Source organism: Lygodium microphyllum, chromosome 16 (assembly GCF_053477565.2).
Source record: "Lygodium microphyllum isolate KBCC chromosome 16, Lygodium_microphyllum_v1.1.10, whole genome shotgun sequence".
NCBI lineage: Eukaryota > Viridiplantae > Streptophyta > Polypodiopsida > Schizaeales > Lygodiaceae > Lygodium > Lygodium microphyllum.
The window spans coordinates 61027756-61099844 of record NC_141150.1 but is presented as its reverse complement, the minus strand read 5'-3'; the positions used below and the strand labels follow the sequence as shown (position 1 = coordinate 61099844).

The following is a 72089-nucleotide window of genomic DNA, read 5'->3' as shown; positions in this document are numbered from 1 at the left end:
AGGGTGCACTCCCCCTTGGGTCGAGACATCACCCCCCTGGATACAAAATTTGCCAATAAGACCCAATCTTATTGTGTATGCTTTTCAATTAGCTTGAGAGTACAATGCATGAAAAAAGCTAACTTCAAATTACCGTTTGCTGAAAATCCGCAATCGCCTGATCAATGATCTCAGATTGAAACTCGCCAAATCATCGTACGTGTTCTATAGACAATCGGCGTTTTCGTCTAATTGCCAACTTGCATTGAGAGCAAGGACATGGGATACGCTGATTAAGATACGTCTCGCGGTCTTGAACAATAAGACCTTCTTCGTTTGCCATCTTATCTACATTACAGCAAACGAGGCTTAAATGGATAGCTTTATGGAGATGTACGTCAAGTTGCAAGTTGACCATAAACCTTGCATTATATATAGTAGTTGAGAGATTTTCCGATGTTATATCTCGGCCTTGTATCATGCTCAACGATTTGTTTGTCCCGGTAGATAATTATTTGTTATATCTCGGCTTTGAGTATAAGTAATCCATTTTAAAATTAATGTGCGCTATCTATGAAATTTTATAACTATAGTAATAAAATTTATTTCAATCAATTCTACTCATAGTCATAAGACCTGAGAGAAATTATCCTATACTCAATTTAAGGGTTTCTTCTTCTATAACAATAATTTTGGGTTCATTTTGATGAAGTACGTGGCCCATGGCAAAGCACATTGCATACCATTATCAATAAGTCTATTATCTTAAATTTCCTTCCCCTCCCTCTCCCTCTCTTTCTCTCCCTCTCCCTCTCTTTCTCTCTTTCTCTCACCCTCTCCCTCTCCCTCTCGTTCTCTTTCTCTCCCTCTCTCATTTCCTTCCCCTCCCTCTCCCTCTCCCTCTCCCTCTCTTTCTCTTTTTCTCCCTCTCCCTCTCTATCTCTCTTTCTCTCTCATTTCCTAAACAAGCAAAAAATAAAGTGATTTAAACATCCTCCAAGCAAAAGGGAGAGGGAGAGATACAATGCACTCTCCCTCTCTTTCTCTTTCTATCCCTCTCTCATTTCCTTCCCCTTCCTTTCCCTCTCGCTCTCTTTCTCTCTCATTTCCTCTCCTAAACAAGCAAAAAATAAAGTGATTCAAACATTAAACAAGCAAAAGGGAGAGGGAGAGAGAGAATGCACTCTCCCTCCTTCTCCCTCTCTTTCTCTTTCTCTCCCTCTCTTATTTCCTCCCCCTCCCCCTCCCCCTCCCTCTCCCTCTCCCTCTATTTCTCTTTCTCTTTCTCTTTCTCTTTCTTTCCCTCTCCCTCTCCCTCTCCCTCTCCCTCTCTTTCTCTCTTACTCTCTCGTTTCCTCTCCTAAACAAGCAAAAAAGAAAGTAATTTAAACATTAAACAAGCAAAAGGGAGAGAGAGAGAGAGAGAATGCACTCTCCCTCTCTTTCTCTCCCTCTCCCTCTCCCTCTCCCTCTCTTTCTCCCTCTCTTTCTCTCCCTCTCTCTCCCTCTCCCTCTCCTTCTCTTTCATTTCCTCTCCTAAACAAGCAAAAGAGAACGATTTAAACCTTCAACAAGCAAAAGAAAGAGAGAGGGAGACTCACCAATGAGATATGGCGAGCCTGGGCGGCTTCTCTTTGCAACGAGGGCTCCTCCTCTCCTTCGCGAACAACGGTGGTGGCGGCGGTGGCGGCGGCGGCGGCAGCAAGTCTCTTCCTCTTCTTCTCTCACAAAGCCTTCGCTCTCTCCCTCGCTCTCGCTCTCAAAAGGCGAAGAAAAGAAAATGAAAACGGCGCTCTGGTTTCGGCCGCGCTTTTTTTCCCTGCGGCGTCGCTATTGGCGTCGCTATTTGCATCGCATTTGTGTCGCTATTTGCGTCGCTATTTGCATCGCCAGTTGCGACGCCAATAGCGATGCCGATATCCGCCATCGCTAATCGGCGTCGCTAATTGCCCAATTCCTTGTAGTGTAAGGCCTCCCCATCTAAGGATGTAAAAAATGGGAGCCAAGCCAACCCTAAGAGATGAACAATTAGTGTGATCACCCATTGACCTTTTGGATATTACAAAAAAAGGGAATGGGCAAATAGCAACGGCCATTTGCGATGGAAAATAGCAGTGTTGCTATTAGCATCATGTTTGCGACACTGTTAATGATGCAAATAGCAACGCTGCTCTAAGAAAAAAAAAATGCCAAAAACCCGAGCGCGACATTTGCCACAAATATTTTCAAGAGAGAGCGAGAGAGATCATTGCCTTGAGAGGGAGAGGGAAAGGAAGAGGGAAAGAGAGAGAAGGAGAGCTTTTCACGACTGCCACCACCACCATACACGAAGAAGAGGGAGAAGTGCACGAGGGAGAAAGAAAGGATATCGCAAATAGGAGGCAAAGAATCCATCCTCGGGCCTTTGTGGTAGGTACATTGCCTCTTCTTGCTTTGTTCTTGTGTTTTCTTCTTTTCTTTTTTTTGTTTTTCTTTGTAATGAGATGCATTGAGAGAGAGAGAGAGAGAGATGTCAAGATTGTGGGAGAGAAGGAAGGAGTCTCACTTGTAGCTTTCTTGCTTGCACAATGGGGGAATACACACAGAGGTGGAGGCTGAAAACTGTTTTCCTCTTCTTAGTTGTGTAAGCCAAAAGAACTCTAGTACAAAGAAATAGAAGAACCCTATATATGGGTCTCAAACCAAACTCAACTAACTAAGGTGGCATACTAACTTAGCCACGAACTAGAGTAGATAAGGATAGCTGTCATCTAGCTATTATTCATGAGCGGTGTACCAACCACATCTGCAACTGACAAGTCGGTGACATAAATACACAACGGTCACCCTGGCGTATCACGAGTGGAGCTCGATATCTCAACACTCCCCCTCGAGCTCAATCCCAATTCCTGCACACCAAGCAGGTCTCTGAACTTGCGCAGCTTCTCTGCGCCCAATGCCTTTGTGAATATGTCAGCTACCTGATCCTCTGTGCTGACATAAACTAGATCAATAAGACCTAGTAAAACCCTCTCCCGCACATAGTGATAATGCACCTCAATGTGCTTTGTTCTAGCATGATAGACTGGGTTATTTGCCAAATGTATACTGCTCATGTTGTCACAATAAATGACAACCGGCCCATCTGTAGGCTGATGCATATCATAAAGTAGCTTATGCAACCAAGCTACCTCACATGCAGCCATTGCTGCACCCCTGTACTCAGCCTCTGTGCTCGACAAGGCAACTATAGGCTGTTTCTTGTTGCTCCAAGTGACTGCAGCACTCCCAAAAGAGAATACATATCCACTAGTAGATCTTCTATCAAAAATACTACCAGTCCAATCAGCATCAGTGTATCCATGCAGCTGTATCTGAACCCCAGTCTCATAAAATAGTCCATACTGCAATGTGGACTTCACATACATGAGTATGCATCTAGCCGCATCCAAATGCGGTTTCCTTGGAGCTTGCATAAACTGACTTACCAATCCAACAACATAGCTCAAATCTGGCCTAGTAATAGTCATATAAATCAAACTTCCTACTATGCGTCTGTACATAGTAGGGTCTTCTAGAAGCTCACCTGCATCTGTGCTCAGCTTCACATTCTGCTCCAAAGGAACTGAAATAGGCTTACAGCCTGTCATCCCATATTTGGACAGCATGTCCAATCCATACTGCCTCTGCAAGAGCTGTATTCCACTTGGTGATCTAATCACCTCAATGCCCAAGAAATAACGCAGCTCTCCCAAATCCTTCATCTCAAACTTCTGCTTCAATAGCATTTTCACATGAAGGATATCTTCATCACTGTCACCTGTCATAATCAAATCATCAACATAAATGACAAGTAGCATAATACCTTTCTCTGTTTTTCTCACATAAAGTGAGAAATCTGCCTTGGAAATCTGAAAGCCAATAGTGACAAGATACTGTCCTATCTTGTCAGACCATGCTCTAGGTGCTTGCTTCAAGCCATACAAGGCTTTCTTCAACCTGCAAACAAACTCAGGATGAACATCATGCACATAACCTGGTGGCTGCTCCATATAGACCTCTTCTTGCAAGTCACCATGCAAGAAGGCATTCTTTACATCCATTTGATGTAAAGACCATTCCTTTGATGCAGCCATAGCAATGACTGCTCTTACGGTTGCCATCCTTGCAACCGGACTGAATGTTTCTTCATAGTCAATGCCATATGTTTGTGCATACCCCTTGACTACTAATCTTGCCTTGTATCTGTTTACAGAACCATCCGCATTGTGCTTCACCTTATAAACCCACTTACAGCCAATTGCATTCTTACCTTTAGGCAAAGGTACTAACTCCCATGTAGCATTTGCTTCCAAGGCATCCATTTCTTCATCCATGGCTTTCTCCCATTTTTATTTTCCCATGGCTTGCTCAAAAGAAGTGGGTTCTGGTTCCTGTATCACTTTGACCATATATGCATAGTGAATGGCTGTAAATCCATCATATTTCAGCCTATCCACAGGATATCTAGCTCTCGTAGACCTGCGCAAAGTAGGTTCACTCCCAGGTGCTCTCAAAACATCCCTGGTCTTCCTTACTCCAGGTGTAACAATAGAAGGAATACCCAACTCATCATCAATGCTCTGTTCTGAGCCACTGGATTCACCATCCACGTAAGAGTGACCTACATTCACATCAAACATGGGCTGATCAACCTTCTCTTTTCCTTTTCGTGATACCTGCATACCACTATCTGCATTACTTTGAGAAGATTCTCCTGATCTCAATCTGCCTATCCATGGCGAAGAATGTGAACCACTGCTAGAGGACGCTCCAGGTCCACTAATATTTTGTGACTGTTGCTGTGAATTCTGTGCAGCATTACCATTTTGTGCATCTACATCATCAATCACATTTACTGGTTTATACCAGCTACTCATCTCATCAAAAACAACATCTCTACTCACTGTAAACTTACGAGTAGAAGGGTTATAGCATCTATACCCTTTTTGCTGCAGAGAGTAACCAATAAAGATGCACTTCTCAGCTTTTGGATCCAACTTGGATCTCAACTCATCTGGCACATGTACATAGGCAATGCAACCAAAAATTTTCAAATGAGAAATATCTGGTTTCCTACCAGTATACCTCTCCTCTGGAGTCATTCCATGTATTGCTGCAGTGGGAGTCCTGTTCATTATGTAGACTGCTGTAGCAACTGCTTCAGCCCAATAAAAATCTGGCAGGTCTTTTTCATTGAGCATGGCACGAGACACCTCTCCAATATGTCTGTTTTTTCTTTCTGCAATTCCATTTTGCTGTGGGGTATAACTACATGAATATTGCTGCTTTATGCCATGCTCCTGCAAGAACCTTGCAAACTCATTTGAGAGGTACTCTCCCCCTCCATCTGACCTTAGGCATTTTATTTGCAGACCTGTTTCTTTTTCAACCATAGCTTTAAGAGTTTTGAAATGCCCAAACACTTCACTTTTCTTCTTCATAAAATACACCGAAAGTTTTCTGCTATAGTCATTAATAAAAGTGACAAAATAATGACAGCCTCCAAGAGATGCAGCTTTAGTAGTCCACACATCAGAGTGGATTAATTCCAATGGCTTCTCACTCTCTTGAACATGTCTAGGAAATGGTTTCCTTGCCTGTTTTCCAAACTGACAGGCTTCACATATCTTATGCATTTCTGCAACCTTGAATTTGGGCAATCCTGCAACAATATTTTGGGCCTGCATTGATTTAAGTCGCTGTACATTAACATGACCAATGCGTTTATGCCAGATATCAATATCTGCAACTACACCGGTCCCATGTGCAAACATTGCTGCACTCAATTCAGACATGTCTACATCCAACGTAAACATTCTGCCCTTCTTCTTTCCTTTTGCTATCAAGCGACCTTTATTTTTCATATCCTCAACAAAGCATCCATGAGGATTAAATCTAACCTGCAAGCCCTGCTCAACCATTTGACCAACAGAAACCAGATTCTTGGTGATATTCGGGACATGAATTACATCGGACAGGTATTTCTTTTTCCCATCCTGCATAGACAAATGAATTTTTCCAATCTGCACAATAGGATGTGCAGTATCATCACCAGTCTCCACAAATCCTGGTTTTTCCATTTTCCTTGCATCCTCCATCCATTCTGCATAACCTGTCATGTGGTTTGATGCACCTGAGTCAACATACCATACATCATTGCTTTCTTCTGCACTTGTCACAGAATTGTTCATGTACTGCACCATAAACAAATGCTCATTTCTGTCATCACCCTGTCTACTAGAAGATGCATAATTCCCTTGTTGCAGTTTTCCATTCATGATGTCATTCTGCTTTTTATAGCAGTCTTTAGCCATATGACCCATTTTACCACAGTAGTAGCATTCAACATTACTATTTGCATTTTGGCCTCTTTGCCATCCACCACGACCTCTTTGGCTCCCCCTGCCTCTAGAGTTACCACGTCCTCCTCCATAGGACTGATTTTCTTGAGTTTGCTGCATATTCTGATTTCTACCACGGCCTCCAAATCGGCCTCCTCTACCTCTGCCTCTACCTCTTCCAGCATTTGAGTAGAAGACAGCTTCTTTTGAAGTTCCTCCTGAAGAAGATGCACCACCATTTCTCTGCTCCTCAGAAATTAGAAGAGCAATCAACTCCTCAAAGTCGGGAAATCTTTCACGAACGGAAATGGATGTTCGAAACTGTGCATAATCCTTTCCTAGACCATTCAAGGTCACGGAAACTAAATCATCATCTTCCACTCGCGACCCAATGGAAGCAAGTGCATCTGCAATCTTCTTCACCTTCATGTGGTAGTCATTGATGCTCATATTTTCTCTTTGCACATTATGCAACTCTTGCTTGAGCTGCATTTTCCTGGCTTGCGTATTTGTGCTATACATTTTTGACAAAGTATCCCATGCCTCCTTTGGCGTACTTGCATCCTGAATATGCACAATCATAGAGTCTGAAATACTGATAGACAGCCAGTACATAACTTTCCTGGCTCTCTCATGCCATGCTTTGAATGCCTGCATTTGCTGTTGATTGGGAACATCAGGAAGAACTGGTTCTTCTTCATTTCCTGCAACAAACTCCCAATATCCTTTTCCCATAAGGAAATTCGTCATTCTAAACTTCCATGCTTGGAAGTTGTTCTTGTCAAGCTTTTCAGTGACAATCTGTGAGAGAGAATCAGACGCCATTACAGAATACTGCAAAAAGTTCTGTCACTGCAAAGAACACAGCTTCAGCCTCACAAGGGCAAATCTGCAAAACTGGTGAAAGTGGTATTTGACCACACAGTCACTTCCTAGTGATGATTTTGCATAAACAGGAACCAAGGATGATTCTGTAACTCCCAATGTCTCTGCACATAAGCATACGATGCAATTTCTACAGTAACTTTTCACCGACCTGTAGAACAGTGGCTGCACAACATAAAACTGGGCTTTTTCCTGAGTGCGTGCAGAAAACTTCTGCCTCCAAAACAGGCCCCGAAATGGCCTCAAATCAAAAAAACAGGGTCGTCGAGAGCTAAAGCTTTCTCCCGCAGCATATACTGCCCTCTTGCTTCAACGCGAAGGACGTCTCAACCTGAGACAATGCACTCTTGCAATTTTCGGCTGTGCTACCTGCAGAGATCTGCTCCCAAAACAGAAAATGAAAGCAACACTGCTCCTCTTACCAGACCACCGCGAGCTTGGCTTGCTTTCTTGAGCTCCTTACCACGAACAAGGCTCTGATACCATGTCAAGATTGTGGGAGAGAAGGAAGGAGTCTCACTTGTAGCTTTCTTGCTTGCACAATGGGGGAATACACACAGAGGTGGAGGCTGAAAATTGTTTTCCTCTTCTTAGTTGTGTAAGCCAAAAGAACTCTAGTACAAAGAAATAGAAGAACCCTATATATGGGTCTCAAACCAAACTCAACTAACTAAGGTGGCATACTAACTTAGCCATGAACTAGAGTAGATAAGGATAGCTGTCATCTAGCTATTATTCATGAGCGGTGTACCAACCGCATCTGCAACTGACAAGTCGGTGACATAAATACACAACGGTCACCCTGGCGTATCACGAGTGAAGCTCGATATCTCAACAAGAGAGGGGAGGGAGAAGGAAGGAAGAGAATGAGAGAATGAGAGAGAGAGAGAAAAAAGAGAAAATATTTAAAAAAATGAGAAAGGGAGAGAGAAAGGGGGGGGAGAGGAGACTGAGTGAGAGAAACAATGAGGGGGGGAGAGAAATAAAGAGAGAGGCAACAAGAAAAGAGAGAGAGAAAGAAAGAGAGGGGGGAGAGAAAAAAAAGCGGAGAGTGAAGGAAGAGGTGGATAAAAGGGTGAGGTAAAGAGAGGAAGGAGAGTGTAAAAAAAAAGAGAGAGCTAGAGAGAGAAGAGGAGAAAAAGGGATAGAAAGAAGGAGAAAAAGAGAGATAGAGAAAGCAACAAATAGAAAGCAAGAGAGAAGGAGAGAGGAGGGGTGGGGAAAAAGGGTCTTTCAATGTCTTGTTTTATGATTTTCTTATTTTCTATCTTTGATTTTGATTGTAATGAGATGCGTCGAGTGCGAATGGAGAGGAAAAGAGAGAAAAACATAGAGAAAAGACGAGAGTGAAAGAAAAAGAGAGAAGAAGTGTGAGTGGTGAGGGAAGATGACGAAAAGAAAGAAACATTAAGAGAGAGAGAGAGGGGGGAGAGAGAAGCAAAGAAGGATGAAGGGAGAAAAAAAGGGAAAAGAGAGAGAGAAAGAGGGGCGGGGAGAGAAATAAAAAGGGGTATAGATAAAGACCGAGAGACGTGGAGAGAAAAGGAATGGATAAAGAGAGATGGAGGGAGGCAAACAAATAAAGGGAAAGGGAGAGAAAGAGGAGTAGAGATTAAAATGAATGAAAATCATCAATGAGGGGAACAAAAACTTGTTTTTTATCGTAATGTAGACCAAATGGAGAACGATGATGGTCATGATGTCCAAGATTGCGAGACGTATCTTGGCTAGTATGTCACGTCTCCTTGCTCTTAATGCAAGCTAGCAATCAAATGAAAGCATCACTTGTCTATAGAACACATATGACGCTTCAGCAAGTTTCAATCGAAGATCATTGATCAGGCGATCTCAGACTTTGAGCAAATAGTAAAAAAAGTGTGTATCCATCATGCTTTACATTCGCAAAGTAATTGAATATCATATACAAAAACATTAAATGTGCCCGTAAAATTTATATAGGGAGGTGATGCCTCATCCCAAGGAATGCACCTATTGCGGCTAGTTAGAAGAGTTCGTGGGCGTGCGATGGATGGAATGCCTGAGCCAATACACCAATTGGAAGGCATGACTCAGTCCTACACCCTTGATACCAGAGGAGACAATTAGCCTTTTAGACCTTTCTCCAATCTTTGAGCATGAGATGGAGGCAATGATCGATGCATTGATGCCTATGGATACTGAGTCATCTAATCCATTGAGAGAGGAAGCATCCATACCATTATATGATGGGTGCTAAGTATCTTACTTGAAGATACTGCTTGTGCTCCTAAGTGTGCATGCAAAGTACAAGTGCAGCAATGTGAGTGTGACCGAGCTCTTCAGGTACATTCTATCATTTGTTGATTTTTTTGACTTCATTATAAAAAACACTTATTATGCTTTTTCAAGGTATCTTCTAATTTTTTTTCATGTTGCTAAAGTATCATAAGTCCCGTGATGATACGCGACTGGTGTTACGAAAGCTTGGCATTGGATGGCATGAATCCACTTGGTCTCTGCTCAACTTCTTACAGTGTATGGCATGTAGTCCTTGTTAACTACAACATCCCGCCATGGCTTTCTATGAAGAAAGGACACTTGATCCTTAGCTTGCTCATTCCTGGGCGCTACAAAGTCAAGAATATGGACGTCTACCTCTGTCCATTAGTTGATGAGCTCAAGATTTTGTGGGAGGAGGGGGTCGCTGTGGAAGACATAAGCAAGCATGATGGTTGATGGTCCGCTAATATACGAGCCATTCTCATGTGGACTATACATGACTTTTTGAGATTCGGGGAGTACTCAAGTAAGTGGGCTTCTATTCTCATTGGTGATATTTAACATAGCTCATTCAAGTTAGTGTTGACTAAATAAAGGTATTGGGACAGGTCTGGTTACCTCAGGTTATCATACATGTCCATTGTGTGGGCCATAGTTAGACTCCCAAAGGTCACAAACCATGAAAAAGATGGTATATCAAGGACACTCTACTTTCTTATCGGAGGGTCATGAACTAAGGGAAGGTCTTCTTAGATGGCCTCCAATATGAATGAACGCCCAAAGCTAGTACGAGTTGAAAATGGTCCACAAGGAGTCACATCCAAACGGAACGTGACAGTTCTCGGTTTTCTACGAGTTACTATATTGGACCCACTTACAGATCAACCATTTATTGGATCCCATGCATATTTTCGAGAATGTGGGCAGTTTATTATGGGGCCATATCACAGGAAAGAGAGACATTGCAGGGGCACGAATGGATTTGAAGGAGGTAGGCAAGATGGAAGTGATTTGGCCACAATTGAGCATTGATGGTTGCTTGCAACTACCTCACGCTCCTTGGGTCATGTCCATTAAAGAAGAGTGCATTGTGAAGCAAATTATTAGGTCTATTTGCACCTGATGATGTGTTTCCTTATGTCTACTTTCTCTAAATATGACTAGCTATTAGGGCTAAAATCCCATGATTGGCATAAGATATGTTAGGTTTGTCTTGACCTTGTTTTCAACCCCCCTGGCTTGCTCTTTCACATTTAAATCACACTTTTCCAAAACCTAGCCCATGCCACTTTTTGACCTGTGTTGTCTATCATCCCATCATGTTTTATCTTTTCTTTACCCTTTAGTTGTTTTTATTCCTGCCCAATATGCATTCACATTTTATGTTGCATTGACAGGTTTGATTTGTAGATTGGATGAGCTGGGTTGCCCTATTCCCATGGTCACCCACATGAGACATAGATTGTAAGGTGCACCTTTTAAGATTTTAGAGCATTTTTCATGAATTGATAAAGTATTTTTAGTGGAAAATTAAAAGCTTCAAATAGGCTATTGATGGAAAGCATTTGAAGCACATGACGTGGGTCATTTTAAAGCTAAAGGCAAAGCAAAGCACAAATTCGAGTCAACAAACAAGGAAAAGCATCCAACTATCATTTGGACATTAATTTCATGTGTTTGAGGCAAAATTTCATGCTCAAAGACCTTAATTTATGGAGGAACATGATGTGGGCAGCCAAAGAGGTCAAAAAAGGGCTAAGATTTGACGACGCGGACTAATTTTTATGGGGGCACAGGCCAAAGGCTGAAGGGAAATTAATCAAACATGAAGAAATGAGGAATTGTGGAGAGAGAGAACAAGCAGTAAGAAAACAAGGCCCTATATTTCCACGCTTTTGTTAATCATTACGCACAATATCTCCGTCATTTTTCATGTGAAACATGAGAAATGGATCCCTCTCTCCTCCCTCTACACAATTATGTTAATTTCATGGCATGATTTTAAGAATAAAGCATGCTAGTTTTTCAATCTTTCTCTCTCCTATGCATTCTAGTGCGATTGTAGTCTTTCTCTCTCCTCCCTTCTTCCTACACACATAACGTATGTTTCTATGAGAGAAGGGGGATGGGAGTGAGAGAGGTAGAGGTGAGAATTGTATGAAAAAGAATATTCATGGTATGTTGTTGGAGTTTGTGGAGGATTTCCCAAGCATATTATTGGTTATCTCAACCATCAATGGCCTTGGATTCCACATGGTTCCTTATACGTATTACGATACATAAGCGGTCTAAGTGTCAGTGCTCTAATTTTTATACCAAATAAAATCCAAATAAAAAGCTATTTAAGTAGTGGAAAAAGGAAGGCTTGAGCTTAATTTTTAATACTTCACACATTTTGTTTGTAGTTTTTTTATTCATTACAAAATAAAAATAGAAAAAGCCAATGGTTCTAACTCAGCGGTAGTGCGCAGATCGGATGATGTATGCGTGCGTAGTGAATCCCAGAAGGTCCCCAAGAACAAAGAACTCTACAAACCTTCATAAAAAGAAAAAGAGGATTTGCACGACATGAGATAAAAATACAAATTGGGTGCCATCTCCTACTATGCCTTGTGTGAGCACTTCAAAAGGCATGTATTTATAGATTTATTTATCTCCAAGCTAAAAAATAGTCCACTTTACAAATAGCATGCTTTTTGTTTGCTTTTTCCCAAATATAAAGTAAAGTGTTTGAGCGTCCAAAAGTCAGGCTATTGTGCCCAAATACAATGTCAAATAATGAAATATTAAACCAAGCACCTATATGCATACAAGATAATAAATGTTTTATCAAGCGCTTCAATAAATAAGCGCGCTTAAATAAATATTGGTGCCATGTCTTTAATGATAAGATGCACACCCATCAAAAATGGTAATTGTTCTAGGCATTTGGATTCACATCATCACCAGGTGCTTCCCAATGCCTCCGCCGTCTACTCTACACATCAATTGAAGCATTCACGATTGTTAGAAAATAATAAGATAAAATCCAACAAAAGTGAATACCTAGCAGTCTTCAGCTACAAAATAATTAAATAGGTTGGAACTTTGTCCTAACCTACAAGATAAATGGAGATGTGTCTTCAAGAGATAAGTAGATTGCAATGAATGTTTAAAGGTTCAACAGGTACTTCACGGTCAATCACAGGGGTTTGAGAGAGAAGAATGTATTGGGGTTCAAGAGCTTAGACTCTGGAGATGGTATAGATAAGAGAAGGGTTGAAGGTTTTAAACGAAGTTCTTGAAGATATTGATAGAGCTTTCAACTGCATGTTCTTAGCAAAGATCACAAGAGTATTATCTCATAAGTTCTAACTCAAATCAAGCTTGTTTTCTTGACTGTGAGAGCAATCACCAATTATAAAATTAAGTACAATATGTTGTCATGTATCATAAACTACACTGCATCCCATCATTCATACATGATGCCATAGCATGAATCAACTTTGCATGATTACATTCAATGTAGACTGTTAGGGACAAAAGCTTATGAGTCAATTACAAGGCTTGTAGGGCATAGAGACTTGCTTCAAGAGAGCTTCAAATTGAGTTCCTGATAAGGATAAGTTACCACAGCCAAGAAATAAGAGAAAAAACTCCTCTTAATTCAACTCAAAGAATCTATGAATGATCTACAAACATTGCCCTGCCATAGGGACGTATAATACTTGCATATTTTGACAAGATGTCTTCTACAGAGTAAGAAATGAATTAAAAGAACACTGATGTAGCTAATTCTCTGAATATGGCTGAAGATATTAGTCCCAAATCAGCCCAAATATCTTCCAAAATTCACCTATGATGATAGCATAAACTTCCCCTAACACGATGTCGGTGCGTTTGGTGTTGAGTCCACCACGAGCGTAAGAGACAGCAGGGTGAAGGTAGATTCAGGGAGAGGAGTAGACGGAAGAGAAGGGGTTTGACGAAATTGAAGACGTAGAAGAATGCTCCCAAAAAGAATTTAAAAAATGAAAAAAAATACTAACAAAGATGAAGCCTGTCAGTTTCTTTCAGCATTATGAGAATATATAACTCTAATAGACAAAAACGTGTATAAAATAATACCTTCTTCTATGCTGCTCAGATTGCCAATCTGATGCCTCCATTGGCTCCAAAAGGGGGGTAAATAATCAGACACCTGACCAGAATTCAGTCAGATCACTCCTTCTTTATCTCCCACTTTCGGAGAGTTGTTCACTGCCTGAAAACAGCGATCACGCGTCGTGCGATTTCGTCAATCTCTCTTTTTACATAAAATCTTCTCAAATTAGTTGAAAGCTACATGCTTTCATTTACATGTCATCCTAATCTAGAAGTTGTCTATAGTTTTATGGATTTTTATAAGAGATAATATCTAAAATATCATAAATTAGCTAAACTTGTCCAAAAATCTAATATTTTGAACCATGGACACTAACACTAATGTCTAAAATGGCACTGGCTCTCTAAATCAATAAGAAAGCCACACTCTAGATTTTTTTACACGGTGTGCACATAGCGGCATAACAACATACCCGCTAAATTCTCACACAAGGAATCCACCTTGTGTATGAGTCTCGACAAATAAATAGTTCTATGAAATCCACCAAAAACCTCACAGAATCCACCGTGGAATATGCCTCCTGGCATCATACCCCCAGGGTGGGATAGCAATTGTCCTACATTGCTAATGTGAAGTGAGCAGTGACAGGTAAGCACTTAGGTCGCGGGCGTGCATCCATTGGGCCTCTTCAACAGGATGATTTTTAAACTTAACCAAATATCTAGAATATCTACGGCCAGTTCTAGTGGCCATAAAGTCAGTGTCTAGAATAGTTTCAGGTTCAAGGATTTCAGTTTCTTCTTCTAACAAATGAGGGTTTTCATAGACAGAGTGATTGGCCTCTAAAAGGTCGTAACAAACTAATATGAAAAGTATTATGGATCTTCCAATGTTTGGGTAGTTCTAATTTAAATGCATTGTCATTGATCTTGTGAATTATTTTGAAAGGTCCATAACATCTAGGTGCTAACTTAACAACAGGGTGTTTCTCAACACTTTGTAATCTTCTCCTTTCAATGCATAACCATACATAATCATCAACATTGTAACTCATGGATTTTCTTTTCTTATTAGCTTATTTAGTGTATGATTGCTAGGCTTCACAATCATGTCTTTAACTTGAGCAAAAATAGTAGCATGCTTATTGGCAATATCATCAGTAGCTTTAACTTTATTCGAGAATGATGTGACATGTGTAGGCAATCTATGTCCATAAATGATTTCAAAAGGTGCTTTATGAGTAACTGTGTGTGGTGTATTATTGTATGCAAATTGAAGTAGATGTAAATGTGTATTCCATGTTTGTGGTTTTGAAATTGTGTATGCACACAAAATATCTAGAATTGTACTATTAGTAGCTTTTGTTTGCCCATTGATTTCAGGATGAAATGCATATGAGAAATCAATCTTAATACCTAAATTAGCAAACAAAGTAGTCCAAAAATTATTACAAAATCTAGAATCGCGATCAGAAATAATAACTTTTGGCAAACCATGATTAGTGAAAACAGTCTTCAAGTACAATTGTGCAGCTTGAGATGCAGTTAGTGTTTTCTTGCATGGTAGAAAATATTTTTGTTTACTAAATTGATCTACTATAGTCCAAATCATATCATGATTAGCTTGTGTATTAAGGCAAACCAATGATAAAATCCGTTAAAATATATTCCCATGGACAATCAGGAATTGGTAAAGAAATTAACAAACCATACTGCTTACCATGGTGTCCCTTGACTCTTTGGCAAACTAAACACTCAGAAATAAAGTTAGAAACATCAGATTCCATTTGAGGCCAGTAAAAGTCTTTAACCAATGTTCTTAAAGTGAAAATAATACCTCTATGTCCTTGATATGGAGGACAATGAATTTCATCCAACTCAAATGATCTAAATGGAACGGTGACACACAATCTTTTCTCATAAAACATAAATCCATTAGAATAAGACAAAGAATGAATTGGAATCTAGTTATTAGCAATTAATTTGTTCCAATCAGCTTGAAAACTAGGGTCATCGTCATAGATATCCTTCATAGGAGTAAGGCAATCAAAAGATAGAATGGAAATATTATGGATAATTGGCCTTCTACTCAATGCATTGGCAACAACATTCTCTTCCTAGTTCATATTGGATAAGTGGATGAAAACTTTCAATGAAAGCAACCCATTTAATATGACGGTCATAAATTTGTGGCTGACTAAGGAAAAAATCAATTTGTAGCTCAATGCATGATTGATGGAGAGAATGAGATTCAACATGTATGCATCTTTCATACACAAACCCAAAGTGCTTGCTATGGACGATATCCAAGAAGAGGTGGTTAACCCTAAGCACTATTGCTTTAACCAATACCTTGTAAGTGAAATTGAGCATGTCCAGTGGTCTCCAATTAGATTTGGAGTGATCCTATGCTTTTGGGGTCCATTTTATTAGCCCTTGATTCATACTAGGATGCATTACACTTGTGCACCTTATGTAGTTCATTAGGGTGGTTAGATCCTTTCCACAAATTGGCCAAAAGCTTCAAAGGAAGGCCATCAATCTTGGGAGACTTCTCAATCTTCATGGAAAAGACTATCATCTTGAGCTCTTCTTTCGAGAAGCGCCTATCTAATGCTAGTTCATTGTCCACCCCAACAGGACCAACTATGTCATGCATGAATTCCTTTAATTTGCCTCCATAATTTGGGCATTCACGCGAGTCACTCCCCACAATCTCAACCAAACGTTGAAGGCTCTTGCTATGGAATGTTCATTTGATACTAGTATGCCCTCTTGGTTCACCACATTGGCTATAGTTTCCTTCATTTGCATAAGAAAATGTCATTGGGCCCATCACCTCGGACTTCCCATTGGCCCCTTAGTTGTAGCTTGGCACCTCAAATACTACTTCTTCTTATCCCTTTAGGAAGTCTTATGCATCCCTAAGACATATTTACATTATCACATCCTCCAGGTGGTCAACAACAAGGACCATTGAAGTTGCATGTCTCCCATGAGTGGCATTTCTATTTGTAGTTCTTCTTTTGCCATGCTCTTTTGTAGTCATTGTAATGGCGTCCTAGCATTTCATCCATGCAAAATCTAGTGTCAATGTAGAGTCTTTGGCTTGCTCCCATGCATTGGAAATCAGTGCTATCAAGGTTTTATCAATAAGGAAAGAGACATTGAGTCCAAAAGGAGATGACCCATTCTTTCTGCTTACTACAAGGATGATCTTGAATGATAGTAGAATCAGTATGTTATCAAATGTCACGTACTCGTTTAGGACTCTATCCTTGCATCCACCATTAATTCACCAAACTCCTTGGGTTGCATAAATCTATCCGCCCTACTTCCTCTCCAAGTGGGGTCCAAGTGTTTTTTATGCTAGATATACTCGAGCTTGATATCTTTTGAGCAAATTACTGCCATGTCCTCTAGATCATAGGCAGTGAAAAGATTAGCTTAGGTTGTTATGGAAGCACTAAACTATGCTTGAGAGACTAGACTAGATTCAAGTTTTGCTACAACAATTCAGATTACAAGGTAATCCCACATAGGGGCACAAGGTACAATGATAACTTAGCAAGATATAGAAAATCCCACAACCTAAGACCATAGGTATAGACAACAAGACTCGATAGGATATGAAGGATCCCACAACCCGAGACCACAGATATAGATACAAGATATTGGAATTACAAGATCTCCCTTGACATGAATGAACAAGATACAAGACAATACTAGAAAAGATCTCCTACTATGAGATTACAAGGTGACAAGACAACATGAGTATAATGGAAGACAAGACAAGACTAGATACCATGACTAGACAAGAACTAGAACTAGAACTAGAACTCAAAGTTACTTACTTGGAGGTCTCGACTCCTTGAGCTCCTAAGACTGGCATTAGCAAGATTGAGGAGCTCTATGGCGAGCCCCTCCTTTTATAGGTGTTGGAGGGTATTTAAAGATATTCCAAAATGTTCCATGATGGCATCATTAATGATGCATGCGATGCTAGGCATATCTTCTAGAAGGTTCTATGATGACATGGCAAGGGTGGGTTCGCATGGTTGGCTTAAGGATGTCCTATTAAGGGTGCATTCACAAGGGGTGTGGATTCATATGGCATGAGCAAGAATTAAACCGTACACTTGATCATGGCATGTCTGTGACATCACCCCCTCCTTTAGTGATGAGTTCCACGAGGAGTGGCTTTGTGGTTTGGTCCAAGTTTCGTTGGATTTCTCTTGTGAAATTCTTCAACTTTGAGAGGTGTTCTTTAGAGATATTCTACAGGTTCCCAAGTGCAATCATTGGTGTCATATACTTTCCAGTGAACAAGGTATTCCAATCGACCTTGGGAGATCCTCGAGTCTATGATATGCTCTACCTCAAATTCTTTATAATCTTCAATTTGGACAGGTGGTGGGGGATTAGATCTCTCCCTTCTCAGTGGTGGTGAGCTATGGTATGGCTCGAGCACGGAAACATGGAAGATTGGGTGGATCTTCATGGCAATGGGAGTTGGAGTCAGTAAGCAACTGGGTTGATATGGGCTACGATAGTGAAGGGTCCAAATCTCTGGTGGTCTAACTTGGTAAAGGGCCTTTGTTGTCTGGAGGTTATGCTTGAGTAACCATACTTTTATCACTGAATTTTTATGCTAGATGTTGGAGATGATGTTGGTCCACATAGTGCTTGTACCAATTCTGAGTCTTTTGGATTTGTCATTTGAGTTCTTGGTGTATATCTGCTAGGTGTTGAGCTTTATCTCTGGTGGCAAGGTTCTTACTTGATGGGAGAAACGTACATCCATCCTTAGATGCTAGCCATAGTTTGCAATGAAAGCAGTTTTCTTGGTAGATGCATGGATACTATTATTATTAGCAAACTCTACAAAAGGCAAGAGCTCAAACCAATCACTCTGATGGTAGTTGATGGTGTAACGAAGATATTGTTCCAAGACTTGATTTACCCATTCTGTTTGACCATCGCTCAGTGGATAATTGGTTGTGGATAACTTAACTTGAACTCCAAGGAGGTTGCAAAGGCTCTTCCAAAATAGATATGAATTGGGGACCTCGATCGTCTGGGAGTCCATGTAATCTGAAATTTTATTTGTGGAAGAGTCTAGTGGTAGCTATGCATGTGATGGTATTGGTGGTAGGGATGAGATGTAACATTTTTGTGAACCTATCTACCACAACAAGAATAGAGTCACATTTGTCTGATTTGGAAAGATCTGTTATGAAATCCATAGACATAGAAGACCAAGGTCGAGCTGGAATGGGCAAGGGTTGCAGGAGGCCATGTGGTTTGTGACGAGATACCTTGGCCTTGTTGCAAGTATCACACAATTTTATATATTCCTTAACTTATTTCCACATCTCTCTTGAAATAAGCTCTAAGGTCTTATTAACTCCAAAGTGTCCTATTGCTGGGGTGTCATGGCATTGTTGGAGTACCTGGAGTTTTAGCTTTCCTAGAGGGATGTAAAGTAGATCCTTATTGTATAACAATCTATTAGTTTCCTGAAACTCACAAACTTTATTTCCTTTTTCCTCTTGATTTTTTTCTCTTGAAATTGTTGGCCAAATCATCATGCGGTAGGGCTTCATGGATTAACTGGATTAAGGTAGGGTCGTCTTGGTAACAACTAGAGATGGCTACTAGCTGGAGGTGCTCTAACTTGAGTAGTACTGCTCATTGTTGACCAATAGCTTCTTCTCTCTTCTTAGGTGCCATGTAGGATCTTCTTGATAAAGCATCTGATTGGCATTGTTGGCTCTCCTGGGGGCGATAGGTAATGAAAAAGTCAAACCTAGATAAGAAGTTACTCCAATGGGATTGTCTTCAATTGAGGATGCGGGTTATCATAAAGTATTCTAGATTTTTATGATCTGTATATATGATAACTTTGTGGGCTGCACCCTTTAGATGATGGCGCCACATATCAAAGGCATCTACAATGGTAAGGAGTTCTTTGTGTTTATCTTTGGAGGGGAGAACTTCCTTGAGTGGAGTGCCACTGAATGCATATGACTATCATCTCCATGCTAGGATAAGATGGCTCCTAAGGCATAGTTTGATGCATCGATCTCCAAGAAAAATGGCTCAGTAGGATATGGATGGACTAGGATTGGGGCAATGGTAAAAGCAATATTCACGGTTTGGAAGGCCTTCGTGGCTTCTAGGTTCCACGAGAACTTTGAGTTTCCTATGATTCTGGTGAGTGGTGTGACTATCTTTGAGTAATCCTTCATAAATATCCTGGTAGAAGTTGGCAAAGCCAAGGAAACATTGGCATCGTGAACACATGTGGGTGTCTGCCAATCAAGAATAGTCTCGATCTTCTTAGGGTCCATGAAGATTCCTCTCTAAGAGACATTGTACCCTAAGAATTCCACTTCTATCCAATGGAAAAAACACTTCCCGAGTTTTGCATATAGTCCTTTTTCTCTAAGATTTTCCAAAACTAATTTTACATGGTACTCGTGCTCCTTTGGATCTTTTGAGAGTATTAAGATATCATCCAAGTATATAACTACAAAATCATCTAGATGCTCTCGAAAGATATCATTCATTATATGTTGAAACACTACAGGAGCATTGGTGAGACCGCACAACATAACAACATACTCGAAGTGACCATACCTTGTGCGAAAGGCTATCTTCCGTTCGTCTCCTTCTTTGATCCATACAAGATTGTAAGCCCCTCGTAGAGATCAATCTTTGTGAAGATCTTGGCTTTTCCAAGGCATTCCAAGAGCTTTGGTATCAAGAACAAAGGGTATCAATTCTTGACTATTATCTTGTTGAGTCCTCAATAATCCACACACATTTGAAGTGACCCATCTTTTTTCTTTACGAACATAATTGGGGCTCCAACAAGAGACTTCGAGTGCCTAATGAACCCCTTGGCTAAGTTCTCATCAATGTTCTTGCGTACTTTAGCTAGTTCATCAGGGGATAGCCTATAGAGGGGTCCAAAAGGTGGTTGAGTCCCCTCACGGAGTTCTATAACACAATCATATGGTATGTGTTTGGGCAAGAGATCTACATTTTTTTTTTCAAAGACATCTTGGAATTCTTGATAGTGGCTTGGTAGCTTAACTAACTCATCCTTACTAGATTCTTGAGCAGGTGTATGATATATCATGTAGGTCAGTTCCTACCTTGCTGTGTGCATAAAGGCTTTGGCTCCTAGATATACTGACTTTTCTTGATTTTCATGATGTGTAATCTTTTGCTTAACCTAATTAATTTTTGGATTATGTTTCTTTAGCCAAGGCATCCCAAGGATGATTGGATTTGCGGAATTGGATATGACATAAAAGCATACATGAGATTTGTGATTGCCAAGAGTTACCATGAGTGGTTGGGTTTCCTTGGTAATATCTCCATATGCTAGAGGTCTTCCATCCACGACTTTAGCTAGTGCAAGATTTGTCTTTTGAAGTATTGGAATCTAGTATCTATTCACAAAGCCATCATCAATGAAACATGTAGAGGCCTCGAAGTTGACCATGGCTTTGAGAGAAAGGATCTTTCTCGGTAGGATCATCTGGACTGTGACAAGGAAAGTTTCCATGGGTGTGGTTGGGATCAAGAAAACCTTTCTTATATCAAGGTTCGATTGTACGATCTCATTTACAACCGAACATTCTTGTTTTCTTGCTCGAGGGTGGTTGCAATAACTATTGGGGTTCTTGCCCTCTTATTTGGGCAATTTAGGATGATGTGTCCAGGGTTTCCACAATATAGGCATAGATGATTCTCTCTTTGTCTTTGTTCTTCTTATGGGGTCAAGGGCTAAAATTTGGTATTATCTATTTTCATTGGTTCGAGCTTGGTTTCTTCTCTAATTAGGGCTAGGTTCCATTGGTGAGGCCTTAATTCTTCTTGCTTTTCTTGCTTCCTCTCGAACAATCTATTATCACACTGGATGTCTTGCATGATATAATCGTTGTGTTTTTCCCTCAGGCATAGTGAGCATGAGGTCCTTGATGTCATCTTGAAGACCCCATCTGAATTGGTTGATAAAATACTCCACATGCCAAGTGAGGTCACCTATTAATTATCTAAATTTAGATGAATAAGGAGAGGCAGGGCAGTTACCTTGTCATAACTTTCAAAGTTTTGTTTCTGTTACTCCACTGGTGTTTGCATCCCCAAATGTGGAAGTGAGATTGCAAAGAAATACCTCATAGCTATGAAGTACTAGCATATTCTTTTCCAAGATTGGGGCGAACCATGATAAAGCTTGATCACAAAGCAAAGTCCCAATGAATCCGACCTTGGAAGCATCATCTAGATACCTATCTAGTTGCATACAGATATAGAGCTTTACTTGTTGCATGAATCCCCTAAACTTCAAATGGTCACCATTGAACTTCTCTAACATGCTGATTTTGGGTTCTCTTGTTGGGGGTTGATAAACACACGGAATCATCTGATCACTTCCTCTGTTATTCTGCAAGTCTCGGATTTGGTCTTGTATCTCTTGAAGCGCAGGGCCTAGATACATAGGGTGTTCTATTTGAAGTTACACTTGTTGTTCATTCAAGTCTTAAATTTGTTGTTGGAGGTTTTGAAGGGAGGCCACAATTCTTTCAAGGGTCGCCTCCATGATGCTCAATAGGGCTAGAAAGTAGTTTTGCCAAATTGTTATGGGAGTACTAGACTATGCTCGAGAGACTAGACTAGATGCAAGATTTGTTACAAGAATTCTGATTACAAGATAATCCCAGGTAGGGGTACAAGGTACAATGATAACTTAGCAAGATACGAAAAATCCCACAACTTGGGACCGTAGGTATAGACAGCAAGACTCGATAGGATATGAAGGATCCCACAACTCGGGGCCGTAGGTATGGATATAAGATATTAAAATTACAACATCTCCCTTGACGAGGATGAACAATATACAAGATAGTACTAGACAAGATCTCATACTATGAGATTACAAGGTAACAAGACAATAGGAGTATAATGGAAGACAAGACAAGACTAAATACCATGACTAGATAATAACTAAAACTGGAACTTGAAGTTAGTTACTTAGAGGTCTCGACTCCTTGAGCTCCCAAGATTGGCATTGGGGTGGCAAGACTTAGGAGCTCTAGTGAGCCTCTTCTTTTATAGGTGTTGGAGGGTGACTAAAGATATTCTAGAATGTTCCACGATGACATCATCGATGATGTAGGCGATGACATGGCATATCTTCTAGAAGGTTCTATGATAACATGGCAAGGGTGGGTTCGCATGGTTAGCTTGAGGATGTCTTGTTAAGGGTGCATTCGCATGGGGTGTGGATTCATATGGCATGAGCAAGAATTAATCCATATACTTGATCATGGTATGTTCGTGACATAGGCTCCCTTCTCTTCCACTATTAAGGAACCACTGCCGTGGGACCTATCCACTTCTATCACAATCATATTCCAATCCCCTCCTACGAGGGCATCGTCACCTTAGCTTGGCCTACATGTATCCCCATAGCTTGGCTCTTGCCACAGAAGTATTAGGTGCATAAACAAAGTAAATAAGAAAAGTTTATTAGCATACTTGGGCTTTAACAGTAATAAAGATACCATCTCTTATCGTATAGGCTAGGGTTGATTAGTGACATGTTTCCATCTCTTCTTCTTGAGGCACAATCGAATTATGTGACAAAGCCTTCAATGTGGAAGGCTTTGCATTCGTTGCCTTGTTGCCCACCACCTTTGGGTCAGCATTCTTCTTATTGTGAAAGTCTAAAGCCTATCTACTTTGTTGCAGTCCTGGCTTGGATGTCAAGGGCCTAGGATCGGCTTTGAGATATTTGGGAGCTTGTTTCGCCATGGCCATGATGGCTTGAGGTGCCTCTTTCTCCATAGTATTGCCCGCTTCTTAGGGGCCCTTACTGTGCTCTTCTCGATTCCTCTTAGTTTCCTTCTTGATTTTTAGGGATGGGACTGGTGGCTTAGAGCTTGTCTTGCTTGGGCAATCATAAGCAAAATGCTCATTTCCCTTGCATAAGTAGCATGCATCAGGGAAGGTAGCAAACTTGGCTCTAAGCAAGATTTCCATTCCCTTGGGGTCTAGGAGTTGGAGGAACTTAGGCAGCTCATTCTATATGTTCCAAAGTACATAGGCTTAGCTGCTTGGCTTAATGAGCCCCCATGATGTTGTTATCACCTTATCCAACATCGCAATGATAGCAGAAACCTCATCCGTTAGCCAAGGGGAATGCCAAAGAATTCAACCGATATGAGGCATTCATGGAAGAGTACTACATTCAAGGAGAAGGATAAAGAGTAGGGTAAAGATTATACAAGATTCCCCCTAAAGCCCATAGAGGAAGCCAATATCCAATCTCGCTCGGCTTTGGACGTAAGCATTGCCAGATAAAAGCCTTTTCCCACATCTAAACTGGACCAGAGCAACTTTACATTGATATGTCATGTCAAACCACCTACAAAAGTCATCCTTGAGTGGGGGACACCCATGAATTATAGATAGATTCTAGTGGTGAGTAGAGATGCATATCACTAACATACACGATCAAGGGAGAGCGTTACGATCGCCTTATGCACTCTGGATCCCTCTTGAGCCTTGGTCTTGCAAGTCGCATTGTGTCTCTACTGATCCTTCTTTAGTGCCTGCTCCACCTCCGCCATATCCACATCATTGCTTTGTAGAGCTTGCTTGTAGTCAAGAGCCGATAAATGATCAACGGGCATCTCCTTCGTTCTTTGATGCTTACCCCATCGACGGGCTGCATGCATGTCTCTCCTCCACATGGCACTAACGTAAGGCTTGAATGCTCCACTAATGCCACATTATTCCATGATGAACTAACATGGTGGTTAAAAGCCACAATATGATTGTGATTACTCTCTCTTAACTCCCCTTAACTCACCCACCTTCCGAGTGTCCCAACTTGATATCCACAAGAATAAGTCTAGACGATGGAAGTTGTGGTGGCTATACTTACTTTACTTTCACTTTGATAATGTATTGACCGCAATAAATAAACCTTGACACTATTACAAAAACACATAATTTGATTCAAAACACCCCCATAAATTACTATTCGAAGGTGTTGGTATTTGCTAACAAAATTGCTCTTCTTTTTGTTATTTGAAAAAATGCGATGCCTTGTTTATTTCGTGAACGTCACTCATACTCCTAATGGAATTTCACCTGTCAATGTTCGGACCCTCCTAATTCCGCAATGGCGGCACTACGGAGCAACTACTACCTTCTTCGGAAGCTCTCTCCACAGAGCCGGACCGTCTCGTCGGGCGCGCCATGGGAGCCGATGCGGAGCGTCGCCTTTGCCGCGGGACTTCTACTGTGCAGGTGCCACGCCTCCACCAACATGCCGCAGCAGCCTTCGTCCGAGTTCGCCTCCGTGCAGGACCTCGAGGGGCCTGCGGGCCCTTCTAGCAGGATCATCTTCGAGAAGGCGGTTGAGAGCCTCCCGGCCAAGAGCAAGGAGAAGGTGCATCTCCTCCCGCAAAACCTCCCCTCCCGCCCTGCCAAAGTGGTCAAGAAAGTCGATGACAACTCGCTGCGCCACAACAGCCTCCTCGTTAAACCTGCCAGTTTGCAGCGCGGTGACCAATGTATCCCAATGAAGGCATTCTATATTTCAAGAAGGTACTGTTTCCATGGAGAGAGGTCCAATTAAGCTCAAGAAGTAGTTGAAAAGACATTTATTCAATCTTGCAAGCGAGAGAGAGAGCTTGCGTGCATTCATGTGTGCACATATGTGTGAAGTTATTTATAGTGTGTTCGCGAAGTTTTTAACTGGTAGAAGACAACTTGCTTGATTGATCAGGATACAAGAGATATAGATTGTTTTCCTTTAAGAGGAAGTTTTGGAATCTATAGGCATGTTGCACATGTCTCATCTCCTGGGAGTTGGAAGTGTTTATTTTCTTAGCCAGGTACAAGAATACCTACAGTTGTGAGGCACAAAGGATATAACACATATAGTTTGTTCTTTTATAGAAGGAAATTTCAGAACCAGGTACAAAAACATTTTACAATTGTGTTTACTAGGCCTGAAATTGAGGCTTCCATACATCCCATGCCCAAGAAACAGCTACGACATTGATATGGTCATGACTTTGGATTGGCTCACACATGTAGATTTTCTAGAAATTATACGTCTGTGTTCCACATAGACAACCATAGAAATTATAAAGATAAGATCATTGGGCACTTGAAATTAAGCACAAGGCCTCATCTAGCATTTGATGATGGTTGGGCATTTGTACAATTGACACAAATGGGTCTGGGTGGAATTGGAGAGAGTTAGATGGAGTGAGAGAGATCATCGATATTATAATAGGTTGTAGAATTTAAAGATGATCGTGTATTGCCATGATGTCAATGACATAGGTGGATAGGCTGCAAACAACATGGCAAGGTGATGGTTTGCCAACAAAGTGTAAGGAGGATCAAGCTATACCTCGGGAACTTTGGTGTAAGAAGTACTCGTGATACCATTCAAAGTGGTGATCAAACAATTGGGAATTAGTTGGGTCTTTGTTGATAGACGCCGCATTCATTTGTCACCTTTTGTGACAAGAGTTATTACTTTTTTTATAAGCCTTCAAAGTAAGTGGAGCATGATGACTCATGAGAAAAAGTGGACATTCTTTGATGAAGATTTGAAAGGAACATTAAGATACTTTTTGTCAATGTTTTTCATATGATGACAAAGGAAACCTTCATTGGTGGTTGTCTATTGTCTATAAATAGGCAAACAGAGGCTACGACTGGTATATAACTAGCCCAGCCCAAAATATGGGCACCTAGGTGAGCTTTCCTTATTGACCAAAATGTTTACAATGCTAGAAACGAAGTGCATTGATGTATGCTCCATCTACAATGTCTAAAACACATAAAGTGATGGATAATCACAATGCTAGAGGAATTATTATTGTCCTCGTTTGACTTAGATTGAGGTTCAAAGGTAGGAGATGTCACGAGGACGTGAAAATTTGATGCTTTGCTTATGTTTAATTGACATTTGATTAAAGGATTAATCAAATGTGCAATTAAAAGATGCACATGTGTTGCACATGTGAGGTGCAAGCTACTTTTTCACAGTTGAAAGCCAAAGGACCCTGTGAAAAAGATGGGTGTCAAAGGCAAAAAGCTGTAACAAGTTACACTTGTTAGATTCTAGGTGAATTTTGGTGTCAGTTTGCCCCTAGGACCATTAATTGGCCATTAAGTGTTAGTGGTGACACTAGGGACTAGGCATTAATTAATGGATTAATGCTTGTCTAAGGGTCAATTAATGCATGAGACCACTTTGGGTTGCAAATGGCCTAGCCAATTAATTTTTGGATAGGCAAGGTTAATTTTCTGGGCATGGATTAAGGACTGAATTAATTTTCAGAATTAATTAATTTTGAAAATTAATTCAATGGCTGAAAATTGCTGAAAATGGATTAAGAAAGCTGCCACTTGGTAAAACTTTCCCATGCAAGTGGGGGAAAGGCTAAATAGGGCTGAAGAGAGAGGGAAATCTCGTATTTTCATTTTGGAGCTGTTGGAAAGAGGTGTTGGATTGTTGCTGCCAGCTTTTGGGGCCATTTTCCAGCCATTGGAGACCATTTTGGTGATGGAGATTGCATATTCTTGACCTTGGGAAGCTGGCAATTGCTGCTGATGCACTTTCTCTTGAAGATCACAGTCTCTGATGCTCCTATTGTTGTTGGTGCATCCGTTTGGGGCTGGTACTGCAGGGCAACGGCTGATTTTGATCAGTTCTTCGCAACAAATCTCAGAATTTTCTCTCTTTATAGCATTCTCTCATCTCCTTCAGCATATGCTCAGCCATTCTTAGCAATTCTCAGCCATTTGGAGGTGATTTCAGCCATTTTTGGTGGGCTGATCTGTAATTTCTGCAATAAACCCTAATTTACAGCAAAAATTAGTCTCAAGGGACTGAAATTAGTAGCTGATAATTGAAGATTATCGAGGGATTTTAGGAGCCAGCCCATCCCAAATTGATTTAGGGCAGCATTTGGCTAGCCAAGGGTCAAATTGGAGAAGAAGTCCTGGGTGAATCAAGGGGCAAATGACCCAAAAGGCTTGCTGGTCATTTATGACAGTAAGAGCGATTGGTTAGCAGGAGGAGATTGAAGAATCTCGAGTTGTACTCCTTCCAATTGAATGAAAGCTAAAGAAATACCGCAAGGGGCATCAATTTTGGGGCCAACAGGGTGCCTACTGTCCAAGAATGTTATGGTAAAGTGTGTATTTCATTTTATGTGCATTTATTTATTGCTGTACTCCCCAAGAATGTTATGGTAAAGTGTGTATTTCATTTTATATGCATTTATTTATTTTTGTAATTAACTCTTAAATCAGGTTATTACCACCCATTCCAAGAAGGAAGGTTGGCTTCATGAGATGACCGTACAAGACATACGTTTGTTAATACCTCTCAGATCTTGGATGTGGCGAAAGGCCAAAGGAGATGTAATGGATTTGAGGGTGGTAGGAAGTTGATGAAGTCGGTGAATGAAGAATGCCAACCTAGGAGTTAGATCCCCCCAGATGAAAGCCCGATCTAATGGAAGGCCACAATAGGCTAATGAAAGTAGAGAGGCCTTGAACGGAACACTCGAAAAAACTCTAGGGATGGGTGAGCCAAGCTTGTGACCCAATTGAGAGATAAGCTACCGCTTTCTGCATTTAAAGTGCAGGTTAGGCGATAGGTTATTATCCTTTTGACAGTGCTTTTTGGCTGTTTTCACATTGATCATCTCGGATTTTGTAGTTGTTTATTTATTAGCTCCTCTTTACATTGCATGTGAACTTGTCAATTGTGCAGTTTGTGTTATGTTTGGTTGTACTCTCCCTCTATTTCTCTATTTGTTGTCTTCTCTTCCTATCCTCTCCAGATGGTTCCTTACTACTATTCCATTGATGACAAACTTCACGGCCCTGATTACTTAACATGGAGTGTTGTTATGAAAGCATGGTAGGTGCAAAAGTGATTATGATACCTGTCTCTTTGCGGGCTGATCTCTCTCACCACCTGAAAGGACAAGTTCATGATGACCGGGGCATACCTGTGAAGGTTGCCTTGTACTCAGCCTCACAAGACAAGATAGCCATTATAGGCTGTTTTTTGCTTAGCCATGAAATGCATGAGCAGTCTAGAAAGAAAGTGTCCACTAGTAGATTGCCTATTGTTTGTATTACCAGCCCAATCAAAATCACTGCAAGCTTGTAAGCGCAAGTCTCCCCCCTGGGAAATAGATGCATGTGATTGAGTATCTCGCAAATATTTGAAGTTCCACTTAACAGCTTGCCAATGTAGTCCATGTCTTGTTCATATACCTACTCACTTGAGATATTGCATACTGAATGTCAAGGGGTGTGTTGCAAAGGTAAATAAAACTGTAAATTGCAAAATCAGACATCTCTTCACCACCATGCATAGCCAACTTTAAGCTTGGCTCCATAAGAGTGCACATAGGTTTGTAATCTTGCATGTTAAACCTCTGTAATAGCTTATCCACATACTATGATTGTGACATGATGATATCATGCTGATTTTGGGTGAATTGAATCCCCAAGGAATAGTGTAGACAGCCCATATTTGACATAGCAAATGCATGTTTTAATTCAGCCTTGAAATTTGCAATCATAGCAACTAATAAACACATTTCTTTGAATTTGAAAACGTTTTTATTTATTTTTATTTTTTTGGCGAGTTGGAACCCAAAACATGGTTTTTTTGACAAAAACTATTGGGCAATGTCAAAAGTGATGATGATGATGTGTAATGACTCGTGAGGGCTTAAGATTTTGGATGAGAGACTAAATTTTTTTGTGATTTTGTTTAGTTATTGGACTTTGTCAATCTAGTATCTATTGTTGTCTTGAGTTTTGAATATTATACGACTTTAGTCTCATTTATGAGTTATTTATGATATTACGATTTATTCTCGATTTTGACATTTTTATGTTTGTTTTGAAATGAGAATCATGATTTTGCAACTTGACTCAGTCCATAATATAGATAGACTATTTACATGTTAATTTCAACTTTCTTTGTATGATATGTATGAATCATAATGTTTGAGTTCTAAACCATAGTATAGCTTATCCAAAGACTAACTAAGTGACAAATCAATAATGGATCATGGATATGTAACGTATAATGTATTATTCTCAATTGACTCTATTATCACTGAAGCTCAATTAGCCATTCTTTGTTTAAGAGAGAGTTCCATAGAGATTTAGAACCTCTTTCCCTAGTCAAAACTATTAAAAATCCCTATATAAAAAAACCTGCGTTTCTTATTTTATCTCGTCTTGAAAGAAACTTACGAAACACGTTTCTGATGTTTTGTTTCTAAACGTTTCTGATGTTTTTGGTTGCTATGTTTGCAATTTTTTCATTTTTAGATCTAGTGAGTAGCATGTTATCCACATAATAAAGAATGATAATTAGCAAGTCCCTCCCTTCATTTTTAATGTATAGAGTGGAAGCGGTCGGACTATTTTTGAACCCTTTGCTGGCCAAATAAGCATCAATTTTAGAGTATCATGTATGAGGAGCCTGTTTGAGACTATAGAGGGCTTTATGCAACTTGCATACCATGTGCTCTTTCGCTTCAACCATAAATCTTGGAGCTTGTGATACATAAACATCCTCATGCAAATCCCCATTCAAAAATGCTATCTTAATGCCCAATTGATATACTTTCCAACCATAATTTGCAACCATAGCAATCACACATCTCACCGTACTCATATAGGATGTAGGAGCAAAAGTTTCCTTATGGTCTATGCCCTTCTTTTGCACATAGCCTTTTGCTAACAATCATGCTTTGTACCTGTCAATAGTGTGAGAGTGTGCAACATATGAAGGAACTCAAAGATAGAGGAAGAGAGAGAATTTGCAAGAGAAGAAGAAAAGAAATCTGCACTAAACAAGGAACAAATTTTGAATACAAAGGACTTATCAGTCCTTGCATGTAGCCCGGAGCGTCAATGAGGGCACTAGATGAGGCTGACGATGACATTAGCACTGGAGATGGAGGAAGATGATAGAGTCCGAGTTGTGCAGTGGCCAAAAGGAAGGAAGTGTCAGAGTGCAGCGATGCGGAAGCGTGGGACCAAGATTGAGAGAGAGAGAACGCAGAGAGAAGAGAGAGAAAGAGACAGTGGAAGATGAAGATCTGCTGTATAAAGTGTGCTGTATACAAAGATATGCAGATATGTACACGGGTGCAGTGCGCGGGACTGCGTGTCTCCACCTCGACGATGCAACCTGCTGTTCACCTCGAAGTCCGCTGCAGTCTGCACGATCTCCAACTTGAAATCTGCAGACAGAGATGAAATCTGCACGAGCCTCAAGCCTGTAATCCGCGAACAGAAGTGGGAGAAAACTGCTGGAATATCGGCTATAAATAGCCACAAAATAGGCGCCCAATAAATGCAGGTCTGCAGCCGACTGTCCAGAAACAGGTCGGACTGCCACGTGGCAGTCCGACAGCCCTCCGACAGGATCTGAATCCTAACACCCCCTCTCAGAGCCTGGGCGGGGCAGAAGCCTAAGGGATCGGGTATGTCTCCGAAGTAGAGCCTGGGGAAGTGCCTTCGTAAACAAATCTGCAAGATTGTCCTCCGTCTTGCAGTACTCCACCGCGATGGTCTCATCCAGAAGCTTCTCTCTGATGAAGTGGTATTGGATTTCTATGTGCTTCGTCCGGGCATGGAAAACAAGATTCCGTGCCAAGGCAATGCAACTCTCATTGTCACATTGCAGTAAAGTAGGACGATTCTGGGGGCAACCAAGCTCCTCCAACAATCTCCGAAGCCACATAGCCTCACACGTGGTGGAAGACGCGGCCCGATACTCTGCCTCCGTAGACGAAAGGGCTACCGTGGGCTGCTTCTTGCTACTCCAGGAGATAACACCAGCACCCAAGGTAAAACAGTAACCTGTTGTAGACCGCCTGTGGTCCACATCACCAGCCCAATCCGAGTCGCTCCAACCTGCAAGTACAAGATCTGAACCACCTGTGCCTGCTGGATAATGAATCCCTAAATCAGATGTCCCCCTCAAATACCGAAGTATCCTCTGGGCAGCCTGCCAATGCACCGTCTGAGGTTCACTCATGAACCCCGCCAAGAGACCAACAGCAAAACAAAGATCAACACGAGTGTTGAGAAGCCAAATCAATGATCCAATCAACTGACGATAGTGGGAAGCATCCGCCATGGGAGAAGCTGAATGTGAAGTGGCCATCCAGTTCGGATCCATAGGAGTAGAAATGGTCCGACAATCCTCCATCGCAAAAGAAACCAAGAGCTCTTGTACATATCTCTGCTGAGAGATGAAAATCCCCCTCTGAGACTGATAAATCTCATGGCCCAAGAAGAAATGGAGTAGACCCAAATCCGTCATCTCGAATGTCTGATGTAAAGCTGCCTTTGTCTCTTGGACCTTCTGTGCATGATCACCTGTGACAATCAAATCATCAACATACAACACATAAAGCACACAACCAGCCTTGGAAGTGTGTATATAAAGCTGCGGATCGGCCTTGGAACGCCGATATCCCAACTGTGATTGAAGGAACGAATCAATCTTCTCGTTCCATGCATGCGGAGCCTGCTTGAGGCCATACAAATGTGAGAGTGCGTAACGGAAGAAGAACACGAACACAGAGGAGGAGAGAGAGACAGCAGAAAATGAAGGAAGAAAATCTGCACTGACTGTAATGAATGCTGAATACAAAACTGTGGACTGATCAGCCCCTGCACGCAGCCCGAAGCGTCAGTGAGGGCACCAGATCAGGCTGATGATGATGGCAGCACCGAAGACGGAGGAAGATGATGGAGTCGGAGTGTGCACCTGCCAAAGAAGGAGGGAAGATGATAATACAACTGACTGCCAAGTGGGAAATGGCTATAAATAGCCAAAAAACCCAAAAACTGGCCGACCTGAAATTTGAGGCCATAAATATGTCCGACCAGCATTTAATGCTGATCCGACCAGTATTTAATGCTGGTAAAAATGCCAGGAATGCTCAGAAAAATCCGGAAAGGATGGACAATGTCCGGCAGGTGAGGCAGGCTGAAGAATGCAGAAACTGCCCCAGGAAATGCACATAAAATCCCGACTGGAGGAGAAAATGCACTGAAATGCAATAAACCGAGTGCTCTAGAATGAGCTACCTCCTCCGTCAAAACAAGTGATAGACACGTCAGAGCTCCTAAAGTCCTCGTCTGACTCAGAATGAGGCTCACAGGCAGGAGATGACAAGGCATGACAAACATGACTGCTAACACCCCCTCTCAAATCCTGGATGTGGCTGAAGGCCAAGGGAGAAACGGATCCTGGGGTGGCAAGAGGAATGCTAAGGTCGATGAAGTCCGTCGATGTAGACTGCTGCTGAAGAAGCTCCTCACGATCCTGGGAATCCCCCTCTAAAACACTAGGGGCCAGGGAATCCACAGCCGCATCACCGAGATCGTCCTCCTCGGAAAGGGATGGGGGGTACGAGGGAACCACCGGAGAAGAAGGTGGGGGATGGGAAGGAACCTGTGGAATAGAAGGTGCATAAGCGGGAACGGGTGTAGCAATAGACTGCCTCGGAGGACCCTGCATCAAAGAAGGGGAATGGAGCTTGTAAAGCCCGCTCTCCTGCCAACCTGTAGATAAGACAGCTCTTGTAAGAGAATCCTCAATAACAATGACATGCTCGGTGAAGATCACTCGTGTGCCAAGCCTCGTAAGACCATAAACTGAGAGGAGGGGAAGGCCCAAATCCGGAACATGTAGGGCCTGGGAAAAGGAGCTCGAAGGTCGGTCGGTAAACAAAGGCAATGTGCCAACACCACTAATAGGCACCGATAAAATGTCACCAACAGTGACTGAACCCTCTGATGGACGGAGATCCTGTAACAAATCACCTCGGGGAGTCATATGACTCGAAGCACCACTGTCTACTAACCAAGGCTGCGCAGAAGACACTGCAGCCACGGAAGAAGGATCCTCCTCCAAAGCATGGATATGAAGGAACACTGACTCATGGGTAACAGCTGGTGTAGAGGTAGAAGAAGGCTCCGATGTAGATTCACCCTTCGCTCCCGGACGAAGGTGAGGGTACTTCTTCCAGCATTTCTCCTCGGGATGTGTCCCTTTCCCACAGTGTGGGCACTTCGGTCTCTTTGAATCTAAGTCAGAGCCTGAAGAACTATCCTGCTTCTTAGCCTTTGACTTTTTCTTCTTCTTCTTCTGTCCTCCCGAACCTGCAACAAAGGCTCTAGTGGAGTCGGATCCACTAGCACTGACCTCTCTGAGTCGCTCGTCCTGCTCCAAGACAAGCGGGGATAGCTCCTCCCATAGAAGCTGCTCACGGGTCCTCGATGTAAGAAGGCTGGTGTAGAAGACATCAAACCAAGGTGATGGCAGCTGAGTCAAAAGAATCATAGCCATGTCTTCAGAAGATATCGTCCGACCGAGGGATGCAAGCTCATCCCTCATATCCTGTAATCTGTTGATGTGGTCCTTCATGGAAGAACTATCATCAATAGCAAGCATCCGCAACTTCTTTTCGAGAGATATCCGGTGGGCAAACGTCTTCTGTTGATAGAGAGACGCGAGCTTTCTCCATACGTCTGCTGCAGTCTTCAACCTGTGAACATGAACAAGGACAGAATCCTGCAAACTCAGAAAGAGGAAAGATCTGGCTCTAGAATTAAGCCGATCCCATAAGGCTGCACGATCCATAGATGTCCCATCTGCGGGATCCACCTTAGGCCGGGGAATAGGAACAGAAACAAGCTCCCAAAGATCGAAGGAGTCCAAGATACACTCCACCTTGCAGGACCATAGAGAAAAGTTGGAGCCATCCAACCGGTCCTCTTTGGGCAGTTGAGGAAGTACGGGTACCTGTACAGGGGGTACCAAAGGCTGCATCTTCGGCCCATTGGAAGGGGCTCGCCGAGATACATGAATAGAAGGGGGACGGGAAAGAGGAATAGACTCCGGACGACGGTCCTCGTGATAGAAATCACGCCTCCGTTCATATGAGTGTTGAGACAAAAGCTGGTCATTTGAGTCATCAAAGCCTGTAAACTGATGAGAAGACATCTTTCAATCTGCAAAACACCAAACACCAAAGAAAATTGTGCCGAAGCCGAAGTAGGACCAACAGTCTGGTCACCAACCACCAAAACACAGGCTATGATAGCCTACAAACACCTGGAGCTGCAAAACGCAAGGGTATCTGATGAAGATCACCAGAACAGAAACCGCCAGCACCAAAACGCAGCCTGGGAGTGGGTCGCCAGCAGGAGATGAGCCGCCAGGAGTGGAAACGACCACCCAAAACGCAGTCTGATGATGTGTCGCCCAGCTGAAGGAGGGGCCGCCTGATGGTAAACGCAAGCAGGAGGGGTCGTTTGATGATGTGGCAGCCTCGGGAGTAGTTGTCTGCAGCAAACGCAAGAAGAATGGCCACCTGGAGGGGCCGCCTGGGCAGTTGGAGATGAGGCGACAGCAGCAGAAGAGGGGTGAGGTATCTCTCCACAAGGTTAGGTCCTCCGTGCTCTCAGTCAGGCTCTGATACCATGTGAGAGTGCGCAACGGAAGAACACGAACACAGAGGAGGAGAGAGAGACAGCAGAAAATGAAGGAAGAAAATCTGCACTGACTGTAATGAATGCTGAATACAAAACTGTGGACTGATCAGCCCCTGCACGCAGCCCGAAGCGTCAGTGAGGGCACCAGATCAGGCTGATGATGATGGCAGCACCGAACACGGAGGAAGATGACGGAGTCGGAGTGTGCACCTGCCAAAGGAGGAGGGAAGATGATAATACAATTGACTGCCAAGTGGGAAATGGCTATAAATAGCCAAAAAACCCAAAAACTGGCCGACCTGAAATTTGAGGCCATAAATATGTCCGACCAGCATTTAATGCTGATCCGACCAGTATTTAATGCTGGTAAAAATGCCAGGAATGCTCAGAAAAATCCCGGAAAGGATGGACAATGTTCGGCAGGTGAGGCAGGCTGAAGAATGCAGAAACTGCCCCAGGAAATGCACATAAAATCCCGACTGGAGGAGAAAATGCACTGAAATGCAATAAACCGAGTGCTCTAGAATGAGCTACCTCCTCCGTCAAAACAAGTGATAGACACGTCAGAGCTTCTAAAGTCCTCGTCTGACTCAGACTGAGGCTCACAGGTAGGAGATGACAAGGCATGACAAACATGACTGCTAACAACAAAGCCTTCTTCAACCTGTAGACTTTCCCATCTAAAGATCCAAAGCCAGGAGGCTACTCTACATAGATCTCCTCCTTCAAATCACCATTGAGGAAGGCCGACTTCACATCCAATTGGTAGACAGGCCATCTCCTATGGCCACCCAAGGCAAGAACAGCTCGAATAGTCGCCATACGAGCAATGGGGGCAAAAGTGTCATGACAATCAATCCTTGGGCGCTGTGCAAAACCTTTAGCAACAAGGCGAGCCTTGTGCTTGTCCAAAGAACCATCGCTAAGGTACTTGGTCTTGAAGACCCATTTGATGCCAATCACCTTCTTATTCGGGGGGCGAGGCACGAGATACCAAGTGCCATTCCTCTCAATAGCCTCCAACTCGGCTTCCATAGCTTTCTTCCATGGTGCGGACTGTAAAGCCTCCTTCACGGAGGTGGGCTCTCGATCTTGCATAACACGGGTCATCAAACAATAGTTAGAGCAAACAAGCTCCGTAGAATGTGCCTGGTGCCTCCGTGACCGCCGCGGACCATCCTGCGGTTCCCACTCCTCAGGGACCCCCTCAATCCCTGAATCACGGAGTGTGTCACGGGCCCAACAAGGAGGCCGGACCTCTCCTCGTCTCTCTCCATCAGCTGAAGACTCTGGGATATCCACCGGTGGTAACTCCTCGGGGGTGACCGGTGGAACGGTAGACTCTGTATCGGAAATAGAATCGGAATCAAAAGGCACGGGCTCCAAAGGAACTGTCTCGGGAGCCCAACTCTCCCCTGGATCTCCAAGAACGGGATGCTCCTCACCCGCTGCTATGGCCGGAACCTTGAACCGCACATCTCGACTGGTGTACACATCCCGCTTGACGGGATCATACAAACGATAGCCTTGGGACTGAGAGTTGTAGCCAACAAACACCTGTCTTTGGGAAGCTGCTTCAAATTTATCACGATGAGGCTTGGGAATGTGAACATAGGCATCACACCCAAAAACCCTAAAATAAGAAACATCGGGCTTAGTCCCAAAGTAAGCCTCAAAAGGTGTCATCCCATCAACGGCCGAAGTGGGGGATCAGTTAAGGATGTGGACTGTAGTAGCCACAGCCTCGGCCCACAGAAACTGAGGTGTCTGTCGATGCTCCATCATGGTGCGCGCCATCTCGATCACACTTCGGTTCTTCCGTTCAAGAATGCCATTTTCTTGAGGAGTGTTGGTATTAGCAAACTCTTGGTGAATACCTTTATCTGCACAGAAACGAGCAAACTCATTAGAAACAAATTCACCACCCTTGTCGGATCACAGGGTCTTCAATCGCCGGCCCGATCGGTTCTCCTCAAAGAGAAGCCAATCCTTGAAGTGGGAGAAGGCCTCCGACTTCAACGCCAAGAAATAGGCCCAAGTCATCCTGCTGTAGTCATCTACGATCAACATGAAGTATGAGGTGCCTCTCAAGGACTCGTTCCTCATAGGGTCACAAAGATCCGTAGATACAAGCTCCATCGGTGAAGAAGACCGCCGCGAAGCTTTGTTGGGAATCGCATCCCTATGCTGTTTCCCACGAATGCAGGAGACGCATGGCTGTTGGCTCACCACTATGTCTGAGAGGTAAGAAGAAGAGTAAGGAGGGCGGTAGAAGACGTCAATTTGTAGATGCCGTTCTCCTCATATCCTGATGAGAGAGAACCTTCCTTGACGCACGATCAAGGACTCGCACCGAATCACTGTCAAACTCTACCAAAAGTCCAAGGGAACAAATCTTATGAACCGAAAATAGATGATACCCTAAACCTGGTACATGCAAGACCTTTGAGGTATGAGTACCACCACGTCCATCTGGAATAAGCTGCATCTCACCCCGTCCTGCAATAGACACCGAAGAGCTATCTCCAATGAGAATCTGCCCATGCGAAGGTCGCAACTGGGCAACATCAACTGATGAAGGAGTCATGTGCCGGGAGGCACCACTGTCAACGATCCACTCTCGAGCCTGGGGAGCTGTCATCGCAGCATCAGAAGCATTCGGTGTAGAGTCCTCAATGACAGCTAGATAAAGAAACGCAGCTGATGAGGGTGCAGCCACCGCTCCAGAATCCTTCGTGTCCTTCTTGTTGGTGTCCTTCTTGTCTTTGTCAGGGCAATCCTTCTTCCGATGGCCAGTCTTTCCACAAATATGGCATGTGGATTCTTTGTCCTTGTTCTTCTTTGACTTGTTGTCCTCCTTCTTCTTCTTTTGGTCCTTCCCCTTCTTCTGAGAGGCTTGACCTGTCAAGGCTTCCGACTTGGAAGCATGCTGTCCCTTCAGTTGTTCCTCTTGGTCCAAGACCATAGGAACTAGCTCTTCCCATCGAAGAGTAGACTCACGTCCCGAAGCAATAAGGGCGGAGTAGAAAGCACCGAATCGTGGCGGCAACTGGGACAAGAGTGTGATCGCCATGTCTTCGGAGGAAATCGGCTTCCCCGCATTCTGAACCTGCATCTGAAGCTGTCTAAGCTTGTTGATGTGCTCCCGCAACGAAGAAGACTTGTTCATGGACAAGGTCCGAATCTGCATCTCCAAAGAAACCCGCTTCATAAGGGTCATTCGGTTATACATCTGATCAAGCTCCAGCCATATCTCCCGAGCCACCGTCAAGTGCTCGATGTGGGCTATCACGGCTGTAGTACAAGACAGAAAAAGAAAAGAACGAATCCGGGCATTCAGTTTGTCCCAGTGAGACTGTGCCTTGGCCAACTCCGCACGAGCATCGGAAGAGAGTTTGGACTCATCTCTCATCGAGGGCCGGTCGATCTCCTCCTGTACAAGCTCCGCCAAATCGTAGGACTCAAGGATGGCCAACATCATCACGCGCCAGATGCGGTAATTGTCGCCATCGAGCTTTTGATCTGTGGGAAGAGCCGGTAAGACAGGCACCTTCCGGTCCATGATCGTCTGGAACTCCAAGTCAATCTCTGTAGACATCTTCACCTGTAATGCCTTCACAAACGCAAAAGCAGCCCCCTCTGACTGTGAAAACGCAGCCTGCTAGGGCTCTTTCTTCCGCGTCCCGAACCTTCTTCACCTGCCAGAGGGGATGAAAAAGCAAAACCTGCACTTGAAGACTGAAAACTCAGCCTTCAAGTGCTTCAAACAGCAGCAAAACCACCAACTGGACTCCTTTCCCGCGCGCCCACGCTCGCTTTAGCCTTGTTCCGAGGCGCAGCCCTCCCGCTCGCCCTCAAACGCTGGAAACGCAGCCTTGTGTCGTGATGGAAACTCCTCTTCAGGTTGGTTCTTCACTTAGCCAGCCCTTCTACACTGCTCTGATACCATGTCAGAGTGCAGCGATGCGGAAGCATGGGACCAAGTCTGAGAGAGAGAGAACGCAGAGAGAGAGAGAGAGAAAGAGACAGTGGAAGATGAAGATCTGCTGTATAAAGTGTGCTGTATACAAAGATATGCAGATATGTACACGGGCGCAGTGCGCGGGACTGTGTGTCTCCACCTCGACGATGCAACCTGCTGTTCACCTTGAAGTCAGCTGCAGTTTGCACGATCTCCAACTTGAAATCTGCAGACAGAGATGAAATCTGCACGAGCCTCCAGCCTGTAATCTGCGAACAGAAGTGGGAGAAAACTGCTGGAATATCTGCTATAAATAGCCACAAAATAGGCGCCCAGTAAATGCAGGTCGGCTGCATTAAATGCAGCCGACTGTCCAGAAACAGGTCGGACTGCCACGTGGCAGTCCGACTGCCCTCCGATAGGATCTGAATCCTAACAGGAAGATGACCTGTTGATAATGAAGTGTGGAGAGGGGCAAGCTATAAATAGCCAATAATCCCCAAATCTGGCCGACTTGCCCTAGAAGGATGCCAAAAAGCTGTCCAACCAGCATTTAATGTTGGTTGTGCTGGTAAAAAAAAAAAGCCAGAAAAATATAGGTGGCATAGAGAAAATCCCAAAAGGCATGAACAATATTCGATAGGCAAGGATAGCTCAGGAAATGTAGAAACTACACAAGAAAAACACACTGGAACTCGACAATGAGAGGAAATGCATAGAAATGCACACAGATGGCCATTGTAGAATGAGTAGCCTTCCCCATCAAAACACATGATAGACTTGTCAGAGCTCCAAAAGTCCTCGTTTGACTCAGATTGAGGCTCACAGGTAGGAGATGACAAGGCATGACAAACATGACTACTAACACCCCCCTCAGATCGTGGATGTGGTGGAAGGCCAAGGAAGAAACGGATCTTGGGGTGGCAAGAGGAATGCAATATTGATGAAGTCTGTCGAGGAAGGCTGCCGATGAAGAAGATCCTCTCACGATTTTTTGGAAATCCCCTTTGACACATGAGGGGCCAGGAAATCCACAGTTGCATCGCTGAGATCATCCCCATTGGAAAAGAATGCGGGGGGGGGGGGGGGGCAGGGGAGGGGGGGGGGGAACGAGGGAACCATTGAAGGAGGGGGTGGGGGATTGGAAGGAACCTGTGGAAAAGATGGTGTACAAGTATGAATGGGTGTAGCAATAGACAATAGCCTGGGAGGACCCTGTATAAGAGAAGGGAATGGAGCGAGTATAGTCCACTCTCTTGCCAACCTGTTGTGATAACAACCCTTGTAGTAGAATCCTCAATACAAATAGCTTGCTTAGTGAAGACAACTCGAGTACCAAGCTTAGTTAGGCCATAAATTGAGAGGAGTTGAAAGCCCAAGTCCGGAACATAAAGGGGTTGTGAAAGGGAACTTGAAGTGTGGTCAAGAAATAAAGGCAAAGTGCCAACACCACAAATTGGTACCAAAACAATGTCACCAATAGTGACAGAACCCTTAGAAGGGCATAGATCCTACAACAAATCACCTTGTGGAGTCATATGACTAGACTAGAAGCTCCACAATCAACTAGTCAAGGCCTCTTAGAAGATGCGGCAACCACTGAAGAAATCTCCTTCAAGTCAATAATATGAAGGAACACTGACTCATGGGTAACTGTTGGAGTAGAGGTAAAAGGCTTGGATGTTTTAGCACCATCCTTCGCTCTCGGACGGAGGTGAGGGTACTTCTTTCAACATTTCTCTTTTGGATGTGTTCCCTTCTGACAATATGGGCATTTAGGCTTTGTCGAGTCGGAGTGAAAGCTTGAAAAACTCTCTTGTCTTAGAGCCTTTGACTTCCCTTTCTTCTTTTTACCCCCTCTCGACCTTGCAACAAAAGCTTTGGTGGAGATGGATCCATTGGCTACCTCTTTGGCACGCTCGTCATGCTCCAAAACAAGCGGGGCAAGCTCCTCCCATAGAATCTTCTTACGGGTCCTTGATGTAAGAAGGCTGGTATAGAAGATATCAAATTGGGGAGATGGCAGTTGAGTCAAAAGAATCATAACCATATTCTCTGAAGAGATCATCTTGCCAAGAGACACAAGCTCATCCCTCATGTCCTCCAACTTGTTGATATGATCCTTCATGGAAGGAGAATCATCAATCGCGAGCTTCCAAAATTTCTTCTCGAGAGTAATCCGGTAGGCAAATGTCGTTTGATAGTACAAAGAAGCAAGCTTTGTCCATACTTCCCCTGCTTTCCGCAACCTGCACATATGCACTAGGATAGAATCTTGTAAGCTCGAAAGATCAAGCTCTAGAGTTGAGCCAATCCCATAAGTTTGCATGATCCATCGATGATCCACAATGGTAGGATCCTCCACTGGACGGGGAATAGGGTGGGTAACAAATTTCCAAAGATCAAAGGTATCAAGGATACACTCCACCTTACACGACCAAAGTGAGTAGTTTGAACCATCAAGCCAGTTCGGGTAAAGAAGGGAGTACGGGCACCTGTATAGAGGGTGCCATGAATGGCATATGAAGCCCAGTAGAACAGGCCTTTTGTGAAACATGGAGAGAACGGGGAGGAGAGGCATCCTGTACAAACGGGCTAGGAGACCTCCATTCGTGGCATGAGCTAGCACGAAAATCTCTTCGTCTCTTAGAGGAAGGGGCAGAGACCTCATCCTCTGAGTCAACAAAGAATTGGTGATAAGACATCTTCGATATCCTGCAAGAGAAACACCCACAGAAACTATGTTTGGACGAGATGGGCCCTCGAAGAGTGGAAAGCAACTACAGGATCTTGAAAGATTTGATGTAGATGGTTTGCCTAGAGGAAAATAACTGTCCCTTGCACACAAAAAGGCTGCGTTTGCTGAAAACGAGTATGTAGAAATCTGTCGCCTGCTAATTTGGTTAGTCGCTAGTGCCACCAAAGTTTGCATTTGCTGATACAAACAATAGTTGGCGGCAAGATGCAGGAAAAGAGGGGGAGAAAACAGGCTGCCTCCAGGGGAATTGGCTGCGTGACAGCAAAACCAAGATTTGGGAGGAGTTTGGGATGGTTGCCTACACTTTGGAGTGGTCACCTTAGCAATAGACGGTGTGCTGTAGCTCCACACAGCTTGGTGTCCTCTCTTTTGGTGATGATACCATGTGAGTGCGCAACGGAAGAAGGAACTCGAGCACAAGGAAGAGAGACAATCTGCAAGAGAAGAAGAAAAGAAATTTGCATTGAATAAGGAACAAATTCTGAATACAGGAGGACTGATCAGTCCTTGCATGCAGCCCATAGCGTCAGTGAGGGCACTAGATCAAGCTGATGATGACAGCAACACCGGAGACGGAGGAAGATGATGGAGTTGGAGTGTGGACCTGCCAGAAGGAAGGAAGATGACTTGATGATAATTATGTGTGGAGAGGGGCAGGCTATAAATAGCCATTAATCCCCAAATCTGGCCGACTTGCCCTAGAAGGATGCCAAAAAGCTGGTTGACCAGCATTTGGTGCTGATCGTGCTAAAAAAAAATCCCTAAGGCATGGACAATGTTTGACAGGCAAGGATAACTCGAGAAATGCAAAAACTGCACAAGAAAAGCACATTGGAACATGGCAACTAGAGGAAATACATAGAAATGCACATAGATGGCCACTCTAGAATGAGTAGCCTTCCCCATCAAAACACAATAGACTTGTCAGAGCTCCAAAAGTCCTCGTCTGACTCAAATTGAGGCTTACAGGCAGGAGATGACAAGGCATGATAAACATGACTGCTAACAAATAGTGCCATCAGCCTTGCGTTTGAGTTTAAAAACCCATTTTGTGCTAGTGGCCTTCTTACTAGGTGGTAAATCCACAAGATCCCATGTAGAGTTAGTGGCAATAGTCTAACTCACCTTGTATGGCTTGCATAAAATGTACATCTTGTCGAGCTTTGGCCAAGGAAGTAGGCTTATCTTCATCCAATGTACATCTTGTCAAGCTTCGCGCTTATCTTCATCCAACAGTGAGCTCAGATCATAAACACATGCTCATCACAATTATCTACTTCCATAAAGTCAGCCGAATGTGCCCACCTTGCATCATGTGGTGCATGTCGAGAAGCCCTTTGATTGTGTTGAGGTAAGGGAGTATCCATTTTACTCTCCTAGAGAGTATGTAACAACCATCTTGAGATTGTTTTGGCTGCATTTATAGCAGCCCTTTCATGCTATATTGCATCTTCCATTGCATGTGGCAAACCATCATCATGTCTCTGTCTTGCCATTTAGAGTAGGCACGGACTCCAAAGAAAGTGACGAAAGGCCCTCAAAGACATCACCAATGTCATGGTGGCTAGCATTTGAAATTGGTCATGTGAAAATGGTTACATTTTCAACAAATATGACATCCCTATTGGCAAAAGCTTTCTTTGTGCGTGTGTCACATAAGTGATAGCCCTTGCTCTCCGAATTGTAGCCAATAAAAATGCATTTTACAGCCTTGTCATTAAGCTTCCCACGAAGCTCTTTCGGAACATGTGCGTAGGCTATTCATCCAAACACCTAAAAGTAGTCAACTTTAGGTTTCTTGCCATGCCAAGCTTCAAATGGTGTGATCATCTTCAGTGCCTTAGTGGGGCGTGATTTAACACATGATTTACACACTGAAGGCCTTCTAACCAAAACCTCTGAGGTAGCCCCTTGCTTTTCAGCATACAACAAGTTATCTTTATAAGTATTCGATTCTTCCTCTCAGCAACACCATTTTGCTGAGGTGTCATTCTAACAATGGCTTGATGTGTAATGCCATGGTTAAGCAAATATGTCTCAAAAGCATGAGACATGTACTCCTCCCCTCTATCCATGTGTTTGCATTTTCAAGCTAGTTTTAGACTCAAACTTTGCAACAAGATGTTTAAAATGCATAAATACATCAGATTTTGCCTTTAGCCCATACACCCATGTATACCAAGAGTAGTTATCAATAAAGGTGACAAAGTAAAGATGTCCCCCAAGTGCACGTGTCCTCATGGGACCACAAACATGGGAGTGAATAAGCTGCATTTTCTGGACAGCAGGCATTGCACTTGTCAAAGTGTAGTGAATGGACAAGACTAAAAGACAATGAACACGAGAGAAAGGGAGAGAGAAAAAAATGCAGAAATCCGCAGCCAATGAATGCTGAATGAAGAAATATACAAGTTCTATCGGTGTTGTTGAGCTAAAGCATGCTTCATAGTTGATTAGCATTTTTAAACAGCCCCAAAACACGCTTAATTAATGAAAAACACAAATTTGGTGCACAGTTTGAGAGAGTTTCAGTGGTCCCTCAAAACCCTAATTTTTTGGGGTACCCTTCAACATCTATAAATAGACAGGTTGCCCACCATTCAGCCTCATCCTTTTGTGTAGGTTTTTCACTCTATTGTGCAGATTTAGCCATCTGCCACCTACCATTTGCTCTCCAGCCATCACTGATTGCAGCCCATCACTATCCAGCCCAGATGGATGTTAAGACGCATGGTACTAGCATTGGTTGCTTAGCTAGATCCGGACCTTTATTAGATGGATGTAAAGACGGATTTTCTACATGGGGACTTACATTGTGAGATTTATATGCAACAGCCTAAGGGCTTTAAGGAAAAAGATAGGGAATACCTAGTTTGCAAGTTGAGAAAAGAGCCTTTATGGCCTTAAGTAGGTACCTAGGAAATGGTACCACAAGTTTGACGCTTTTATGCATTCATAGGGATACAACTGTAGTGCTATGGATCCATGTTTATACATGAAGAAGGCTCGTGATGGCAACCTTATGATTTTGATACTCTATGTGGATGATATGCTTATTGTTGGGAGCGCTCATGATGAGCTAGATGCCTTGAAAACTCAGCTCAAAAAGAACTTTGAGATGAAGAACAAGGGACAGGTCTCGCATATTCTTGGGATGCGCATAACGCGTGATCGCTCTAAGGGGCTCCTTTATCTGTCATAGAAGGAGTATATCCAGAAAGTCCTCGAGTGCTTTCATATGCGGATGGTAAGTCCATTGGCTATCCTTTACCTTCTCATGTGAAGGCTAGTTAGGCCGATTGTCCTTAGTCTAATGAGGAGAAGGCTGAGATGGCCAAGATTCCTTATGCATCCATAGTGGGTAGTTTGATGTATGCCTTGATAGCCACTCGTCCTGACACAGCATTTGCGGCGGGATTTGTGGTATGCTATATAGCTATACTTGGCAGACGACATTGGGATGCTGTGAGGGGTATCATGAGGTACTTGAAGGGCATAGCAACTATGTGCATATGTTATGGTGGTCAAGATACACGAGTCATGGGGTACACCGGCTCTGATTATACAGGATATATAGATAGTAGAAAGTCCACCTCTCGCTATGTCTTCACCTTTGTTGGAGGTGCTATTTCTTGGATGTCCAAGGTGCAGAAATGCACGGCCCTCTCTACTACTGAGGCTGAGTATATTGTAGCCACCGAGGCTTGCAAGAAGGCTCTTTGGTTAGGTCATCTGGTGGTAGACCTTGGTATTACTGATATGGTCTCTACACTGCATTTGGATTCTATGAGTGCTATCCAATTAGCCCAGAATCTAGTTTTCCATGTGAAGACAAAACACATCAAGGCACGTTATAACTTCATCAAAGAGGTCGTTGAGGACGGGTTTGTTGACCTTGTCAAGATCTCATTTGACCAAAATCTTGCAGATTTGTTCACAAAAAGTCTCTTAGTGGAGCGTTTTGTCTTCCTTAGGAAATTGATGGGCGCTGGATGAGATGAGGTTTTTCCTCGTCCTGTTGTACTTATGTACATTTGTACTTTGTCACTTTTTTCTCGTTCTCTCCTCACTAGGGGCACATTTGTCTTTAAGTGGGAAGGTGGTTGGGGATAAAGGCGCCTATGCCTAGCCACCGTGTATTACTATACTGATAGTACTTGCACACCTGTACACTACAGGTGGCGGGTGCCCATCACTGTTACTTCATTCTTTATTCTTTCAATGACATTTGAATAAAGAGAAGGCAAGTCACACATTGTGACTATTGGAGTTCCCACATCTCTCTCTCTCTCTCTCTCTCTCTCTCTCTCTCTCTCTCTCTTCCACCATAGCTTTTACTTCCGCTTGCGTACTTCTACTCCGAGCTCATCCCTTCACATTGGATACCCAAATAGCCTCAAAACTGGTGCCCCTTGTAGTATTTCTTTAGCTTTTGTTGCAAATGGATGGAGTACAACTGAGATTCACCCTTCGCTAATCCAAGCGCTATTTGCTGTCATTAATGACTAGCAAGCCTTTAGACCAATTTTCCCCTTGGTTCACTTGGAGATTGGCTATCTTGAGGTGGCCGTCAAACCCTAATTTCTGCTGTAAATCAGGGTTTACAGTAGAGATTGAATGGAATCTCTTCCTCTGATAACTTAAATGGTTGGATTGACATGGCTTTAGGATGAGAGAGAATGCTATAGAGAGAAATTTCAAAGTTTCGTCGTGAGAAAGGTTAAAAAATTATTGCCGCCTTGCTCAAACAGTCATGGGAGCTGTCATCTATAGCTTAGGACCACCGAAAAGACTGCTGCCTCCTCTTGTATGCTGTCCTTGCACCAGAAGAACCTTGGGCTATTGTCACTTGCAGTGGAGGGCTCCAAATAGCTGTTGCTTGGTGTAGGAGTGGTCCTTGATGGCAACAAATTACATCAACATCTCCTTGTTCTCTAACTGCCTTCTTCTCTCTCACAATGGCTGGAATAACCCTCTTTCTCTCTGTGTTAACCTCAAAAACATTTTTTCCACTTGCATGGGTAAGTTTTGCCAAGTCGCAGCCTTCTAATGCCACATTTTGAAAATTAATTTAATAATTATTCTAGTGCTCATAAAAATAATTTCACCAACCAATAATTAAATTGGCTAAGCCAAATTGTCTCCCAAGTATCCTTGAGCTATTACTGATCCCCAGACTAGCATTATTTAATTAATTAATGCCTAGTCTCTAATGTCACCACTAACATTAGTGGCCAATAAGTTGTTACAGGCCCAAATCTTAACACTGGGTACGACCTAGTACTTGTCAGACATAACTTGTTACAACTTTTATCCTTGGCACCAATTGATATCTTGGGGTCTTGGATCCTACACTGTGAAATAATTAACTTGAATCTCACAGGTACAAGTCACATTTGCAAATTTGATTAACTTTTAATCAAATGCTAACCAAAGCGATAAAATTCCATGTCCTCGTGGCACAGTGCATGTTCGATGTCAAATCCTTCAATTCTTGTGCAATATCCACAATGATAAGTGATAGGGGTACCAGAATTAAAGTTCATTTTAATTAAAAATCCTTGTGAAGTTTAATTAAATCATTAAGTTCATTTATTATTTTGACAACATACCCCCTTTTGAAACATCGGAAGCAACTCCAACATGACATATGAAATTACCAAACATGTTTTCTAATAACCAGGCATACTGTTACTGCATGTATTGGCAATCTACAGGTGTTTATACATGTGTTGAAGTAACCAAGTACGTTGTTGTTACTCTAGATATTGCCAATGTTTAATTATCTATACATGTCTCCAAGTAACCAAGCACATTGTTGTTACTTCATGTTCTAACAAAGTACATTTTTCCAAGATAGTAGTTATTACTGAAACCAGTCTTCCTCCTCGGATAGGGTAGTAGTAACTTGATTTAAAACTAATTACAACAAGTATAAAATTCACATAAACTGAAAATGCAAATGTTTCCACTTAATCTTGGACATTGGTCAGGTCGTTGATTCCAACAAATGGATGGAGTATAACTGAGATTCTTCAACCTCCTTCACTAATCCAAGTGCCTCTTGTTGTCATAAATGACTAGCAAGCCTTCAAATCAATTTGCTCCTTGATTTGCTAGGGGATTGACCTTCACCCATGCTCCTTGGGAAATAAATTAACCCCAATTAAATACTGATTGGTTGGCTTCTTGAATTCTCTTGAAATACATAGATCTCAACTCTAAAAATTCAAGTCTGGAGCCTTTAAATCTAGGCATGCTTCCTGAGGTGGCTGTCAAACCCTAATTTTTTGTTGTAAATTAGGGTTTACGTCAGAGATTCACTAAAATCTCCACCTCCAATGGTTAGATTGCTATAAAACTTGGAGCAAAGCTGAGAAATGATTGGGGAAAGAGAGAGAATGCTATAGAGAGAGAAAGTTTAGAGATTTATCACGAGAATTTTGTGAAACCCGATTTCTAACCCCAAATGGATTCATCAACAGCAAAGGGAGTATCAAATGTTGTAAGCTTCAGGAGAAAGTGCATTAATTGCGATCACTAGCTCTCATTGGTTGGAAATATGTAACCGCCTTAAATGGTCTCCAATGGGTGAGAACGGCCCTAAAAGTAGGTAATAGCAGCCCAGCCTCTCTTTCCAATAGCTCTAAAATGCAAAACTAAGATTTTCTTTTCCCTTCAGCCCCAATTCAGCTGTCTCAAACTTGCATGAGCAAGGTTTGCTAAGTGGCAACCTTCTAAATTGAATTTCCAGAATTATCCGACCCATTAAATTAATTTTTAGAATACAAATTTTGAAAATTACTTTAATAATTATTCTGTGTCCATAATAATAATCTAACGTGCTAACAATTAAATTGGCTAGGCCAATTTATCACCCAAGTGGTCTTGAGTACTCATTAGCTCGGAACTGGCATTAGTTAATTAATTAATGCCAATTCCCTAGTGTCACTCATTGATACTAATGCCTAATTAAATATCCTAGACTGAGTTTTGATACTTGGCACCACCTAGTATTTGCTAGATATAACCTATTGCAACTTTTGCCTTTGACACCAACTGATATCTTGGGGTCTTGGGTCCCACACCGAAAAATCATTGATGTGCACCTCACATGCGCAAGCCACGTTTGCACACATTTGCGCATTTGATTAACTTTTTAATCAAATGCTAAGCAAAGCAATTAAATTTCACGTCCTTGTGATAGACCATCCCCTTGAAATCCTTGCAATCATCCTTGATTGCATTGCAATGTGCCAAAGCAACACATACTGCACTTGAATTTTCCAAAAGGCATCATAGCAAAAACAACATTAGCCATTGTTGCTTTACCATGCTAATGCCGAAAACTTGCTGAAAATTTCCAGTTAATATACATAAAACCTAAGACTCATAGAGAATCTAATATTGTCACCAGAAACCCATAGAATCCATGATGCAGGCTGAATACATTCGAGATCCACTATAATTCTCTACTGAACTTGATAGCTTGAAGCCCCTAAAGCTACAACAACTGAGGATGGTTTGCCAAGTCATCCTATTCCATTCACTTAGTATCCATTGGTGAATAGTTTTGAAACTTTACCAAATACCTTCTAGAAACTTTACCTCCGATCTTTCTCTTGTTATGTGCCAAAATCTGCTCGGGTATCAAAATCTCATTTACCTTCTCAACCTTTGGCTGAATTTTAGCAGAGACTTCCTTAAGCATATCACCATGAAAAGGCCTCAACAAGCTCACATGCAAGGCATTCTGTATCCGCCAATGTGGAGGTAATTTGAGCCTATAAGCAACATCGCTGATCCTCTCCAACACCTAAACGGGCCCATAGTATCTCATACTCAACTTTGAATAGAATCTCTCTCTACCTTTCATATTTTTCAGCCTTGCCTTTTCAAAACGCAACAACACATAATACCCTCTGCAAAATGCAAAGCACAGCTATGGTGATTAGTTGCCTTCTTTTGTTTCTCTTGAGATTTCTGAAGAGCATACTTAACTTTTGCATAGGTTGTATCCATGTTTTCTACATATTGATCAGCCTTAAAGATCTTGACATTTGTGTGTAAAATAGGAGGCACTTTCTTGCCATTGGCCACAACCTCAAACAGAGCTTTGCTAGTTGAACTATGCACTGTATTATTGTATGTAAACCTACCAAAGACAAATTGTGCTCCCACTATGACTTATGTTGAGATACATAGCATCGCAAGATCAAACACTATAGAATTTGCCTCTTTTGATTGACCATATGCTTGCGGATGCAAGGACGAAGGAAATTCAGCATGGTATCCATATTTTCAAATAGCCCCTTCCAAAACAAACTGGTTATCTGAGGGTCTTGATTATTGATGATTGACTTTGCCATGCCATGATACTTAAATACATGTTGCAAAACATGGGTGGTTCTGTACGTTTAGTACGATACGTTCAGTACGCAAATATGTGCAATTTAGTATGTACACAAAAATATTGAGAATAAAATATGTTGTTTTGTATGTTTATTTAAAAAATACATATAAATTATATATAAAATCAGCATGCACACATACAAATTGTGCAACTTAAAGATAGATTATGGAAAGCACAAAGTTTTCATGAATTTGAGTTTAGACAACGATTACAAGGCCATATAAGAGTCCAAACTTAAAATTAGTGTTGGATAAATTGTAAGATGTTCAATTGAGTGAGAGAAAAAATATGCAAAATGACATTTGCCATGGCAGATGCAATAGTCTATCACTCAATGCTCATAAAAAGACTCTAAATGATAAAATACAAAATGACTTCTCTCTTATGAGGACTCGTCGTTAGGTCTAGATGCATCGGAAGGTGGAGAATTGCCCTCACTAGAAGAGGTTCCGGACACCTTGCCAAAGTTCCCATCACCGATGATGTTCCCATCATCATTGAAGAGGTGAGGGAAAGGGAGAGGAAGAGGGAGAGAGAGAGGGAGTAGGTGTTGGGATGTAAAGGTTCTTTATTCACCTCCGTGTATTTTACACGTGTATTATGTTGTACATGTGAATGCACCCTTACGGGCCCCAAGTATAAATACATTTTATTCTTTGTGTACCAACACATTGTTGGTACACCCAGAAATCAGCTCGTACTCTCTCTGACTCTGACTCTCACTCACCTGCTCACTTCCTCTGCTGCAAATCTTCACGCTTCCACTACCCGCGCACTCCAACAACTGGTATCAGAGCTGAGGTTAAGGTGCTCGCGCTCCTCGGAGTCCGTGCGAGACATCTTCAGTGTTCGCTCGCGCGAGATACACAGGTCGTTTTTGACCTGGCAGCTCACAGGAGTGGTCGTGTTCTGACCAGCAGGCTATCACAGGTCGTGCCTGACTAGGCGATTGCAGGCGACAGCTCACAGAGGTGCAGGCGACAGTTCCTTGCAGGCGGCAGGTTACGAAACTGAAGCGACAGGTTGCGTGGCTTCAGGCAATAGCGACAGGCTGCGTGGCATCAGGCGGCAGGTCAAAATTGTCAGGCGACAACTCACGCTGACCAGGCGACAGCCAGCGATAGGCTGCGTGGCATCTGACGGGCAGCGCAAGGTCAACGACTGCTGGCGACAGCTCACGCAAGGCTGCGTGGCATCTGACGGCGGGCAGGCAGCCAGGCTGCGTGGCATCTGACGGGCAGCGCAAGGTCAACGGCTGCAGATTCGACACATTTTTCTTCCAGAAAATTTTTAAATTTTTCTAAGGTTTACTGCAAGCAGCCCCTTTGCCACTGACGGGAGTTCGCGCGCACAAGCACAATTCTTAGATTTGGGCAAATTTGAACCTGGAAATTTTGGGGCTTTTCCCAGATTTGATGCTGTTTATGCTTGACAGTGACATCTGTGTCAGAAATTGCAGACATTGTGCGCATTGACCTCAATTAATTTGGGGATTTTTCAAAATTTGTTGAAATTTTGCTCATCCGAGTAAAATTTCTTGGCATTGGACCAAGAAAAAATGGGGCTTTTCATGTATTGATGTAATTTTGCTCAGCTGAGTCAGTTTGGCTGACATTTGCGCACATTTGGACCTGGAAATTTGGAATTTTGTACAGAATTTGATAAATTTCTGCATTATTTGCCTGTGCAGTGGCTGGTTTATGTCAAAACAGCAGAGGATTATTGGTGGTTATGCAAGAACAGCAGTGTATTTACTGATTTAGCTTGTGCTCTTGCAGTTCAGTGCTTTTACACTTGTACTTGTGATAAAATGGCTGCAACTTCTTCCAGTTCTGACATTAAAAGTTTGATGGAAATCAAGCGATTTGATGGTCAGGGCTTTGATCTTTGGAAAGATCGTATGCAGGGCATACTGTTCTTAAAGGATTGTGAGGATGCTTTGCAAATGGATAAACCCGCACAAATGTCTGAGGCGGATTGGGCCAAAGTCAATAAAAGGGCTGTGGCTTATATAAAGATGGGTGTCACTGATGACATTTTGACAGACATTAAGGGTTTAGACACTGGTCATGCAATATGGGAGAAGTTGAAGACTATCTATGAGATCACCACACCTGTTAATCAGGTGCATTTAATGCGCAAGTTGGTGAATATGCGGCTGGATGAGTCCAAGCCTGCAGCTGAGCACTTGAGTGCATTTACTGGCATTTTAAATCAGCTCTAGGATGCAAGTTTGGATTTTGATGATAAGTTGAGGGCGATCTTTTTGATCATGACATTGCTTGACTCTTGGGAGACTTTGGTTGTTTCTCTCAGCAATAACCCCAATCTCACATATGATGGTGTGAGGGGTTCGATCTTGAATGAAGAAATTAGACGTAAGTCTAGTGGAGAAGGCAGCAACTCAGCTTATAATGTTAGAGGCAGGGCTGAAAAGAAAAATGCAAATGCTGGACAGAGAAGCAGGAGCAAGAGCAAAGGAAAAGAAAAGAGTGATGTTATATGCTATTAGTGTGGTCGGAAGGGCCACAAGAAACCTGATTGCAGGTATTACAAGAAGGAACAAGAGAGAAAGAAGAATGCAGGAGACAAAAAGAAGAAAGAGGAAAAGACAGATGCATCTGAGGCAGGTAAAGGCAAGGAAAAGGCCAATGTGGCCTCCAGTGTTGTCATAGAGGAGCTCTCAGATGCAGAGGCTGATGTATTATGTGCAGTGGATTATGATACCCTTGTATGTCACATGCAGGATATGCAGATCACCAAGGCTGATGTGATTGATGCACTTTTGTCAGTTGATGATGGTGTCACTCAGACTTGGATTGTAGACTCTGGTGCCTCTTTTCATGTGACTCCATGCTTGGAGTGCTTTGCTACTTTTGATGCAGGCTGTTATGGCAAGGTTTACCTTGGAAATAATCATGCTTGCAGCATTGATGGGATTGGCACCATACACTTGTCTTTGGATAATGGGCAAGAACTTGTGTTGAAAGATGTCAGATATGTGCCTGGCATCAAGAAGAGTTTACTATCTGTTGGACAGCTTGACTTGCATGGTTACACCACACTGTTTGGTGGTGGTTTGTGGAAATTAAAAAGGGGTTCCATGCTGATTGCTAAAGGAACCAAGAACGGCACTTTGTATTGTCTGCACTGTAAAGCTTTGAATGGCAAGTTTCTTGCAGTTGCTGAAATTGGCTGTCATTTGGAGTTATGGCATAAGAGATTAGGCCATATGAGCCAGAAAGGTCTGGATGTCCTTACCTCTTTGAAGAGGGTTGATGGAAAAGGCTCTAAACTTGATTTTTGTAATGACTGTCAGTTTGGAAAGCAAATGAAAAATTCATTTTACTCTGGTGTCTCCCGTAAGTCAAATGTATTGGACTTAGTGCATTCTGATGTATGTAGCATGCCTTTGAAATCGTTGGGTGGTGCTGCATACTTTGCCTCTTTTATTCATGATTGTTCCAGGAAGATTTGGGTTTATTTGTTGAAAAAGAAAAGTGAAGTGTTTGCTGTTTTTAAAACTTTTCATGCATTCGTGACCACTCAGACAGGTAGAAAGTTGAAATGCTTGAGAACTGATAATGGGGGTGAGTTCACGTCTAATGAATTTAAGTCCTTTTGTGACTTGCATGGGATCAAGAGGGAGCTTACAGCCCCTTACAGCCCTTCTTCAAATGGTGTGGCTGAAAGATACAATAGGACTCTATGTGAGAGAGTGCGGTGCATGCTGTCCACTGCTAATCTCCCTCATGAATTTTGGGGAGAGGCACTTAAAACCGCGGTTCACATTTGCAACCGCTCTCCAAACAGGTCCTTAAATAATGGCATCCCTGAGGAGGTTTGGTCTGGCAAACCGGCCTCATATGACCATTTACGAATATTTGGCTGTGATGCTTTTGTGCATGTTAGAGATGAGCTGAGGAATAAACTTGACCCGAAATCCACCAAAGGCATTTTCATGGGCTATGGTGATGAGGGTGAATTTGGCTATAGAGTGTGGCTACCTCAGTCCAAGAAAATTGTTCGCAGCCCTAATGTTGTGTTTAATGAGGCAAAGTTGCTGAAAAGTACTTTAGCCTCTGATGACATGAAAAAGGTCAAATTTCAGAATTCGCAGCCACCTATTACTTCAAATGATGAGCCTCATGGTGTTGTACCACAGGCTGAAACTGATGATCAGCCGGTTATCTTTGAGCTAGATGATGATGGACAGCAAATAGAAGCATAGGGAGGTCATGGACAGCAAGATAGACTTGCTGATTATGAAAATGCAGGTGCTGGAAATGAAAATGAAGGTGCTGTACAGCATGAACAGCATGCTGAAAATGGCTTACAGCAGCCAATAAATGCTGAAAATAACATGCCTCTAGATGTAGATCCGATTCCTGAGAATGTAGATCATTGGGTACGCAGGTCTACACGCCTAAGAAGGCAGCCACATAGGTATGGCCCCTCTTTGCATTATGTGATGCTTACTGATGAGGGTGAGCCTCTGACATATAAAGAGGCTAAGTCATGCAAACTCAGCAATAAGTGGGAGCTAGCTATGCAAGAAGAGATTAAATCTCTGTATGCTAATGATACTTGGGATCTTGTGTCGTTGCCCAAAGGAAGAAAGCCTCTTCCAAACAAATGGGTTTACAAAGTAAAGACAATTGATGGGAAACCCAAGTACAAGGCAAGATTGGTTGCCAAAGGGTATGCACAGAAGGAAGGGATTGACTTCCAGGAGGTCTTCTTACCTGTCGTGAAGATGACCACACTACGTGTGCTTTTTGCTCTCACTGCTGTATTGGATTTAGAGCTGTACCAAATGGATGTGAAAACAGCTTTTCTGCATGGTGACATTGATGAGGAGATCTACATGAAACAGCCCGAGGGTTTTGTAGTTCTTGTAAAAGAGCAGTTGGTGTGTAAACTAAAACGCAGCTTATATGGGCTGAAACAAGCACCATGGCAGTGGTACAAAAAGTTTGACACTTTTATGCTCTCTCATGGGTTTACGCGCAGCCATGCAGATCATTGTTTGTATATGAAAAAGGATACAGATGGCAGCCCTATCATACTTGTTTTATATGTGGATGATATGTTGCTAGCTGGGAAGAGAAAGACTAGCTTGGATGCTCTCAAAGATCAGCTGAAATCAGCTTTTTCCATGAAAGATTTGGGGAATGCAGAGCATATATTGGGCATGAGGATTCGTAGGGATAGAATGCAGAAATTGCTGTTCTTATCTCAAGAAAAGTACATTGAAAAGGTACTAGACAGATTTAACATGGCTGAAGCTAAGCCTCTCGGAGTACCCTTACCTCCATACCTTAAGCTTAGTAAAGCCAACAGCCCAAAAGATGACATGGAGGCCAATGCTATGAAGGGAGTCCCTTATGCATCAGCTTGTGGCTCTCTCATGTATGCTATGGTGGTTACTTGTCCAGACATTGCTCATGCAGTGGGAGTTGTCAGCAGGTTTATGTCAAACCCTGGCAAACCACATTGGGAGGTTGTCAAGTGTATTCTTAGATATCTGAAGGGTACACAAAGAAAGTGTATTTGCTATGGGCAGGGTACACTTATTCTGTAGGGTTATTGTGATGCAGACATGGCAGGTGACTTAGACACTCGCAGGTCCACTAGCGGGTATGTCTTTACAGTTGCTGGAGGGGCCGTCTCTTGGTGCTCCAGGTTGCAGAACATCGTAGCACTGAGTACTACTGAAGTTGAATACATATCAGCTCTACTGAAGCTTCTAAGGAAGCTATATGGTTGAGCAGACTCGCAGAGGATCTCTGCATGTCTATGAGTACTCCAGTGTTGGGATGTGATAGCCAGAGTGCTGTGTATCTGGCTAAAAATGCCATGTATCATTCACGCACAAAGCATATTGATATGCGATATCACTTTATCAGACAGATTCTGGAGGATGGTCTAATCACATTGACCAAGATCAAAACACAGGACAACCCTGCAGATGTTCTCACTAAAAGTCTAGGCAAGGCTCAGCATGAGCATTGCATACGACTAGTGGGAGTTGGTTAAAGGTTTACTCCGGACCTTTAAGTGGGAGGTTGTTGGGATGTAAAGGTCCTTTATTCACCTCCGTGTATTTTACACGTGTATTATGTTGTACATGTGAATGCACCCTTACGGGCCCCAAGTATAAATACATTTTATTCTTTGTGTACCAACACATTGTTGGTACACCCAAAAATCAGCTCGTACTCTCTCTGACTCTGACTCTCACTCACCTGCTCACTTCCTTTGCTGCAAATCTTCACGCTTCGGCTACCCGCGCACTCCAACAGTAGGGTGCTTGAAAGTTGAAGAAGATGGAGGCTTGAAGAAAATAGGGCCTAGGGGGGAGGGGGCTGCCCATTTATAAGGGCCGAGCCTTGAGGTGAGGTAGAAGAGAATCATACTACCTCTTCTCTTTTGATAAGGGCTGAGCCCATTATGATTTCACATTTATAAGGACTGAGCTTGAAGATGTGATTCATCATCTAATTAAAAGTGGCGGGAACATTCGTAAGTCCAAAAGGCATGACAAGAAACTTGTACAACCCAAAAGATGTCTTGAAAGTTGCCTTAGGCACATCCTCCAGGGCCCGGGCATCAGTCTAATGCGAATTTGATGATATTTACTTTTCAAATCTATATGGCTGAATATGATTGTCCCTTGTAATCTATCCATAACATCATCGATCTAAGGGGTTGGAAACCGATTCTTTATCGTGATTTTATTCAAAGTACGATAATCAATGCATATATGCCATGGACCATCCTTTTTTTGCACCAAAAGCACTATAGAACAAAAGGGAGATGAGTTGGGTTGGATTAGCCCTTTTTCCAACAACTCATTCACATGACTCATTATCTCCTCCTATTGGGCTGCACTTGGCTTGTAGGGTGGATTATTAGGTGGGCTACTTCCAAGGATAAGATCTATGCCATGATCTTCTAGCATTTTAGGTGGTAGCTGCCGTGAAAGTGATTGAAAGAAGCAATCAAGATACATTTTTAGAAATGAAATGTGATTCTTCTTTAACTTTGACATGTTTCCAACATTTTTGTTATTAACCATATCCTTAGTAAAAACCAAGTACCTTGAAAGGTCATGTTTTATTACTTTGGAAATAGCAGCAGTCAATCTAACAGGGATAGATTCCCCTTTTCACTTTACATCCAAAGTCTTGCCCTTATGTTGAATAGTGATCACTTTAGTATGTGAATCAATTACTGTATGCATATGATGGTACCAAAGCATAGCAAGCAAGACATCATAACTCTCAAGTGAAGCAATAAAAAGCTCTTCATTGTTCGTATATCTTTGAATGTGCAAATGAAGTTTTCCGATGAGTGATGTCATAGGCTCTACATGGCCCTTGCATGCCATACCAAATTCTCCATGTTGAGCTAAAAACACGCTTTATAGTTGATTAGCATTTTTAAATAGCCCCAAAACACGCTTAATCAATGAAAAACATAAATTTGGTGCGCGGTTCGAGAGAGTTTCAGTGTTTCCCCAAAACCCTAATTTTTCGGGGTACCCTTTAACATTTATAAATAGATAGGCTGCCAACCATTTAGTCTCATTTCTTTGGTGCAGATTCTCACTCCTCTGCTGCGTTTGGTCCATTTGCCATTGTGAGCTCACAAATTGTCTCCTCTTGTCTACGTTTGATACTCCATTAGCCAAGTGACAATTGGTGGCAGCCCTTCCCAAACTCCAGGCAACTTGTATTGTCTTTGTTGGCTTCTTCCTTCACTTGGTGGCAGCTGGCAATCTTCTCCATCCCCTTGGTGGCTGCAACATTGCTGCATTTGTAGCTTTCTGCTGTCACCCATTGCCTCAGGCATCATCCCTGTTGTTGCCTCAGTCTGCCAACTCTCTGGTGATCAGTGTTTGGTGTTTTTCTTGTCTTTTGCACTCTAACTGGTGGTCACAGTACTTGGGATCAATCTTTGGTGGATGCCACTCAACGACACTTCATTGCTCTGCCCTCGGGTATTCTGTACACTCTTACATTCATTTACAACACATTCACTTCAGAGCTTCTTCTCTCTACGTGTTTCTTTGTATTTGCGTTTTATGTTTTGCATTTAGGGTTTGAGTTTTGCTTGTTTCCGTCCGAGTCATTGTGTTTTAGTCTTGGTCTTACATGTTGGGTTTCCTCAGTGCAAACCCTAGAAGATCTTCATATGGTATCATAGCTGGTGCTCTTCTAAAGAGTATCGTGCGGTGATTATAGAGGCTAGTCTTTGCGGGAGACTCACACGGAACTCGATTCTGACTCATAATGTCTAAGGTATCTTCCTTTGGGAACCCTACAAGGCCCTATCAAGTGTCTCCATCATTGGAGGCTCTAAAAAGGCATTATGGTCTTGAGGAGGATGTAGACATACCTTCACCTTTATGATTTTCTTCTCCATGTTTTGGTCATCTTACAGAGGAAGAGTTTAAAGAGTACTTGTGCATTACATATAGTTTGGTTTATACTCCTCCAACCAGTGCTACTACTCCATTTGGAGTGATTGGTAAGACTGGCCATCCTCTTGATCTTGGAGGGACCATGACATTTAGCACGTCTAGTGATCCATCTCCCCTATTGCAACCGCCAAGAATGCCGTTACGGATAAGACTCGTTTTAACAGGTCAAATTTTACCACTTTGTTGAACTTCATGCAACAAGTGCTTGAATCTTAGGGACTTTGGGACCTTTTCATTTGTACTGAGAGCCTATGCCAGACCCTTGATATTCTCACCCCGATCACATTCATCATTGGAGAGCTTGCAATGCTACGGCCAATGTTGGGTTAATGTAGGGGTTGCTTTTTGAATTTTACTCTCAGTTACGACAATTTCCCTCACATTTGAGTATCGGAGTCATCTCATTGGTCGCTATATAGCAGAGATCGCAAAAGGAGGTAGAAGCATCAAGGTAAGGTTGTAACAAATGAGGTGATTCTACCTATTCATCCTTCTCTATCCATTTTAGATCAAGTGGTGCATAGTTCTAAAACTTCACCAAGTAGTGACGGGAGACTTTATCCTTGACCTTTCTTTCCTTATATGCTAATATTTGCTTAAGAACCAAGATTTCATCATCATTGATATCCTCAGGCACATCATTATGGAAAGGCCTAAGAAGACTCACATGAAAAGCATTGTGAATCTTCCATGATTCAGTCATTGATTCTTTGATTGACATAGATCCAAGATTAGCGTCACAACATGCACTTTGTGTCAAAAATAACATGTATGCTTTGATACCATGTCAATATAAGCGATAGTGCAGAGAGACAGTAGGTTTTGCGGGGAGTAACACGGAGTGTGTATGGAAAACATTGAGGGAGAAGAGAAACTCAGAAACATAAGAAGTACATGGTGATGATGCACTGAATCATGCTATGAGAAGAAAAGCTGATATAACGGAGCTAAAACTCAGAAGATAATTGCACTATCCTGTGGGAAATTTGCGTAGTGAAGGAAGCAAAAGCAGTCTTTTGGGCAGTGGGCTATCGAAGTAATCACTAGAAGGTGAAGGACAACAGTTGCAGTCCTCTGATGTTTCGGAGATGTGGAAGATGATTACTAGTTGTTGAGGGAGCGAACCGCAGTGTTCTAATACCGGAGAGTGACCTGGGCAGCAAAACGCAAATCCTAGAGTATTGGAGCTATCAAACTTAAGGAGAGCAGCCTAGATGTTGATGCCAGGTGGATCATGATGACGCGAGATGATGGAAGATGAGCCGGGCTGCAAAAACGCAGGTGCCAGCAACCTCTGTGACAAACGAGTGATGCTAGGTGATGGAGGAGCCTAGATGCAAAAACGTAGGTCCCAGTAGGCCCTATAATAGACAAGTGATGAAATCACTGATGCTTGGTGATGTAGACTATCGCCAAAGGCTAGAATGTTGATGTTTAGCTGGAGATGACAATGCCAGGCAAGGAGGTCTCGACATTGAAAAACGTAGGCGAAGGTGGAGCTTGATGGAGAGGGGTGCTGACGCCAAGTAGAGGATGGTGATGCCAGGTGGAAGATGCTCCAAATGCAAGGCTTGATGATGGAACAAGGCGTTTGAAGCGGAAGAGGAAGGGTGAAGGCAACCACAAGCCATGAACCGCAATGTCCTCTTGAAGGGGTGTGAGGGTAGTGGAAGGGGCTAGTGAGAGAAGTGAAGGGTGTTTGAGGACGGAGGAAGAGGGGTGAAGAATAGTGGGATGGTGACTGAAGAAGATGGCGAAGAATGAAGGAAGTGATTGCCTATTTATAGGCATGAGTTGTCTAGGGTGGCGCACCGTTGTGTGGGCATCTACTAAAAAAGTAGCCAAAATGTGGACACCAGCCTTTTTTGGGTCTGTCAATGCGAAACCCTAAATGCAGTGTGTGAATTGAAGAAGTGGTTTCTCAACACCCCCCCTCAGGCCCAAAAAGGGATGAAGAAAGAGGAGCGAAGAGAGATACGACGAAGAAGAAGAGGATCCCGGAGATCCAAGATTTCCTTTTGAAAGGGAACTTGTAGTAAGGAACAATAGACGCCGTAAACTGTAGAACCTGACTCCACCTTGGGAGAGAAGCCGCTAGCTTTATAGCTCAATGCTGGAAGAAATTCGAAGGTCTCATCACCAAGTCGCGATTGAACCTCCAAGGCCTCGATCTAGGTGGCCTCTGAAGATCTTGGGTATCAATAGGAGAAATGACTATTTGAGGACAACCATCCCAAAAGAGTAAAGGGTGGGTGACAAACTTCATGATGAGTAGGTGTCCCCCTTGAGGGTGGTGCAGGGCCCCCCTTTGAAGCCGAAGAAGTAGAACCTCCCTCTAAGGGCAAAGAGAGTACATCCCCCTCTGAAGCCCCCTCTACAAGAGATGGGGAATCTAAAAACTCGTGGATCATGGACTCCAAATCATTTGATGATGAAAGAAGTGCCGTTGACCATGCTGAAGACGGTATTTGGGCTAGCAAAGATGTCAAATCTGAGTAGTGGAGGGTGGGGAAAGGTGAGGCTTAGACTGAGCCAAGGGTGGGGAAAGATGAGGCTCAGGCTGAGCCAAGGGTGGAAAGAAATACCGCAAGGGGCGTCAATTTTGGGGCCAACAGGGTGTCTACTGTTCAAGAATGTTATGGTAAAGTGTGTATTTCATTTTATGTGTATTTATTTATTGCTGTAATTAACTCTTAAATCAGGTTATCACCACCCATTCCAAGAAGGAAGGCTGGTTTCAATGCTGATGTCAAGCTAGAGATGACAACGCTAAGCAAGGAGAAGGTCTCCACATTGAAAAACGCAGGTGAAGGTGGAACTTGATGGAGAAGGGTGTTGACGCCAAGCAGAGGATGGTGACGCCAGGTGGAAGATGCTCCAAACGTAGGGCCTGATGATGGAACAAGGCGCATGAAGTAGAAGAGGAAGGGTGAAGGCAGCCACGAGGGAGCCACGAACCGCAATGTCCTTCTGAAGGGTTGTGAGGGCAGTGGAAGGGGTTGGTCAGAGAAGTGAAGGGTATGTGATGACGAAGGAAGAGGGGTGAAGAATGACTGAAGAATGGTGGGGTGTGACCAAAGAAGGTGGCGAAGAATGAATGAAGTGACTGCCTATTTATAGGCATTAGTTGTCTAGGGTAGCGCACCACTATGTGGGCGCCCACTGAAAAAGTGTCCAAAATGTGGACACCAGCTCTTTTTGGGGCTGTCAATGCGAAACCCTAAATGAAGTGTGTGAACTAAAGAAGTGGTTTCTCAACAATATACTCTTTCCAAAGTCCATCTTGTGGGGACTATTCTCTACAACGTGCCTCCAGAGTTTGATGGTGTTGCAAATCCTCATGAGCTTAGATATCAAATTCACTTGCTAGTTTTCCACCACATGAATAGTGACATCTGTGCTCCTCGAGCATGAGTCTGCCTTATGTTTCCATCTCAATTTGGCGACCACCTTTAAGGTGCTTTGGCCGCTTCAAAGGGGTGACATGTTGAAGAAGGGTCAATGCTATAATTATGGTAAGAAGGGGAACCTCTGTAAGGATTGGAAGAAACTAGCGGCATTGTGGAAACTTCATTCTTTCATGTCTAAGAATGGCCTCGACATGTTTTGAGCTGTTACCATAAGCTTTTGTGTAGGTCTTATAGGTGGAAAAGTGTACTTCTTGTGTTCTCACCCACCATGTTGATCACCTTGACCCATGGCCAGCAAGCATTCTCTGAGTCTATTGCATGATTTTCTTTGTGAAGGGAATCTAGGCAAGTAGGAATATAGGAAATACATTTACTGAAACTGTTGAGCTGTGACAAAGAGGGTGTTTTATAGGACCAAAACAAGTATTCCACCAAAGACATGGGTCTGCTCACATGTGAAGACTCATTAAATACTTCGGTGTCGAACAATGAACTTTGAAGGCTCCTATTTGTGTAATGAGATCTATACCATATTTGTTATGTGAGCAATATCTATAATGTTTGTTCGAAGTGTCTGCCACATTATACATGCTTCAATGTGAACAGCAGCATATTTAATAGCAATATCAGTTATGTTTGTGGAAACAATACATTATAAAGATTAGTAATATTACTTCAATAGTCTTAAGTAGAAATAATTGCATGCTATGTGAGTGATTAGTGGAGATGCTCAGTATAATAGTAGTCCTCTCATGCCACACATAAGATAGCCAACTGATAGTGGAGATGTTCAGTGTAGATTTGAAAGCCTTGAAGGATGAGGCACTTATTGAAACTATGAGTTATACTCGGACAACCCTTGTTGCAAGATGCAAATACTGCACTGTTGGACCTCCTTATCTTCCGCAGAGAGTAAGGTTTTTGCAGTTTGATGATGTTGAAGCCACATATTTCCTGAATCAGTTACAGCTAAATGATTTGGTGCTCATGGCAGGTTGGAACACCTTGGACGTCCGGCCCTTTTCTGGTTGTCTTTCATTATGGGTCAGCAGTTCTTGTGAACTTTATGTTACAAGATGAGGAGGATTTGTACCTAAACCTTGTTAAGAAGCATTGTGTGGAGTCTTTAGATCACACAGAAGAAGCAAGAAAAGATGGTAACATATTAAGCTAACTGAATTAGAATATGATACAGTATCGAATTGAGGGAGTAATCCATATTTGATTGGATGACTTGATGGAAATTATGAATGTGTGCAAACATCCGATTGTTAGTGCAAGGCTCTGCTTTTGATGGGTGTCTTCAAAGTATTGTCAAACACTACATTCCTGAAGCCTTTTAAGATGCTTAGTGGCACATGTCCGATGTTTCATCATGCTTTACAGTTCAGAAACCATTTTGATAGTGTAAAAATGCTGTCTGCACTATGAACTTGCAAATCTCACATGGAAGTAAAATGGATGAGAGAACAATGCTATAGAGCAAATGCACAAGATTTATAGATTATGGCTGTGTTCTTTCATTGGCACTCTTGTGGAGTAAAGGTAGATGCTAATGAGTGAATACAGAACAGGGCTGTGTCTTGTATGTCTGATAAAAAATGTATGTAGAAAGAGGCTTGAATAGGTCAATACTATAGAGCAGTCTGATTCCATGTTCACATTCCACAATACAAGCTCTTGACAAACTCTGGCCATCTGGGGCCATTTGAGTCCTACACATGGTTGAATGAGGCACATCAGGCCTGCCTAGTTAGTCTCTGCTGGTCACTAGTAGCGAAGGTGGAACTTCCCGAGGGTGCTAGTCTCTACATGTGTATCTGCTACAGGACTCCTAACTGATCCAATGTTTTTGTGTCCAAACCAGGACTCAAACAGGATGCTTTTGTTTATTTATGTTGCAAAACTGACTTACTATTAACAGCTCTCATTTTGGTAAGCCTTACTGGTGCTTGCCTGATTGCTTGAAGTGGATATGTAATATATATTTGCTGTGGGTGTAGATTATAAGATAGTTATAAGACCAAGTTTAGAGACTTGGAGTCAAGCAGGATTTGATACAATTTTCTTACAAAAGCTGGACATGGACAACATCAGAGTCGTGAGTAACATTCTTGGACAGAGTGTGGCTTTGGAACATCATCTAAAAAAGGTAGGGGCCCATTAGTGTGCTTGTAACAGAAATTCTATGGTATATGTGCTGTTTTGTTCATATTCAAAGGAATCAATTCTAACAAGTAAAAGAAAACAGGCAGATGGCATGGTCAACATATTTAGCAAGCTTAACAGCAGAATGGAAGAAACAGGCAACTTTACAATGTCTCGGAAAGAACTCTTTCAGCTTGTGGCCTCTGCCAACACTACCCTTGCTGATCTTGTTCTTCGGGTTCGTCTGTTGGATAGGTGGGTTTGGTACCTTTTTAGGATGGATATTTTTACATGGTGTTATAGTACTGCGGAAGGTTTTTGAATGTCCCATTTACTGTGCATGCATGTGTCTACACAAGTTGAGCTGCCATTATCACTTTTCTTTCTTCTTTGATGGTGAACATCGTTTTTGCACTTGTTTTTGTCGTATCTTATGTTACCTCAAATGGGCTTCAAAAATACTGCTTATACAATGAACTGAATGTTACTTTAGCTTCACTTTTTAGGAAGTCTAGTCTGATGTCATCAACTAAGTTAAGAACTTCTACTCTATTCGATTGAAAGCTGCTAGGAATTTTCACAGATACTGAGTCTGATGTTGTCAACAAGGTCAAGGAATTTTGCTCATGTAGTTTGGCCTGAAACTCACTTGAGATAGTTATCCTTATTTCTAGAGTTGGATGGACTGTGTTGCTATGATGATGACAAAGATGATGCTGGCATCAATGATTACATCTGTTTGTTGAAGTTGAGTTTCTATAATTCTTGATGCCAGGTCAGAGTCTGCTTGGAAAGATTCACGTTATGGATGTATCTGGGAGTATTTACAAGAAGAGTTTGAAATGTTTGATCGATTTGAGAATATGAACTTCAAGCTGAAGACCATCCAGGTATGGTTGGCTCGACTGTTTGAGATAATGAACTTCCAAACCCTCAGAATTTTAAGTTTCAACTGGTGTTCTGGTTTTTACAGAAAAGTGTGGAGTTCTTTCTTGAAGTTCTACAAAACAGAAAGTCCAACTTCATGGAATGGCTGATAATCAGTCTGATTTCCTGTGAACTGATCGTGAGTTTGTATGCTATTTTATGTGAAGGGCTTGTTGCAGTTTCTTGATGACTGGCCGTAAGATTTCTGAAGCAAACATTGACCTGTCTTTGTAACAAATGTAAAGCTAACCTCTTCCACTACCGTTATGGATTGCTTTATCTGATTCTAGGAACTTTTGTGCATATAAATTTGGCAGTGTGGTACTTTGTGAGGAATTCTTTGGCGATTCTTCAGAATTTGTGTATGAAAAGGAAAAAGGAGAAGATAGTTATAATGTAACACTACACCTTGGTAATTCAAGGCCTAATGTTTAGAATATCAGGTTAGAGTGCAGTTGATACTCTTCGCATAGGTGATCCAGGCCTAAATGATTAAATGCAAGATGTGAAGGCTGATGATGGCTTTGCACAACTGTAAAGCAAAAAGAAACACATCATTTAAATCCTATACATGGCTGTAACGGATTTCAAACATACAGAAAATTTGGTCCACTGGTTGCCTGAAGCCATGGAAAAATCCATCATTTGCAAAAATGACTTTTTTCCTATGGAAGGTGCTGATGAGAGAACCCCCTACTATGGACAGACTCGGGAAATGGGCCCTGCCAGTCTGCCCCATTTGCGACTTGAAAGAAGATGCGTATCATCTTTTCTGAATGGAGTTCCAAACTGCTATGGCTGAAGGTCCAATGTTGGCTGTGTGGGTTTTCACGAGAGGTTAACATGGAAACAGGTCTTATCTGGCAGGCCAGAAATGTGGTGGTCGTCAAGGCATTATTACCTTCGATTAGGATGGGGAGACCATTTTGATAAGTTTCTTCATGGATTTTGAAGGTCCTTACTAGCCTTGGAAAGATGGCTCCACTAAGTTGTTTATGTGATAACATACTAGTTCTGTTTGATCTTTTTCAAACAGACTATCGTTCTAGTGCTACCTCTTCTGTTAATATATTTTACTGCATTTGGAAAAATTTGGGAGAACCAAAAGATATCGTTGAAGAAGCTAGTCTGGCTAAAGAAAGGTTTAATTCTGGGAGACTGTACCTTTTGCCATTTACTGCAATTCATGCACAACGGATTGCCTTTCCTTTTTGCCTCTATTTGCACTTTTTCCAATAATTTACATATCCTTAAAGAAATTAATTGAAATGCACTTTGCGCAATTGTGTAATAGGTGGAGAATGAATAAGAAAGATTAAGTGAAGCATTCTTGGCAAATACCTAGGGTTCAAAGCATGCTCTCCAAAAGGTCTCAAAATCTTGGTGCATGTTTATGTCTAAAGCAGAATTTGGCTAGACAAAACTGTTGTTATTTTGATATTTTAAAGTATCATTTTGTTCATGTTCTCGTTGTCAATATATATCATCTCCCAAAGAATGAATACAGCATTGCCTGCTTGTGACTTTTAAGTTGATCTTTCTCCCAGCAGGACATTGTTTGGATGTTGAATTGCATGATGCAAATAATCTTACTAGCATATGTGAACTCCAGTGAAGGAGGATCATTTTATAAGCTTGTTTCATTAAAACGCTATGGATGTTCCTGTAGACCCTTTTGGTAACTTTTAAGTTTACAATGTAGCCAAATTCAACATTAAAAGGTGTTCTTAGAAATCAGGGTTTGATTCTAAATTAATATAAAATGGCTTGATGTTAACATAAGTAATTTTTGTGGCATGGGCAATTTGTAAGGAAATGTTATTTTGTCCAAGAATCTAACAAATGGAAATTGAGCCTTGCTATGGGTAAGGCAATTGCCTTGCACATTGGTTGGGATAAACTACTTGGCGTGTGCCCAATTGCATGTTTTTCTAGGTCAATTGAATCCTATCTAGAGGATATTGCTCTTGCTTCCTCCATTGAGAAGCCATGGCTCGTTGGAAGTGTGGCCACTTCCCATATGACTTATCGTCAGGATTGGCTTTAGGATCTTCATTCTAGAGGGGTTTCGGTAACCATTGTGGTAACTCTTTCATGTTAAAAGAAAGTGGAGTGGGGATCATTTTCCTTTTGCATGATTGTTAGGTCTTAGTGGTCAAGTTCTTTATGTTCTAAATTTGGCCTTTAACCTTCGGTTTAGGTTTGACATAGCTAGGTACCCATGTGGTCTTTACCTAGGATGATGTGACTACTGAGGACTATTTTGTAGGTTATCCTTTGGACATGTATATAGGAGGGTGGGCTTTATAAGCTCATTGCCCTTGTTGTGCCGACTTCTCATGAGCTTGGGCTCCTTTGGAATGGCACCCAACTCCGATACCATATGAAGGGCTTCTTGGAAGGACTTGCATGTGTTGTAGCTCTTTAATGTATGGTGTGATGTGGCTACACAAGCATCAAATCAAAACAGCTTGCTTGTTTTGAAACAAGGGATTTCACAAGGCATGAAACATCTTTGATTCACTAAGTTTAAATACATTATCACATAAAGCTACAAGGCAAATATTTAGCACAAATAAATGTGTAACATATGTTTTGCAATCATTGGGTTTGTGCAAGTGTGATATATCATCACATAAGGTTGGGTGAATGTTTAGCATGGAAACGTGTATTAACACATTTTATATCATTTGTATGTATTTTTTATGTGGGTATATTTGATGATATGAAGCAGATGTGTTCGAGGATGTTTTCCTTTGTTGATCATTAAATTGATTATAGATGTATTTAAGAGCAAGTGTGTTTGAGAGAAAAAAAAGAGTTATTTTCATGATGTTATTAATATTTCACAACTATGCAAATGTATGTGGTTCTTGTTTCTATATAAGATTAGCCATAAATACCTACATGAAAAATATTTTGTTCTAATTTATGTGGTCCTTGTTTTTACTTAAGGTTAACCATAAGTTTAAAATGGTTTATTTTAGAGTTTCATGTTAATTATACATGAGAATTTGTTGAGTGGTAAATGTTATTTGCTTCATAGTCCCATGCCATTGTGTGAAGTTGCATTACTATTATGAGAGAGATTATTAACTATAAGACACCTCAAAGTTGCATATGATAAAATAATATACTCAAAGATTTTACTTGCAAGCCACTTTTTGGTACCATTGGCACAACTGAAAACCATCTGCTCAACCTATGAAGTTATTACGCACATCATGATTACAAATAAGACTAAAACTTAGGGTTTTGAACTCTTTTATGATGGCTTTATCATCTCAATAAATTACCCGTTTACCCTTTGTTCGAGTTATCTTAATCTTGGTAATTTCACTCAGTTGTGTTAGTGTGAGCTCATTCATGATCTACATTTGGTTCTCTTAAAACAGTAAAAAAAATTTCAAATACTATTTTGCTTAAGTTTGTTGATCTAAGTCTATAATGGTCTACTAAAGACTGTGCGCGAGATAAGAGAAGAGAAGAGAAAAGAAGAGGAGAAGAGAGGAGATGATGGAGAGCTTCTCCTTGACCCTTGCCTGGTGATGTACCATGAGGTTACCCAATCGAATCCTTCCTTTTTCGATAATGGTCTTACTTAGCATATATGACTTTAATTGTTCTTAATGGTCCTCATCATCTAGTTCCTTCAATCTTCTTTTGCAATGTAGCTTCATTGACCACTAAAAAAATATTTGTCATGCCTTGCTGATCTATTTCTTTCCTTGTTTTCATTTCGCAATTGTATATCCTCTTGCATTCTTGTTATCAATTCCTTGATTTGATCTTTAATATCCTTTAGATGTAGCTAGTCATACCTTGTTTATCTATCTCCTTCCTTATCTTGGTTTCCTTTTGTAGGCCCTCTTGCACTCTTGTTGTCAAATTATTCACCTAATATGCTTATTACATATAGCCAATCATACCTTTCTTATCTATCTTCTTTATTGTTTTGATTTCCATTTATAGGAGCTCTTGTATTCTTCTAATTAATTTCTTGACTTCATCTTTAATATCCCTTATCACATGCAGCTACTACAATCATTAAGTTTTACTCTAATCAAACCAAGCTCTTGTGCTCTTTGGAAATTGACTCCTTTAAGGTCAAAGTCTTTTCTTCCAAGTTGCAAAATCGTTTTGGCATAGGTGCTTCTCCCATGAGGTTGGTTTTTTCAAATTGTCTTGGAAAACATTGCTATGATTGCCAAAAATGTATGTCGGAATATCTTGTTGCTAAGTTAGGAAACTCAAGTCTTAACCTCTCCCTTGGATGCTTCTCTTGCAGTATGATGGGAACTTGAAAGACAGAGCTTGTTGATGCACATGAACTAGGGTTTGGGTGATTTGAGAGAGACAAAAACCACTTTCAAGACTAAGACAGAGCGAAAACCTTGCTATGGAATGTGCATATGAAAGAGAGAGATATTCCAAGAAGATGGGACCATGATGCGAGGTGAGAGAGCTAAGATTGTGAAATACAACGAGATGGAGGGACTATAATGAGAGGTGCTTTGTGATGAGAGAGAGAGAGAGAGAGAGAGAGAGAGAGAGAGAGAGAGAGAGAGAGAGAGAGAGAGAGAGAGAGAGAGAGAGAGAGAGAGAGAGAGAGAGAGAGAGAGAGAGAGAGAGAGAGAGAGAGAGAGAGAGAGAGAGAGAGAGAGAGAGAGAGAGAGAGAGAGAGAGAGAGAGAGAGAGAGAGAGAGAGAGAGAGAGAGAGAGAGAGAGAGAGAGTAAATAAGGGAGAGAAATATAGAGAAACTAGGATACAGTAATATAAAAGGGAGATAGAGAAAGGAAGAGGATTGATACTAAGAGTTAGATAGAGAGAGAGCTAGATTAATAGTTATGGAGAGAGAGTTAGGGAGAAGGGATAAGAGAAGAGATAGTGGAAAAGAGATAGACTAAGTGGGAGAAAGAGAATCATGGCCATTTAACAAGACATGATTGAAGCCAACATGACCATGGATAACTTTGCCAAGGGGATTGATAACAGAGAAGTAGCCACAACCTTCCTAGGTCAACCCCATAAGTCTAAGTTCTCCTTATCATAGAGATTTTATTAAGTTGATTTATTGATATCTACCATTGAAATGTTTAGAGTAGGGTTTGATCATAAATAGAGTTGTTCTAGGTGTCTTAATCTTAGAATTTTAGGAATAAGCTACCTTAGAAATGATTCTAAGAACATGACTTTAGCCAGAGAAAAGAACACATTTTTTTTAGAATTAGTTAAAACAAAAACGAGTGATAACATTAACTCATAAAATTAGAAGTTGAGTAATATAATTCAATTACCCCTAAAAGTAGTGTGCTTGGAAAATATTGTGTCATGCATTGCAAATGATTGCTTTTGACTTGTGCACATGAACTTAAGGGATTGACCTTGTTACCATATGAGGGGAATTAAATTAAGAGAAGAATGATAATTGGATTTGACCCAAGACCACAAACATCTACAATTGTTTGGTAAGGGTGTGGACAAGGTTCTTGGCATCTAGGGCTGAGAGTCAAGTTGTGAGATGGGCCTTGCATGCTGTCACTTTATCACCTTAGTTATCATGAGGAGATTAGAGAGGATTTGAACTAGCAAATGCCTTTGACATCCCATGATAGGGATGTGATCACTTTGTGATACCTTTCAACTAATTGGGATGTAAAACCTTAAACTCTAAATGAGGGGTGATGCAAGTCGATGCAAGTTGGGAATCCTAGTCAAGGGATTGTAATAAAAAATATCAAATCCAAATAAAAATAGATGGTTTCTTTTATTTTTGATTATTTGATTGATCTGTTGTGCCTAAAGGATTTTAGAATGAATCTTGTGTAACGGGCTAATACATGAAGCTAATCATATATGTTCAAATGATGTGATAATGAAAATTGCTTAGACAACTAAAGCTAGTCGAGTATGTTTGGTGGAAAGTGGGTGGATGGAGGTGTTGAGAGCCCCATCCTATGCCTAGATGGACCGGATTAATTAAGTGGCCTTCCAACATTTCAAGATAGCAATGGCTAGAAATTGGAAGACACAAAATTTTTAGAGCCTTAACCTTCTATTTTAGGGGAACAAAGTGATGGCCATGCATTGCTAGATGAGGGAAAATACTCTCCTTGAATCAACCATGAAAGCACTCGACTTTATATAATATCCATTGGCTACTAGGTTAGTGACCACATAACAATATGATGACTTGGAGATCATAGAAATCCTCAAGCTTGATCCTTTTGTATTGAGGCCTATATATCCTATGAGGTAGACTTAGAGATCACTATACTAGCTATGTCCATATATCCTATAGAATCCAAAGGATGCTGCTTATGAAGAGATGTAAAAAAATGGCTACTAAAGGTTGTGTCCTTTGGCTTGTTGTGTGGTTGGTACCTTCCACTTGGATGTGCTTAGTGACTCCCAAGCCTTGTGATCATGTGTACTATGGCTCAAGAATATTAGCTTCATAAATATTCAAATGTGGTCTATAAACATTAGTGTTGACTCTTGTGAACTCATAATTGAAAGTCCATATTGTACCTAGGTTGGTATAATGATGCTCGAATTGTAATCTTAGATGCATCAATGTATACATGAAATGCTATTGTCTTGTGGATGAGTTTGTTGAGGCATTCGTAGGGCAAGCTGTCCATTCTCTCGGTGATGTTTATTCAATATATAATCAATTTCACTGTGCCTTAGAGAGTAGAGATTTGACTACTATGAAACTTCGTTGGGCCTTGTCAGGATGTGTACTTTTCCACAAAACACAAGAAGACAACATCTTAAGGAGACGGCACTAGAGTCAAGTC

The 72089-nt window shown here is 42.0% G+C and overlaps 1 protein-coding gene across 1 annotated transcript; it reads left to right on the top strand.

The window, feature by feature from the left end:
- Positions 1-24703: 24703 nt before the first annotated feature.
- On the top strand, positions 24704-66445 carry LOC148022899 (protein RETARDED ROOT GROWTH, mitochondrial-like). Its single transcript, XM_087695846.1, has 7 exons — positions 24704-25202; positions 63005-63122; positions 63205-63367; positions 64214-64362; positions 64462-64613; positions 65134-65248; positions 65332-66445. Exons 1-7 carry the CDS (start codon positions 24775-24777, stop codon positions 65470-65472), a joined length of 1266 nt encoding a protein of 421 aa, XP_087551972.1. The 5' UTR covers positions 24704-24774; the 3' UTR covers positions 65473-66445.
- Positions 66446-72089: the final 5644 nt, after the last annotated feature.

Excerpts from the sequence above, each read along its gene's own strand:
- LOC148022899 (XM_087695846.1), top strand. The coding sequence starts at position 24,775 with ATGGCGGCACTACGGAGCAACTACTACCTTCTTCGGAAGCTCTCTCCA. Across the intron at positions 25,203-63,004 it reads GCATTCTATATTTCAAGAAG|TGTAGATTTGAAAGCCTTGA; the intron begins GTACTGTTTCCA and ends GGAGATGTTCAG. Across the intron at positions 63,123-63,204 it reads CTCCTTATCTTCCGCAGAGA|GTTGGAACACCTTGGACGTC; the intron begins GTAAGGTTTTTG and ends TGCTCATGGCAG.